The sequence below is a fragment of the Coturnix japonica genome, chromosome 25, assembly GCF_054131305.1.
Source record: "Coturnix japonica strain WE chromosome 25, WE-NBRP24, whole genome shotgun sequence".
Classification (NCBI taxonomy): domain Eukaryota; kingdom Metazoa; phylum Chordata; class Aves; order Galliformes; family Phasianidae; genus Coturnix; species Coturnix japonica.
The window spans coordinates 7,484,931-7,552,707 of NC_140687.1; the positions used below are offsets into that span (position 1 = coordinate 7,484,931).

At 44.6% G+C, this 67,777-nt stretch overlaps 1 protein-coding gene, 1 long non-coding RNA gene and 1 pseudogene across 4 annotated transcripts; 2 read left to right on the plus strand and 1 right to left on the minus strand.

Moving 5' to 3' along the window:
- The first annotated feature begins 3,291 nt into the window (after nucleotides 1–3,291).
- LOC146756882 (uncharacterized) lies at nucleotides 3,292–6,787 on the plus strand. 3 transcript variants are annotated; one of them, XR_014937169.1, is made up of 4 exons: nucleotides 3,292–3,638; nucleotides 4,095–4,499; nucleotides 4,939–4,998; nucleotides 6,056–6,787. It is a non-coding gene; the product is annotated as an uncharacterized LOC146756882 (long non-coding RNA). The 3 variants fall into 3 exon arrangements; XR_014937168.1 differs by having other exon boundaries at nucleotides 3,301–3,638; nucleotides 4,095–4,998; XR_014937167.1 differs by lacking the exon at nucleotides 4,095–4,499 and having other exon boundaries at nucleotides 3,315–3,638.
- Nucleotides 6,788–8,813: 2,026 nt separating this feature from the next.
- Nucleotides 8,814–17,690, plus strand: LOC146756883 (uncharacterized). The gene is made up of 8 exons (XM_085523829.1): nucleotides 8,814–9,016; nucleotides 9,965–10,079; nucleotides 10,340–10,513; nucleotides 10,625–10,731; nucleotides 12,072–12,220; nucleotides 15,038–15,088; nucleotides 17,437–17,470; nucleotides 17,551–17,690. The coding sequence occupies exons 1-8, from the start codon at nucleotides 8,814–8,816 to the stop codon at nucleotides 17,651–17,653; spliced, it is 936 nt and encodes a 311-aa protein (XP_085379955.1). The 3' UTR covers nucleotides 17,654–17,690.
- A 32,572-nt stretch (nucleotides 17,691–50,262) lies between these two features.
- On the minus strand, nucleotides 50,263–55,851 carry LOC107321530 (class I histocompatibility antigen, F10 alpha chain-like; annotated as a pseudogene).
- Between the last annotated feature and the right edge of the window lie 11,926 nt (nucleotides 55,852–67,777).

Sequence of the window (67,777 nt, forward strand, 5' to 3'; positions counted from 1 at the left end):
GACTGGAGCTCCAGAATATTTCTACCTTGCCCCAGAGAGACCATATTACTAACAGCAGCAGCCCCCCAGCAGTACTCAGTCAAACCAAGCAGAGAAGCTGTGTGGCTGAATGAGGTCTTCAGGGTTTTAGAAACATCACTCTCCAAAGAGCATCAGTTGCTCTCTGTTACAGTACTGCTATTTATAACCTGGAAAAGCCTTTCCATCCCAGAGAGCCATATCATCTCCTTCCAACAAATGGACTGCAGCCAAACTACTGCAGAAACCTTCCAAGAGAATAGATCAAGCCTTGCATTCCTCAGCAGTGATACTCAATAAAAATCCATTCATCTCCTTGGGATGCAGACAATTCATGTCTCAGATGAACATCCTTTGTGTAGGGTGGCAGGGCTGTATTTGTTTCCCCGAAGACCTTCAACTGCTCAAACGCAGCCATAACAGAGATGAACTCTGAAAGCCCAGAAGTACAGGAAAAACAAATGGCCAGGAACAATTATAACCAAATTATGCTACAAGACTTTCTCTTTCCCTTTCTTTCTAACACCTGACAATCCTTGTATAGGGGTAACAGTAGCAAAAAGAAGTGATCCATCATATAGAAAGAATTAACAGGCTGCACCATTGCTGCTCAAGCTCTCAGCACTGATCTCTGCAAAATATTTTGGGGAAACATAATGCAATTTGGAAAATGCTGCATCTTTCACTACCCCTTTTCATCTTGCTTTTCATCAACGTAACTTCTGAATGCCTAAAACTCTAACAGAACCACCATAGCAGGTACAGCCCTTTCCTGCAGCAGAACACGTTTCCTGTCCCATAAGGTACACTTAGTTCAACAAGACTGGGGACGTTTGCCTAGGGGACTTTGGGACAGTCCCCTACCACTGACAACTTGGGGTCATGAATATGCTCGTATTTCCACAGGGACTGGCCCTACGTGGGTTCCAGCATGATATGTTCAGTCTCATCTGAAGGCAGAAAATAGCATCCAGCCTTCATAGTAATTGTAATTGTGTGTTTCTTACTTAGTGGTATTGCTTTGAAACTTGCTGTGTTGTAGAATCACAGAATCACAGAATTATCAAGGTTGGAAAAGACCTAGAAGATCATCTAGTCCAACCATTACCAATACTTCCTGGCTAAATCATATTCCTCAGCACCACATCCAAGCGTTTCTTGAACACTCCCATGGTTGGTGACTCCACCACGTCCCTGGGCAGTGCATTCCAATGCCTGACTACTCTTTCCGAAAAGTAATACTTCCTAATGTCCAGCCTGAATCTCCCCTGACGCAGCTTAAAACCATTCCCTCTAGTTCTATCACTGATTACACAAGAGAAGAGGCCAACCCCCAGCTCACTACAACCCCCCTTCAGGAAGTTATAGAGAGCTATAAGGTCTCCCCTGAGCCTCCTCTTCTCCAGGATGAACAATCCCAGCTCCCTCAGCTGCTCCTCATACGGCCTGTGCTCCAGACCCCTCACCAGCTTTGTAGCCCTCCTCTGAACGCGTTCCAGGGCCACAATGTCTTTCTTGCAGTGTGGGGCCCAAAACTGAACACAGTACTCAAGGTGCGGCCGCACCAATGCTGAGTACAGGGGGACAATTACCTCTCTGTTCCTGCTAGTAACACTGTTTTTGATGCAAGCCAGGGTGCCGTTGGCCTTCTTGGCCACCCGGGCACACTGTCGGCTCATGTTCAGCCGAGCATCAATCAGTACCCCCAGGTCCGTTTCCTCAACACAATCCTCTAGCCATTCTGCCCCAAGCCTATAGTGCTGCCCAGGGTTGTTGTGGCCAAAGTGCAGAACTCGGCATTCGGTCTTGTTGAACCTCATCCTGTTGGCTTTCGCCCAGCTCTCCAGACTATCCAGATCCCTCTGCAGGGCCTCGCTACCCTCAGGCAGATTGACACTCCCTGCCAATTTGGTGTCATTCACGATCTTACTGAGGGTGCATTCAATGCCCTCATCCAAGTCATCAATAAAGATGTTGAAGAGGACAGGTCCCAGCACTGACCCCTGGGGAACACCACTCATGACTGGTCTCCAACTGGATTTAACTCCATTTACCACCACTCTCTGGGCCCAGCCCTCCAGCCAGCTCCTTACCCAGCCAAGAGTGTACTCATCCAAGCCACGGGCTGCCAGCTTTTGTAGGAGAACAGCATGGGAGACAGTGTCAAAGGCTTTGCTGAGGTCTAAGTAGACCACATTAACAGCCTTTCCTTCATCTATTAGACGGGTCACAGGATCATAGAAGGAGATCAGATTGGTCAAGCAGGACCTGCCCGTCATGAACCCATGCTGGCTAGGTTTGATCTCCTGGTCATCCCACACCTGCCTTGTGATCTCCCTCAAGACAATTCGTTCCATTCCCTTCCCTGGCACCGAGGTCAGGCTAACAGGCCTGTAGTTCCCCGGATCCTCCTTACAACCTTTCTTGTAAATGGGAGTCACGTTGGCAAGCCTCCAGTCTTCCGGCACCTCACCCGTTAATAGGGAGCGCTGAAAGATAACAGAAAGCGGCTCAGTGATCACCTCCGCCAGTTCCTTCAGCACTCTCGGGTGAATCTCATCCAGACCCATGGACTTGTGGCAGTCCAGTTGGAGTAGTAATTCCCTGACCGCTTCTTCAAGAATCACAGGGGGTTCAGTCTGCTCCCCAGACGAGACTACCAGGTCAGAGCGTGGGGAGCCCTGGGAAGGACCGAGACGACTTTTAAAGACAGACGTAAAGAAGGCATTCAGAACCTCTGCCTTTTCCTTACCCTCTGTAATCACATTCCCAGCCTCGTCCAGTAAAGAATGGAGATTCCCCTTTGTCCTCCTCTTACAGCTGATGTACTTGTAAAAGGGTTTCTTGTTTGTTTTTACCCCAGTGGCCAGCTTAGATTCAAACTGGGCTTTTGCCTCTCTGATTTTCCCTCTACACATCTTAACAGCCTCTTTGTATAGAGTTATAGTATATATATAACAAAGAGTTATATATATATATAACAAAGAGTTATATGTAACTCTTTGTTATAGATAATATTAGTAATAGTTTGACATAGTGTGTGATTTTCTGTTTTACCAATGCAGTCTCAAGATTTAGAGTTTTAGGCATTAGCTAGGATGTTGTGTGCTTCTTCTATTTTAGTAATAGATCAGATGTGTATTAAACAGGATTTGATGTAATCCATGCTAGAATGTACAGGAACAGCTCTTTCAGTATTTTAGTACTGTTTGGTTACGATGTTATTATCCTATTAATTAGCTTTTCTTAATTTGCAAAGACAAAACCTGGATAGGAATCCCAGACAAAGAGATGACCCTGTATCATAGAATAGATACCTCTCTTACATCCAACTAATTGGGATCTGAAAATATAACCATGCATCATTTTAGAGGAAAGTGCACGCTAATAGAACTAAATTTGATAGTTTATTCTGTTTTCCAAGCAGGTGTTCCACTTGGGCTCTATATCACGCACTGGCCATGCGGATGTGGTGTACAACTGGAAGAAATCCTTCAGACCCTGAATGCAGGAGAGAATCTGTGATGGGTGAGAGAGGAAATGTGCACCTTGAAGCAGGGGACGCCCTGCTGGCACTACCTGTTACATCCAACACCAACATGGCTTGCTGTTTCTCAAGGGTCAGTAAGTAATAATGCCCCTAGTGATACTCTAGTACATTTTTCCTCTAACATTGGTTCTATTTGACATGCTATTCCATTAAATTGCGCGATCATTAATCAATTATTAGCCCGGATAACTCAGTCAGTAGAGCATGGTTATGAGCATCTTAAAAGCATTTATTGCACAAATTTTAGTGGTCATTAAAAAATCAATGTATCAGAGTATATGAAAATTGAAGCCTTTTCCAAATCAGTTACAGATTAACACAATGGGACCCTCACAGATTTTTTTTCAGGTTGCAGAAACTTAGGTTGCAGTACAAACATATTTGTTCTTTTTAGTGGGTTTAACAGTAATGTTGTTATGTTGTATTTGACTTGTCTCTTTTTTCACTTTTAGAGTATTGTCAATCAAGGCCTTGATTGGGTTATCATAGTTATGTTATTAATATAAGTAGTGTTGTTATTCTATAGGCAGTATCTTGAAATTGTTGTAATACAAGAAGAATTTTATGGAGCAGCAGCCATGGATCAAGATAAGGAGTTCACAGAGCAGCAGCTACGGAGCAGGATAAAACTACATGAGAACTAATTGAACAAATGAACTGAATTGCTTGTTAAATATGGTTAGTCGGTCGGTAAACTGAGCCTTTTCAGCCTAAAAGAAAACGGGGGAAATGTAGAAAGTGTTTTTTACAGCTAGTTAGCTGAGAAGGGTCGTAAACACGGTGCAGTTAATCAAGCAGCCATAACACCTGCAAGGACAGTGAGAACAACAGGATGCCCTGGGATGGTGAGAAACTAGCCATGGTTCTGGGAACTCAGCAAGGGAGTAGCTTTCAGGATGATAACAAGAAGCTGCAAAGATACTTGGGGATGGTATGTAATTGGGAACCAATGATGAGCTCCACTTTTGCAATATGTATGAGCTAATTATCCGTATTATAAATGTACACGCAGCCAAGGAATAAACGAGATTAGCTGATCATATGTCAATGACAGGTGTGATCGTTTGCTTTTCTCCCGCCGTTCTGCAACAGGTGCTGTTCTTTAGAAAGCTCTGCCTGATTATGCACATCTCTCTGCATAGAGTTGGGCTTCTTTTGACAGAGGGCCCTATTACAATCTTGAAAAAAAACACAGAACATGATAACTGGAAAACTCACGTTGTAAAGCTAGATAACACCAATTTTTAACAAAGCTTGCAGCTGCACTTCCCCACAGAGAGCATGGCAAAGCTTTGATGACAGGGCTTAACAGACTTAGGAAAACTCACTGCAAGAGACTGAATGTGTCTCACTTTGTCCATTCTTCATAGGTGCCCTGCCCGCAGCAGGAGCAGAGCAAGAGGAAGACTGAATCTCCCCAGTACTCTGAGGTACTTTCTCTGAAGGATGTGCAGGGACCCCTGTTGGCTTGCTTACTTCTTGGCTTGCTTACTTCTAGGCTTGTCACCTCTGGACCCACCTCCCTCTGCTGCTGCCTCTGCCTTATGCTTCTGAACAATGAGACCTTGAAATACTTAAGCTCTAGGCCAGCTGTTCAAGGTACATAATGCTGCTAGCAGGCCTGGGTGCTTTTCACAAGCTGGAGGGGCAAAGCAGTGTGTTAGAAACAGCCTTCTAGTGGATACACAGAAACACTTTGCTCCCCCTGCAGGTTTCTGCACTGAAGCTGACATGAACCTAACAGTGGATGAGCAATGGGTATTTCTGAATTCTCCCCATCCCTGATTCTAGGAGGAGCCCAAGCTCCTGCCTTCAATGCCCAACTGTGAATTGGCCCTTTTGCTAAGCTTGTGCCACATGAAAGACTGCAGCCGTATTGGGGATGTTTAATGTAAACAGGCACCAAATTACACGACAACACAAGCCATATACTCACATCAAAGCTCTGGACTCTGAGGTTTCTCCATGTCCGTCCTAAGTTTCCACGTAGTTCCCAGAGAGTGGTGCTCAGGTCTTTGCTGTAACAACCCAGAGTGGAGAGCTGATTCCTTCTCTGGGACATTTCTGTAGCTCAGGATGCTTCAGCGTGCACTCAGCTATGACAGTGACTGGGAAGGAATGGGGCTGCTGCATTCCGTGTCTGCTCCTATGAGCAGCTTAAGGTTACAGTGGGGGCATGAGCTCAGGTTGCTGTAGCACACTGAGCATCGTTTCAGCAGGGTAGATTCAGTGATATGAAAGTTGGTTGCCTTGTTTTACTAACCTGTAATTAGGAGGGCTGCCAATCAAGAAGTTGCTTTTTCCATGCTGGGAGAATTGTGTGCATGTTCCTTTCAAAAAGCTATTTTTTGAATTCTAATAGAAGGGAATGCAATGAAGTAACGTGAGTTTTTGAAAGTAGAAGTTGTCAGTTTCCCTCCATAAAGACTGCTCTTTCAGAAGTTGTGCTCTTGTGAATGTCCACAGCAAGGCCTGTCTCTCTTTCAGGCTCAAGGCTGGAAGTGACAGACTGGAAACCACAGCTCAGCAACAAAGCAAAACGAATGAAGCCCCTCAGGACAACCTTCAAGCCTTTGCTTCAGTAAGCTAGTTAAAAACCTCTGTGGGTTTTGCAAGCTCCTGAGACTAGTTAAGTAATTCTGTGAGGAAAATGCATGATGACATTTTCCTGGAGGGCCTAGGAGAGCTGAATTCCCAAGCTGTGCTGACCATAGGCTACTCTGAAAATCCTGCCATTCGTTATTTCCCCACGTTTGTGGTTTTGAGACTTGCCACGATGCTATGGCAAGCCGTAGTTAACACTAGAGAAGGTAAGGGTTTACACTAACATGCTGGTGTAAGTATTTTCAGGTTTAGATCTGCTTTAGTTGTGGTATCGAAGACCTCAGGCTGCACGTTAGACATTCCTCCTGCATTAGAGGTATTTGCCAAGTTTGTAGAACTGCACAGCACTGACTTGAAGTGTCTCACTGTCCTTAACGTGGTTAGAGTTGTTATAAAATAGTATTTTCATCTGAGGCCTATGAGAAGCAAATGATTCATGGATTTGGTCTGGGGAGGTAGGGAGGTGACTGCAGGCCCTGTGCTGTACTGATACTGGCAAGAGTGGCAATAAGGTGTGAACTTCAGGAAGAAACACTGCATATACAAAATAACAAAACTTAATTTTTAGTCTTTATTATTAAAGCATGTAAAAAAGAGACCAAAAAACCCACAAAACTAGTGGGATATGTGATCTTGTTTCTGTGAAACAACCACATGAGGCTGCTTTAATGGCAGTGATTGCCATTCTCAGTGAGAACTCCAGGTTTTGATCACAGTTTTGATGAAATTTTACTCTTCCTGTGCTTCAGCCTTGAAAAACAGTCACTCACAAATGTATTTACTGCCAGAAGCGGTGACACAAGTAAGAAGGAGGATATTTCTCTCTGGTAAAATGAGACTTGTAGAGGTCTGGTAGAGAGACATGATCAAACTTTTAGTTGCAACTCCATATATTCCATTTGAAAATCTGCAAGTCATGTATTTATGTCAACTGAAAATGAAGTCATAAAGAAAGCAAATAAATGATATATTTCTTTTTTCAATCTTGAAACCTATTCTTAATTTTCATTGTTAAAATGGGAAGCATAGCTGCATCTTTTTCATTTAGAGTAAGCCAAAAGGAATTCTTTCAGCATTATCAATAGAAACTAGCTGTTAATCCAGCTGAGGATTAACAGACCATGTGCATGAGATACAGTGTGAGAGCTTCAGACTGGACCAGGAACAAGCAAAACTGTATTTAAGCATACACATTGGCTGCATAGGGAAGCAAGAGTGTAACATCAAAAGCACCACCTCAGCTCCAGCTCTCCAACCTAGACAGAGCTGGAGCTGCTATAGTCTCTACCTGCAACTGCCCAGTTCTCTTCAAGGCCCTGGAGCAAGCAATGCAGAAACATGCTATCTGCCCAGCCAGATTTCCCAGCTTGTAAACACATCAGCTGCAAATCAGGCGTAGTAAATCACCTGTGGATACTGATAGGACAAGGGGAATGGTTTGAAACTAAGGCAGGGGAGGTTTAGGTTAGATATTAGGAGGAAGTTTTTCACACAGAGGGTGGTAACTCACTGAAACAGGTTGCCCAAGGGGGTTGAGGATGCCCCATCCCTGGAGACATTCAAGGCCAGGCTGGATGTGGCTATATCCAGGGGGGTTGAAACTAGATGGTCATTGTGGGCCTTTTCAATCCAGGCCATTCCATTCTATGATTAAAAGATTCTACGACCAGACAACACGCAGCACACAAGCTTTTACTGCCATTGTTACTCTTCAATAAGCAAAATACACACAGTGATTTAATAGGGGAAAAATAAAGACTGCAAAAAGAGAGCTTCAGACTGCCATTTTGTACCTCAGAGCTGCAAGGATTGTGAGCTAAATTATCCAGCCGTATTGTTATGTCAAAGGAAAGGTGAGTCTTTAGCAGACTAACCCAAATGCCAATGCTTACGCAACACTTAAGCCACACTTAAGCCCTTACTTGAAAATCTTACTGTGCTACGTAGATCTAGTACTGGGTAAGAGAAGAGGAATCACCACACGCAGACAGCAACAGGAATAGCAATTGCTCAATGGTTCTTAGAGAAAGCTCCAGATTATCAAAGAGAACACACTGAGAATATGAGGAACTGTGACAGGAAATACCAATTTCTGAAGAAAAATAAAAATTAAATGGAACTATTTGTTTTTAACAGGAATGAATTTAAAATATTATTCAAAATCACCCATATTAAAGATTTAATAAACAGTATGAACAAAGGTGGAGGGGGGGAGGGGAAGATGGGAAAACTGAAGACAGAAAGCTGACAACTGGTTTAGTAACAGGTTAAAAACGCGTGCTTTGAGATCCCTATTAAATAATACCCACAAGTAGGGCAAGAAATAACCCTGCAGACGGTTATCCCCGTGACTATTCCAAAGGCAACGGCCCCAGGACACACCGTTGCCAACCGCTTTCTGAGGCAGCCGAGCCTACAGACGCGCACACTCCTGCTCTCCGCGGGTGTGTATCCTCTTGATATCGCTTCATATCGCTTAGCATCGCTTAATATCGCACGTATAACGCATACGTGGGGCTCCCGGCTCCGGCTGGGAGCCTGAGGCTGCCCTGCAGCCTGTGGGTTGGGCCGCGGCTTCCTGAGCGTGCGCCGTGTTTCCGCGTCCTGCTCGGGGCTCGGCCCGGCAGAGTTTTAAGACGACATGAAGAAGATGCTCAGCTTCGTAAAGAAGAAAAAACGGGATCCGCCGCCCGGCAGCGCCGCCTCGGCGTGCTCCGCCGGTGCGTACGAGATCTGCCAGAAGGAGCTGACCAAGCTGCACCGAGGGGCCGCCGCCGGAGACCTGGCCCTGGTGCAGCAAGGACTGAAGAAGCACGACATCGACGAGCGCGACAAGGCGCAGCGGTAAGGGCGGCGGGCCGGGCCGGGATCCCCGCTGCATGACCTGGGCACAGAGGGCTGCTGTTAACGGGGGCCGCGCGTGGCTGGGACGGCCGGTAGAGGCCGCTCCGATGTGCCCTCCCGGCCTGGATCCCTCGTAGGGCTGCTCGGCATTCCTCTGAGCTGGGAGCTCTGTTGGGGGCTGGTGAGAAAAGGCAGCGATAAGGCTGCTGGCTTCATGAAGGCTTTCTTGCTTGCGAAGCTGATGGTGGTTCCTTTAGGTTGTCATATTCCCCAGTGCTTGGTAACGGCTGCTTTTGGGTGAGGAGGGGCTCCTGCACAAAGTTGTGTTTGTTACAGTTAAATTACTCATTCGAGCTCTTTGCGGTACACTGTGCTAAATAAATAATAAATACAGTGCTCAGATCAATATTGTCAGGCTTCTATTCGGAGGTGAAGGATCTTGTATACTTATTTGGGAATTTCTCAGTGGGGACAGTCACCCTCGAGTTGTTCCATGTCTGTGACAAGGCATGATGAGTTATTTGACGTTCTGCCTGTTATTTCGTCCTCATCTTCTCTGCCTTGGAGGAAGCTGGTCTTATGGAGGGTACTCATCAGCCTGCCCGTGATGGGAGCTGTTAGGACAAGAGGGAACAGCCTCAGCTTGCACCAGGGGAGGTTCACGTTGGATGCTAGGATAAGCCTCTCCAGAGAGTGGTTGTGCACTGGAATGGGCTGCCCAGGTTGGTGGTAAAGTCACCGTCCCTGGAGGTGTTCAAGAAACATGTAGATGTTGTACTAAGGGACATGGTTTGGTGCACGCTGGTAATGGAATAAGCTTGTTTTTATTTGATTTTGTTTATTTTGGGAGGTAATTGGGATAAAGAAATGCAGTTTGCCCTGTTCATGTACCACAGAGTGAAAATATTTATTTAGCTGTCTGTTTCAATTTACACGTTTCACTTTTAGATCACCACTGCATCTTGCTTGTGCAAATGGACGTGAGGATGTCGTTACGTTTCTAGTAGAAAACAAGTGTAAGCTAAATCTTTTTGACAGTGATAACAGATCTCCACTGATGAAGGTAAGTAGAACATACTATGTTGCTGCAAGTAGGAATTATTGATTATGTATTAAATTATGTCTTTCCAGATTCTTTAAGTAAGTCTGTGTAGAAGCATGCATGCTGTAATCAGTGTGGCTTTGGCGTGCGCTAGCTAATCTTGGCAGATAGTTTTATATTCCAGGAATGGGAAGTTGTAGTAGTAGTGACACAGTGAAATATGACTGCTGGAAATTTTACCTTTTTTTTTGTGTGTGTGTGTGTGTGTGTGTTGTTTCCAGGCAGTACAATGCCAGAAAGAAAGATGTGCAGTGATCCTGCTAGAGCATGGTGCTGATCCGAACCTGGCAGATGCTGGTGGCAACACTGCCCTTCACTTGGCTGCTGTAACTCCTAACACATTTCTAGCAGGGATGTTAATTGAGCACAGTGCCCGTATCAATGCTCAGAATAAGGTACATTTCGAGATTCAATAGAGAAGTTCAAAAAGTTGCATTGATATTTTTATTGTAGATTTTTTGTTTGTTTCTTTTGATTTTTAACTTGAATTATTTCTGTTCTTTCAGGACGGATGTACTCCTCTTACTCTTGCTATCTCTGAAAATCACAAAGAAATGGTAGAGCTCCTTCTTAAAAAAGGAGCTGATGTTCACACTCGAGATCCGTGTGAAAGGTGAGGAGATGGTCTAAACTCTGCAGGTCACCTTAGTTGTCTTCAGGTTGGACTGATGGGAGGGATGGGAATGAGCATTGAAGTAGAAAGACACAGAGAAAGAGCTCGTTGAGTGACTGGCGAAAGCAGGTCTCAGCTTGGCAGGTGACATGCATTATTGCATGTTTTCTGCATTGAGAACTGCAAGAAAACATTGTTTCTGGTAGCCGCTGTGGCAGGAAAATTGCTATTGTGCCAGCAACATTGCTGTTATGCCAGAGAGAGTTTTTCAAATTGATGCCAAGTTTGTATGCAAGTGTTGTTAATATAGAAGCTTTTTTTTCTGTTCATAAAGTGATTTTATTTTTCTTTGAGATTGAGCAAATGGGAATTAAAATAATTACAATGTCTGACTAAGTTGTATGGTTTGTCTTGTATTTTGGATGCTGTAGAACCCCACTTATGACTGCAGTGGCCGGTGGGGAGCTTAAGTTGGTAGAAATGCTTCTTCGCTATGGTGCTGAAATTTTCCATAAAGACGTTAATGGATGGACAGCTGAGGACTATGCTATCATTCATGGAAATGCTAGGTAAACTTTTAAATTTATTGCTAGGTTTTTAGTTATCAGTGTTGAGTTTGAACCTTTTTGGTAACAGCACCAAGTTTAACGGTGCTAGTTTGAAGATGTGTTCATTGACATCTTCTCACGTATACTGTTCATGTGTCTGGTGTTAATTTGAAAGTTGAGAAAAGGGCTTCTGCTCAAAATTCTCTGTAAGATTTCAAGTGTTTATTTCTAAGCTGATGTCTGCCTGCTATACACTATTAAAATGTGTCTGTAGCCCACAGACGCAGAAGTTCAACTTGAAAAACTGAAATGTTTGTAAATTCTTCTCAAAACAGAACCCTTGTTATTACTGTCTTCAGTTCCACTGACCAGGAACCACCTGTTTTGTTTCAGAGGAGATCTAGCTGTTATTTCTTTTGTTAAATTACTAAGCAGTTTAACTCCTCCTACACATAAGTATTTTACCCATGGGTGTTCATTCATAAGAGTGGTTGTATTTGTAAAAACTGGACTGCAAAGGGTACCGAGCAGAAGTAAATAACTTCATAGATCTGGATGTGCATCTATAAAATAGATGTGTCCATTATATTTGAGTATGTTACGGTTTGCAAAAAGTAGAGTATGTTACACTTACTGAATATGAAAATTGTTTTGGCTATGGTTATGTTTAGGATGGATAGTATAATGGTTATGTTTAGGATGGATAGTATAAGGCTCTTATTATCCCATTAAGTGTTTATGTAGCTATGGGATTATTTTTCCCAAATGCATTTCCTTTTTTGCTCTCCATAGTCTTAGTAAAACACTGGCAGAATATGCAGACCATGAGAACGCAGGGGAAGCTTCTGCAGGTGCTAAAGGAGGCATCCCTGTGCCAGTGACTCCTCACCAGGCAAGAGCTGCTGGCTTTACGTTGGGTGCAGCTGCTTCGAGCAGAGGAGGTAGGATACTTAACTGTGGTAGAGCTAATGGGCAGAATCGTGGTGGCCCCTTCCTTAGGTTGGTTTGCATCTTTTAAATTCACTGTGCTCAGTGTGGACTTCAGTGGAAGCATCAGGTGGACTGTAATAAGAAGTGTTATGAATGTGTTTGCTTGCTGCTAGTTTACACTGCATCTCCACAGGCTGTGGGGACAGTTGTGATTTGTGTGCACTACATCCATCTGCTCATACAGTTGTCACTTTCAGCACATCAAGTTGCCCATTTATTTAAATTGTCCCTTTAGCAAGGGGGAGGAGGGAAGAGAAGAAACAAAATAGGTTAAAGTAGCCTTGTTTTATGGGTGTGCAATTTTTCTTAGAGATGCTCATTTAGATTGTTGTTCAGAAAATCCAATTGCAAAAGCTGTAGTTTCATCCCAAATAGTAGTTTTATCTTCTGTAGCAGCGAAGCAGCAGATGAATTGCAAGAAGATGCATCTTTTGTTGATTACCACTGGATTTCTGTCACTTTGTTTTAATTTTAATAGTTTCACCTGCATAAAGCTCCTTTTTTGGGAGACATAATTTCTCACCTTCAATTACAATTGCTTTTGTTTGTGTTGTGGAGACGTAACAAAAATTGTCTTGGAAAAATAACTTCATAAGCAACAACAGTACATTGTTTGTATACACCGTATCTTTTTGGACATGGTTTGATTTATAATCAAATAATGTTTTTTTCAATTACTTTTATTTAAAAAAGAAAAAAAAAACAACTGAGAAAGACTTTGTGATCCAGAAAAACTGTTACATTTTCTCATTGCCTTGTAAATAAAAGAAATACATTCCTTCAATGAATTTGTAAAATCCAGGCAGCGTTTATAAGCTCAAATTGCCCTAAATGAATCTTAGAAAGTTGCTATTTTAGTATGAATGAGATTGCCTTGCAGTTTACGTTTCAAGCCCCAACGTACAAGGTTTTATTTGTTCCTTATTTTTAAGGGTTTTGTGAGAATCATGTGTCAGATGGGCAGCAGACTGTTCAAACACAAGTCATTACTTTTTTATTATAAAGACTGAGAAATATGATCAAAGAATACATGGCATATTTTTTCTTCCTGGACTTATCCCAGATGGAAGTATAGATTTTAGACCCAAGTGATGTTGCCTTTGACTTAGGAGCAGTTACTTTGAACTAGAGAGTGGTTGAAAAGTGGTTGAAAAAGTTTCTTCGTAGCTTGGTTTTGAAGTTTTGTTTGCTTGTTTTTCAGTGGGGCTCGATACAGTTGGTTTAATCATTGAAATACTTTTTTTTATCCAAATCCACTCAGTTGCTACCTTCCATGCACGTAGATAGTTGCTCTGGTACCCCATTGTAAGGACTAACAGGCCTGGGTTAATTTAAAATATGTGATTTGAGGGTTTCTTCTTCCAAGTAGAGGGTACATTTAGACTAGATATCAGGAAGAAATTCTTTACTGTGAGGGGGATGAGACACTGGAACAGGTTGCCCAGAGAGGTTGTAAATGCTCTCTCCCTGCAAGCATTCAAAGCCAAAGGTGGATGGGGCTTTGAGCAACCTGGTCTAGAGGGAGGTGTCCCTGCCTATAGCAGGGAGTTGGATTTAGACGATATTAAAGGTCTGTTCCAACTCAAACCATTCTGTGAATCTCCCTGTGCTCAGTCTCTTAAAGATGACACCAGCATGAGGAGTAGGAGGGAGCAGAGAGAAAGTTCAGTAGCGTAGTAGAAACAATATTGGAATTAATTCTGCAGTCTCTGATTGCATCCACACCCTGAATCATGAGAGTCCTTTTAATATGCCACAGAAACAGTCTTAAAAGTGTCCTTTAGAGAAGCCGGGATGTTGAGAGAGAGACCAGAGAAATACCCACTTTGGAATTCTTTTATTGTCTTTTGCTCTTCTGTTTTATTTTTCTGCTATCTAAAATTTTGACCTTATCCTTTCTGCTACTTTTGTACCTTCTAATTAGAAGAGGAGATTCTGAAGAATGTTGAACAGGTCAGCATTTTTCAACAAGTTTGCTTATGATTATTTGGATGTCAGAACATGAACCCTTTTATTAATCACGTACAGATTGGCTTCCAGAACGTATTGAATGACCGATCTCTTAGATTTTAAGTAACAATTTCTTTTTGAGGAAAACAGTAGTTGTGCTATTTCTGTTTCTAGTATGTTTGCAGTGACAGTATGTTTGGCCACTGCAGCACATACTAGTGTATTGTTCAGTGTTTCCCTGAGTCATTTGCAATTGGACTTGATAATCTTTTCCAACCTTAGTGTTTCTATGATTAGAGGAATTGTCTCAGCATTGTAAAACTCTTTACAAAAGTAAATTATCACTTCTGTGTGATTTTTATCTCCTGAGGTCAGATAAAACTTTTCCTGTATTCCCTCTTAAGGAAACAGAGAAAAGCCAGAAGGGATGAGAAATCATCTTGAGGTTCTTTTCAACCCAAGCCATCCTATGATTCTTTTAAACTTTCTCTTAAGTGTATGTTTCTGATAGTAGCTGTTTTTCCACAGCACTGCATGTGTATGTGATAAAATCCATGTAAGTAGGACAACCTTCTGCTCCAGAGAAAAGTAACAGATTTATTGTGAAAGAATTTGATGTCAAGGTAGTGTTCCACAGTTTCTCTTTTGACACACAGATGTACACATGCACACAAATGCATGTCATAGTCACAGCGCATTCTCCCAGTGCTGTAGCTTTGTGTGTGTGCTTTTTGTATTTTCCAAACTTGTGAGATTCCGCATTTATTCTGATGTCATTGTTGTCTGTCCTTTCCATGCCTTTCCCTTAATGGATATAGAAATGCAACGGTCCCCTGAGCAGACTCTGAGAACAGGAGAATCGAGTGAAGGTATTCATTCTGCACAGCAGTATTTTAAATACCACACATGTCTTGTGATACACAAATACTTATTCATCATAGGTGCTTATTATCTTGCAGATCTGTATCTTGATGATCTGGATTTGGGGCAGCTTTTGTTTCTTTGCATGTTTTGCATGAGTCCCTTATTACTGAATTCAGCATTTGCTTTTATCAGTTGTGATAGTGTTGGTTTTGGGGTTGTTTGTTTTGTAATCTGTTCTCCTCTTGCTCAGAAATGGTGATATAGGCTTCAGTTAAAGTGGAAACGGGTCCCTGGAGACTAGATCTCATTTCTGTGTCAGTGCATCATGGCTGTGGTTTTGGTCTAGCTGAAAGCTATCTCATCAAATTCCTGTCTCGCCTTCTAAAGGATAGTAGGATCATTGGCAGTATTTATATGTTGAAAGCAAAAGTATAGGTAATTTAATGAGCTGTTTTCCTTACTTCTAGTGGTACTCATTGAAGATGTAACTGAAGTCGTTCGTCCAGAGTTTAACTGTTCCACACAGCAGCAATTTTCTGTTCTGCGTGGAAAGTTAGCAGATAGAGTCATAGTACTGAGTTAGTTATTTAGCTTTACATACAGCAGGATTCCATTAGCATTTAAGAATATTCTGTGTTTTCTGTAGTGGAAAATATCAAAAATCAGATTGTTAGCATTTGAACCATTTAAGATGCCCTCAGATGGGAAGTTTCAGCCTCTAGCTTTTTTCTACATGAGATTTCTTTGAACATTTATACTGTACTGCATCTCAGAAAGCTGTGTTCAGATCAGGGAATATTCTCGCATACAGTGTTTAGGAAAGGCAAAATTTGTACACTCATTTGTAGGTTGTTAGTAGTAACCCTTCTTTTTGTTATAATATTTAACAGTTCAGAAACTTCAGGAATTATGATTTCTATGTGGAGATCAGATATGTCTGTTTTCCCTTCTGTGCTGGGAATCAGAAAGTCCTTCTATTATGTTTTAGTTGTTAAGAGGTGTTAGCGCTTCAAAAATTGTGTTCCTAGACTGCAGTTTTCATTAGAACGGTGACCTGAAGGATTTACTGCAGGGCGCTCTCATCAGGGTTGCTAATGATCTGAAGTAAGAGCGATTGTTGGATATGCTTCAGCACAGAGCTGGCATTCAGAGGGACTTCAATGAGCCAGGGCAATAGACTGGCAGGCATCTTAAGAAATCCATCGGGGGCAAATACCAAGACCCATTTGGGGTGAAAAAGCCCCTTCCTACAAAACATGATGGGACTGCACGGCAGGGGAGCAGCTCTGCTGAGAAAGGACACAGACCTGTCAGAAGGCAAGCTGAGCATGAGGCAGCAGGGTGCTCTGGCAGCTAAGGGCTGCAGCTTGCACTGTGCTAAGAGTAGCAAAGCCAGGAGATTGAGAGAAGTGATTGTCAGCCCCTGTTTAGCACTCACTTGACTGTGCCTTGGCTGTAATTTTGAGTTCCTTCTACGTGAGAGGTCGATGGATCAATAGCAAGCTAATTCTCTAGGGAGCCATCATATTTGTGAAGGAGTATTTGCCCTGTGAGAGAGGGCTGAGAAAGTGGACTTAGCCTGAAGAAGAGGCAGCTTTGAAGGGCCCTAACTGCAGCGTCCAATGCAGATGAGAAGACAAAGCCAGATGCTTCCCTGTGATACTTGACAGGAAGCGAAGATGGCAAGAGGTATAAATGGAAGCAAGATGGTTTCTAGCTGGAGATGAAGTGTTGCCATGATAAGGATGGCAAAATAGAGAAGTTGTGAACCTTCTCTTGGAGGTGTTCAAGACTAGACTGAATAAAACCCTGACCAACTTTTCCTGACCTCAAAGCTGAGCTGGCTTTAAGTAGTTGGTTGAGAGACTTCCAGAGATCCCTTTTGACCTGACCTATCCTATAGTCTTAGGTGTGAGTTACTACCTTCACTGAACTGATAAAAACTTGGGGGTGTAGTATAGCATGCCCTGCTAATGCTCCTTTTGTCTCAAGTATATAATTTTTTGATTCACTGTAGAGAAATGCTGGTGATTCTTCTAGCTAGGGATAACCTATAGCTCCTGAGTATGCTTTTTGATTTTCTTTGTATTTATAAATATACTTTATATTTATTTATAATCCATAGCAAGGTACGGCAGCAAAAAATGGTAGATATTGTAGATATGTCTGATTTGTTTTTCAGTATAATTTGAAAAAGCATTTGTTTTGTAAATACTTTCCTTCATGCTGTTCTTAATGAATTGGCCACTTCAGCTTCTGTACTCTTATGAGCTGTTTTCATGTTAAATGTCTGTATTGGTTAATTTTTAGTATGCAAAATCTAATCTCAACATGTCGATTTATATTTGAACAGCAATGGATGACTTTTTCGAAGGATACTCAACAAGGTGAGTCTTATAAAAATACCAAATGCTTATTTGAGGAATTATTTGAGAGGACCAGTACTTACTTTTCGTTGTTTTTGAAGTTCTGAAAAAGAGGGCAGTAATGGCACCTGGAATAATTCTGAGGAAGAAGAACTGGATTTTACAGCCAAGGTATGGTGCCTTTATGGGAAAATAGTTGTGTAAAATAAGTGATTTGAAGGCAATTTCCTATGAGATAGAAGGAAACTCTTTTTCCAGCCAATTCTTTTTTTTTTTTTTTTTTTTTTTTTTCCTCCTTAAGAAGAGTCTCTCATCTGCCAACCTTTCTTCTGCTGTAAGTTTTTCCTAAAAATTGTTGCTTTGGCAGAACATGCAGTAGATTTGTGGTTTGAGGCAAAAGAGTAGATATTAAGATAAACTACCACATTGTATTAGTTGTTCATTGAGTGAGATTTGCCAACCCTAGGAATTGATAAGTTAATAAATAACCTGTTCTGTTCTCTTTCAAACTTCACAATTGTTTCCCCTAATTTACATGATAGGATGATTAATGAAAAAGAACACGATAATGAAAAAGAACATTTATTTATCAAAATCTAGTGAAATTGTTCATCACCTGGTTCTCTTTCCTTCCTCACTAGGTTCCTCAAGTGTTCGATACTTGAGTTGCTCAAATAATTATTCTTTCTTTCTTTTTTCCTTCTGTGGGATGACATTCCGTGCTTGTATATAATCTCACACTGCATGACTATCTTCATTTTTTGAATATTTGGATTTTTCTCTTTATAAGCTCTATGTGCTTATCCTGCTGTTTTTATGAATGTTCCAAAGGATTACCAGTTTTTTCAATGGCGTCTGGAGTATTTAGTCTGTTGCACTGGGATTCTGCAGTGATTAGGAACTTTAGTTTGTTAGTTCAGCACACTCTGTAATGCTGGAGATGTAAGCATGTGTACTTTAAAATTTTTTCTATTTCCTTACATTGATTTTAGGGGAAGTGATTCAAATTTCTAGCATTATTTTGAAATTTACAGATATTTCACTAAGTGGAGTTATATTAACTAATTTATTCTTCAAGCTTCAGGAACTTTAATTGATACTTGAGTTGTGCATACTTACAAGTAAGTAATCGCGAGTGTAGTTGTATTTTACCAATGGATTAAAATACCTTTTTAGAATTGTTACGCATTTACAGATAGTTTTGAATAGTCACTGACTTGTACACAAGAGGAGAGGAATGTTTGTGTAATTAAAGTTGAAGGATCTAGCAAGTATCTGAGTCCTTTCAAAAGGGGACAGCCTGGTTGTATTTACTGTTCAAGATTTGATGTAAGTAATGGATTTGCTTTAAAACAAAAAAGCAAACAAAAACAGATCAAATAATTCTTTTAAAATGTATTTTTATTTGCAGAAGCCACAGAAGCCAAACTTGACATCGTTAATGAATGTTCCCCAAAAGTTCAGAAATACTGGTAAGTTATTTGGAAAGTACTTCATAATACAATGACATACAAAAGTAAACTTACTAAGTAATTTCATTTCGGTTTTTGTTGTTGTTGTTTTCACTTGGCTGTAGTAATTGAGGAAAGTAGTGTTATAAGAACAGAACAGATGGTCATGTCAGAATAAAATAAGTAAGATAATGGAAATGACCATACTGAGTCCCCTCCTAAGCCTTTGTGTCTGATGTGTCCTTCTCCCATCCTGCCCTTACCTGGCTTCTTTTCCATACAGTCCCAGATGACTACTTTCCTGTGTTTTTAATGGGTAAAATGCCTGCTGCTATTTATATAACCCATTTGATTCATATTCCTCTTTCCCTTTCTCATGCTTTAAGGTGGTGGTGATAGTTCTAGAATTGAAATTCCTAAGTCACAGAAGAAAAGCCTCAAACAAAAAAAACCAACAGGTGCAAATCTGAGCAGAGGAGAATGTGGAGAGTTGTTGAAACAAGATGTCTCAGATTCAGGCAACCTTGAGGAAGATGAATTGGTGGAAGAGGAAGAAGGGCAGTGCAAAGAGGTACATAATAAATTCCATGAAACACTAAAACAAGAAAGTGAAAACCTGGGCCTAAATAGATATGAGGAAAATCTATGGGCAGCATTTCCCTCAAGCACAAAAGTAAGTGTACAGGGATGATTCAATTGGAAGAGTTTGTTAAGGGTAATACAGGTAAGCGACAGTAAACTATTTTCCTGTTAATACTCAATCACGTATCTGTATTCAATCATTGTATTTTGATACTGAAAACATCTTGTTCATAGCCAAACTCAGACATTATTTTCAATATTTTTATTATGAGATTGGAGAGTTTTGGAAGGAGAAAGACAGGAAACTTCATTCTTTCTGGAATCTGTGCACTTTCTGTTATGTAAAACTGAGGGAATGGATAATATCCATTAGAAGTTGTAGCCATTTAGTAGAATTCATGAGGTAATGACTGGAAATGAAGAAACAAAAGGAAGTTTTGAATGAAATTGAGGGCAGGAAACTAGTGAAATTGTGAGATATGTAGGCAGAAAGAAGACTTTCTGAATAATATCAATGAAACTGCATTTACATTGACACAAGGAAGTGCTTCTCAGAGGTTTTGCATAGCCAGAGATGAAGTTTACAACATGAGGCACTGCAGTTTAATTGTGCAGATTCCCACTAAAAATTGTAGGCCTTTAGAAACCATGTTGCACTTTGCTTCATTTAAGTCTTACCCAAGAAAACCGTTTTCCAAGTTGTTAATGGGTGGTGAAGTAGATATTGATTTCTGTGCTTTTCAGCTGTTTTGGTCAATCTGTTTTAGAAGGAGTCACCTAAATGGAAAGAAGAACAGGAGAAGGAAGATACTAGAAGGAAGCTGCAAACGACAGTTTTGGGGGATGTGAAACATTCTGTTTCTAGTAATAAACATCAAGTCCGTAAAGTTTCAGAAGACACAGCTTATGCGAGAAGTGAGTTTAAATATGATCCTGATTGCTCCTCTATAAGTATTAATGTTCAGTAAATAAAGTAAAATGATGATTATCCTCAAAGATGATAAACTTTCCTGTTACCTGTGAACCCTAGCCTGCTGTGGTAGAGAAGGTCTGCAGCTTTTGTTTTTTTTCGTTCTTACCTAACGGTCACAAATGGTGGTGCTGGATTCCTAATGATTACGTATGATGCAAGTTTCTTTATTAATTTTGTTGCTGTGTTCTCCTTGATCTGCACAAAACAAGTAGGTAGTCTAGTGTGTCTTGTATGTGGCACTGCTGATTCCCTTTCGAATGGGTACTGTCAGATTGAAAAGCTGTGGTTTTTCAGGGCTTCAGCCAAGAGCTGACCTGATTCAAACACAGAGAAGACTCTTCCAGTACCTCGACTTGTTCAGTTGTAGAATGTAGGAGATCTCTCTTGTGCTACACCTTTGTGGGCTTGAGAGCATGACCAGCTCGGAGAGAGTTGGGTAATTTGGCATAGACCCCAGGGTGTGAAAGCAGAAGATACTATTTCCATTGTCTGACTCCAGAGCACTGCTTGTTGCAGTAGACTTCTTCGGAGCATGTGTAGCTATTGGTCAGATGCTGCACAGAACATTGTCCAAACATGGTGAACGTAGCCATGTCAACTGTCCTGCTTGGGCATCTTCCGCTGGAAAACAGATGAAGAGGAGTGAAGAGAATACTGTGATGTGACTGGGTGTAAAGTTACCCTTGAGTGGGACTCACTGTTTGGTTTGTTCTTTGCTGTAGAATTACTACTCGTCATTCAGATCCTTTATTTGACTGATGGGGTATAAAAGTGTCTGGGCCAGCAAACCTGCTGCGCTGAGCGGGAGCTGGAGCCGGGACCAGGGTCCCGCCTGGGGTACGGCAGTGCGGGTTCCGCCCCGTCCGGGGCCGCTCCCCGCTCCTCTCCCCGTGCTGCTGGCAGGGGGCAGGAAGCGTGCGCTCCTCTGCACGAGCCACGAAGGGCACCTACCTTGGGTGCGGAGCAGGCTGCTCCCAGCTCTGGTGCAGGTAGCCGGGCTCCTCGGAGTCGCGTAGAGCAGAGGACGCCGAGTGCCCTCAGCCCGGAGCTGGCCGCAGGACGGCCTTGGTGCACCTCCTGCCACCGCGGTGCTGCCCGGATGGCTTCCAGCCAGGCTCTCGCCTCTTCCGCACAGGCTCAGGAAGGCAGGAATTCCCACAACGAGCACGCCCAGAGCTCGTTTTCATGGCACATCTGCCCCCGGGGGATGGCGATGGGAAGGGGTGCGGGGGAGGAGGGAGGGAGGAATGGGGGCTGTGTTTTGTTACGCTAATGAAGCATCGCTTTCTGCCGGCTCTCTTTGCTTCCTTCGGTGGGGACATTCGCACACCCTTGTCATCAGGCATCCCTCCCTTGCTGTCCTGGCGTTCCTTTCACTCCTCTCCCCCACGAGTATGTCCCAGCAAGAGGCAGTCTCCGGTACAGCAGCAGAGGACATTCTGTGTTGAACAGAACTCTTGCAATGGAACCGAGCTGTGGGTAGGAGCTTTACCCAGAAGCTGCTGTAAGAATACGACTTTCCTCCCATCCTTGTCTAAGGGTCCTAATAAGTCTTCTGTGCAGCGATACCTTGCGGTTCTGTGTGGGTTTGTGGTCCGTATGGCTGGCCATACCTACCCTTGAGTTGCACCGGGCAGTGTACTTGGGAGTGACCTCACTGGAAGGAAAGCAGTGTGCAAACTGCAGTGGGAAATTGCATTTAGGAAAGCAAGATATTGAGGTTCGTTTTCTGGTGGATATGGGTGCTTCTTACTACCCATAGATGGTTTTGTAACAGTAGTAGATGCTACTGCCCAACAGGAGAAGGTTTCCTTTTTTGGATTAATTAAACATAAGCTAAGAAAACAAGCAGAAATACAGAAATTCTTGTACCTGCCAGGTTACTCTGGCAAGAAATTGAATAAAACTGGAGCTAAGAGTGCAACAATATTGACTGATTAAAAACTGTAACTCTGGCTTTAACACAAACTGGGCAAAATAATGTTGTACCCCCAGGAGTTACAGCAATCTCAAATATGATACACTTAGTGGTGTGGGCATCAGGGCCAAAAATGAAGCCCTAAATAGAAGTTAAAAGCAAGAGCTTGCCTAGTCAGGGTAAAGCGGTGCCCTTTGAGGCTATGGGACTGTAGGAGGATAAAAGAAATAATAGGTAACTTTTTGGAGTTTGGATTCCAATTTTGATAGCAAGTGCTGTAGTTTGGTACAAGACTTGAGGGCAAGTACTAGAATAGTTGAATGGATACACTCAGTGGTGGCAAATCCATGCACTTTATTAACCAAGTTAAGGAACGAAAAGATGGAGTTTACCTTCTGGATTTGAGGGATGTCTCTTCTGCCTGGTTTGGCCAAAGGAAGCCCAAGGTTATTTGCCTTTGAATAGGAAAGCCCTGATATGGGGAGAAGAGTCTCAGTTAACCTGGACAGTGTTACCCAGGGTTGTGAGAACAGCTTAATGATGGTCAACTCATGAGCCTGAGATCTGGGATCCTCCATCCTAGGGTGGAACTTTACTGCAGCACGTGGCTGCCACAGCAACAAAAGGACTGTGTACAATAGACTGAGAGTTTGCTGAGTTTCTTGGTTTACAGAAAGCACAAATAACTCAACAGGAAGTGACATATTTGGGAAATGAGATTACAGCTGGACTTTGAACCTTAAGGACTGCCAGGAAAGAAGTCATCTGCCAAACCCCTGAGCTGCAAATTGCCAAGGAAGTGAGTAAGGGATGGCCAGGGTGCCTGAGGGCGGTGGCTGCACTGGTACTTGTGGAATACAAGAAAAGCTGTTCAGAGCAGCAGCTGTGGAGCAAGATAAACAGCATGAGAACCAAGGACACCTCTGCAAGGAGAAGAAGGGTCTCAGAGCTCTGATTGGATACGTGCCTGCATGGACAGTTGAAAAGGGTTCTGTAGAATGCTTTGTTGACATGTAAAGGTGGTTGGGAAAGTTGTAAGGGCGGACGGGAAAGTTAGAAAATAACAACTTGTGAAGGTATATAAGGGATGTGAGAACTTGTAATAAATGATTTGGATCGTTCACATCTGAGTCCGTGCCTCAAACGCTGCAAATGTGGTGCTGATAGGTTGATGGTTGGACTTGTTCTTAGAGGTATTTCCAACCGTAATGATTTTTTTATTCTATGAGGGTTAAGGACTCCAGGACAGTATCAGTGAATACTTCATTCATGGCTTGAAAGCTGAAGCTTGAAGCTGCTGAGGTTGAATGAGGAAGAGTATGTCCTTTGATCTGAAAAACTGATTGAAAACTGATCTTGAACAGACTTTCTCAACAGGATACTCTTTGGTTGGGACAAATACAGAGGAGTGTATTTGTGATTTTTCTTGCGCAGGGTCAGTGATCAGTGTCTGCACAACAGTTTTAGGAAACAAGAAAAGAGAAACAAAAAAAACTGCACGGGACCTAAGTAAAATGAATTCTTAATGACTGACTGTGCTAGTGAAACATATTGAGTAGCTTGAAGCTTAAGACAAAGGAGTTAATTGCTTTGTTGTATGTGACTATATGAAGGGTTGCTGTAAAGAAGAATAGTAAACTTGTTATATGGCAAACAGGCTATGAACTAGTGGTTGTATCAGTTAGGAAGATTCGTGTTAGTTACTGCCTTTGAGTAGTAAAGCTTGTAGAGCTTGGGAAGAATAGGTTGGAAAAGCTACAGAATTTTCATCAGTAACAGCTTAGACATATATTGGGGTTAGTCTAGTTATGGATTTTATTGCTGTAAGACATGAGGGACGGGCAAAATGACTTGTTCCTAGTCCCTCCCAGTGCTGTTATTCTGTGCTGCTTGTGTGTTTTCAGAAATCTATGTATTACTTACTATTGTGCCTTTGTTCTTTAGTTGTCATTAGTTGTGGCAGGGGTGACAGCCCTTTCTTCACTCTGTTTCCTTACTGTAGAATTAGGAAATTTACAAAGTGGAAAAACGTGAATAGTCAGGAATATTTTGGAAAGTGTTTCCACTGTTAAACACTTCAGAATTTCTCAGAAATTCTGCTTCCCAGCTGTAAAGAAAAGGCTTGTGCATAATTTCAAAGGGTTGAGAATACTTAATCTTGAAATTGTTTATTGGTTTTTTACTCTGTTTTGGCCTTGTACTTTGTCTCCAGTAGTATGTAGTTGGCATTCAGAAGTAATTTGATTCAGCTTGTCCTTCTGCACTGTTTGCTTTCTGTTCCGTTGTGCTGCTTTGCCTGTGGAGTCCTCTAGTCTGAGATCTGTTGTCTCACCTTGCCTGAATTCTGCCTCAACTGAATAGACATAGATTCAAAACCTGTGTTGCATTATTTTCTGGTTTCAGAAGTGTCCAGTCTTTTACTAGACAGACTTTCCTGGTTTTGAGTAACTTGCAAAACTTGAGAGTATTCCTGCCTGCTTCCCAAGAGTCTCTGTTTTTCAGACAAGGTTATGTTAACAAATCCATGAAACCCCAATAGAAATTCTGGGCTCTTTGCTGTGTGTCTACTTGCATCTTCTGCTTTCTGCCCTTGTCTTTGTGATGTCTTCGTTTTGCACATCCTCTTTATTTGTCTTACTTGAGTAAATGAATCCATCTGTCACAATCTTCTCACCTGGATGTCTGAAAGTTCTCTTCCCGGCAGGGGATTTATTTCACTGTTTACCTCTTAACTTTTGTCCTTCCATTTCCTTCTCTGTTACTTTGGTTTTATTTGCTGCAACGCTTCCTCCTCTTTATTTTCAGGAGTACTTCTAATCTCTTAACATGAACTGCGTGTTCCTGTACTTCAGGTTCTCTTCAAAGATTTTTTCCATATCTCTTCTTTGATTTTGATTAATGTTAACTGTTGAGATTTTTCTGGATGTATTCCCAAGACTCAGTCTGAGGTTTAAAATCCATCCAGTAGTACTACTGAATTCAAGTCTGCAATTCAGAATTGCATCGTTTGTAGAGCAGGGCCTTTTTAGAATTGAATTCAGTGGGATGTGAACAGAAGACTCAGGGCAGCAGGGTCTGTTTTAGTTGGATAAGGCTTTTGGTTAACTCTTCTCATTCCTGTAGATATGGATTTATCTTGTTTCATCTACATACAAAACTTTGTAGTGTAATCAGTTACATAAAAATACATTCTCTTCTCTTCCTGTGTTTCTAGTTCTGTCTTAGTAATTTCCTTGAAATGTGTTAGCACAGTCCTGCTTCATGTAGTTCCTGTCCTTGTTTTTCTGTTCCTCCTGCTTTCCCTAGTCCTGTTCTGATAACCTCAGAAGTACTCTCTGTTCTTCTTAATTTCTTCATGCCTAAATAGAATTGTCTCCTCAACACCAAATCTGAAATGTTTTTGTGTTATCTTAGCAGCCCAAAAGTAAATACCAGGTTAGTTTTTATGAGAATTTCCTTTTCAGTGTCAGAATCTGAGCTTGGTTTACCAGAAGAGCTCAGGAAAACTAATGTTTATTAAAAATCAGTGTATTCTGTAACTCCACCACGTTCGGCATGGTGCAGTTTAGGTTCAATGGAATACAGTATTCTCCTGAAGCTTTGAGATGTTTGTCTTTTTGATTAATGGAAATGGTGGAAAGCATTGTACTTGAATTGCAGGTGTTGTGCTTCTTCCAAGGATTATGAAAATCAGCTGTATTGTCTGGTGCCTTGGGAAAAATACAGCAGGAATTGAAAAGTCCTGCCAGGTTTCATGCTTTTGTTTTGCATGTGGTAGTATTGAGCTATTAAGAAAGACTTCAAATGTTGTGCGGTACAGCTCGTATTTCCTATCTGCTTAAAGGGAGAAGCAAAGTCTTTGATACTGCTACAGCTGTTGGATGTGAAGCTTTAATTAAAAAGTTCTTTGCTTTGTTTGGTAGCAATAGCTAAATATCCTGTTGAAGGAAATGTAACTTTTTTTAATCAGGGGTGATTAAATTCTTATGATCACGTTAGCAGATGTTTTGGGACAGATCTTAAATGAAAGTTTTAACAGTCATATCTGTTTCCATTGCTTACATGTCCATTACCAGTAGTTGTGGGTCTGTTTAACATGTTTTTCTTTGCTCCGTGTAATTATTATTTTTTCAACAAAATAACAGTACTTTGTGCTTTTACTGTGCATTCTGCTATTATCTTATTGTAAAACATGGGACCCCATTGTAATCTATGAGGGCTTGCATCTATGAGGGCTGCTCTGAAAGTAATGCCTCCTATTTTATTATGTCAGCCCATGACATCAGAGGCAGATGTTAGTGGGATGGCAGTAGAGGTTGAACCTCCCCGCCAGTATTCCATTACATTTTATTACTGTGCAATGAAAGCTTTGCTTCTATCATAAGCATGTATCCTTCTCAGTGTCTAGCTTCAGCAGTAGAGGTTTTCACAGAGCTCTGAGAGCAGAGCTACACTTTAAAACTGGTGAGTCTGCCCCATGGGTTGGAAGTGATAAGCTTGGCTTTTGTTTGTAACTTTGAGACAGCTGCTCAAGAGTGGGGTTATTCTCATGTGTGCATTAACAGATAGCTTATTACCTGCTGGTGAAGATTAGTTAAGCATCCATAAATGTTGACGGTTTTTGTCATCACCAGGCATAATGTTAGGATTTAAATGCATTCCCAAAGTGGAAAACGCTCATGAAGATTTCTGTTTGATTGTTTTCAGAGTTGTGGGTTATACTGCTTTCTTTTAATGGGCTTGCTATGACAAATATAAAGCCTGTTCTTTTCAGCCTTTAGTTTACTAGCTATTAACAACAGAATATTTACAGTGAAAAAGATCTAAGGGGATAAACACATTATATTTTAGCACCTCAACATTTGCAAAAAATAAATGGACAAAACCACCTCCCTTCCCACTACAGCACTTATCTGGCAGAACTGGTTGGATTGCTTCTGTTCTCTTAGCTCTTGGGGCTGTTGTTTTGCCACTCATAGAACTGCTTCCCATGAGTTTATGTTGTGTTTGCACTGGAGGGGTTGAGAAGCAGCTGAAACTGTCAGCTTCATTCTTGTCCTGCATCCCACTGAATGTGAGCGATTTTTGGTATTGCATTAAGTATATTCCTGTGCTGTGCTCTGGTGGTATGTAACTGTTCAGGCTTTGACATTATTAATGGAAGCATGCCTGACTTCAGCATGTGCAAGGCTTAATCATGGCTTAATCTAACCCATCTTTTAACAATGAGGCAGAGTTCAAGTAGATTTGCAGGTGATCAGTTGTGCAAGACAAAACTGAATTCCTTCTTTGATAGAACGACCAATTCCTTTTTTCCTCCAGACAAAGAGAAGAGATGTAGTCCCATATGTCATACTTCACTTGTGCTCTTGAGGCTGTGCCAGACAGTAAACAGCTAATTCATGTAAAAGAGATGATCGTTGCGAGAGTTGGTGTTTGCTGAAGGAAACAACTGCTTGTGGTTCTTTTTTTTATTTAGGGCAACCACCTCAAAAGCCATAAGCAACAACAAAAATTCCTGCAGGAGTGATTGGAACGAGAAATGTTGGCAATAAGGGGATTTTCCAAGGGCTCAAATTGAGGGCTAGTCTTGCACTGTTTGCAGTAATGACCTTGGCACCAAAAACTCGTTGGGATTTTCTTATGAGAATTTGTGGTGTGTTGTCAGTAGGTGACAACTGAGGAAACGCATGTGCAGCAGAACACATGCGTTTGGGACATGGTACAGATACAGAAAAACCAGTGAGACTGGGCATGTCAAGGCCAATAACAACCCTCCTGGGAGACAGTAGAAATCCTTACTGTTGCAGCATGGATAACTGGAGAGAAGTGAACATGAGAGTGGAAGATGTATAGGGAAAGATATTCTGTGGAGAATAAGCTGCAATTAAGGCATTGTACAATGTTCTTCCAGCTGGAATATTACTTGCAGTTCTGGCTACTATATTCAAGAAACATTGATTGAAGCTGTTGGAATTCAATGAAGGGAATATTATGGGAATAAAGAGCCTGTTATGAAAGGACAGTAGAGAAGTTTTTCAGTCTGTGGATAAGAACTAATGGCTGGATAAAATAAATGTAAATGAATGGAAAAGCTCTTGCCTCTTAAGGTGGGCTCCTGGAAGAGACTCTGTGGTCATTTGTCCAGTGTGTTTTCCCCCAACTCTTTCCGTACAGGGAGTGATATTGTTTAAACCTACCTTTATAAATGAATCAGTTGGGTATCTTACATGAGTTATTGCCTTTGTTTATAAACAGTATTGGACAGTATTGATTTATGTAATTGGAAATGAAAAATCATCGTTATGAAGATTTTGTTTGGGACCTGAGCAAGGTCAGTTGAGCTCCCAACACGCTGTGGAAGAAAACTTAATATACAGTAAGGAATAATAATAGTTTCATTATAAGTGTTAAAATTTTCACTGATAGTTTAAAAAAAGGAAATGCTATTTGTCAGATGTCAAAAACAGGATAATTTACCAAATGCAGAAATTTAGGATTTAGTGAAATTAATTCAGGTGTAAGAATATTGGTGGCCTGTATTTGACTCCTGCATAGTTTGCAAGGTTCTTGCACATAAAACCTAGTTTTGTGGTATTTTTGCTTCTAATTCTACCCTCTTGTTAGCAATTTGTGGGTCAGGCTGGGTCACATCACACTTCATTTCAGTTTTCAGTTTCTTCTTACTTCATCTACTTTTATTCCTCCATCATACAGGTAGTTAGGGCAGTCGATATATGAATCATTGTGGAGATGACTGTTCCTGTAACATTTGAAAGAAAAAATTGTTTTTTGATCAAGCGTTCCCAGTAAAAGATAAATAATTCTATGTGAACCAAAAAACTCTGAGTAACTAGTGAAATAAGTTGACCTTTTTCTTTCCAGTTTTGCAGGTAGGAAGACAAACCTGATGAGCTGAATGAGTTTTCTGTTTAGCTGCTGTGTCTGAAATAAAACTAGTTCATAGACTGCATGCAATTTCAGTTATTCATTGGTGGGGTATTTCTTGTTTTGCTTGTAGTTGCCTTGTGGTCACCGGTGTGAAGAGATTTGCCATTCAGGTGATTGTCCTCTGAACTGCAGCCAGAAGGTTAAACTCAAGTGTCCTTGTAAGCGACTGAAAAAGGTAAGTTTTGGAGTTGCAGTTCTGAGAGTGACACATTTTCTTTGTATGTTCCTAGGCTTGTGTACATGGATTGTCTCTGGTCAAGACTGGAATAAAATCAGTTACTTGAGCAGAGCAGCAACAGCAGCTGAAAGTCTGGGTGGAACAATCAAAATATTCACTAAGGAACATAAAATTCATTGTAGAAAATGTTAGCTCCCAGATTTGCAATACCTTTATCTTCAAGCACACTTCAATTTTTGTAGTTCCATTAGGAAAATAATCAGATGATCTGGAGTGATTTAAGAAGTCAAAGCACATTTTCCTCATTAGGAACTGAGAAGTTTATAATTACATAAGTTGGAACAGTCACAGATGTTTTGAATTCCTAATTGATGGTTGTCTGAGGCCCTTAAAGCAAGCAGAGGCATCAGCATCCTTAGCTTTCAGCAGAGATAAAGGACAAAGCTTATAGCTATCAAGTATGATGAGGGGAAAACCAGAGGCTGCTGTGACCTCTTGACAAGTGTTAACTTAATGAAAAATTCACTATCTGGCTTGAACAAAGCATGCTTAAATTATTTTCAAGACCAGGTTAACTTCTGAGCTTTCCACACAGATGCAGTTTCCCCAGAGTTCTTAGCTTCTCCAAGAAATGTCTTCAGAAATCTCAGATCTTGCAGGGCGCATGTTCAAGAGAAAGGATGGTAATGCCCAGAGTACGTGCTTCAAATTGAGCAGTCTCTGCTTATAAATAACTAGCTTTTCTTTATTTGTAAGTTGAAATGTTGACTTCTGCTGAGGATAAATTATTTTGTTGTGACTAAGTGCTCTTACTAATTTCAGTTTATCTTACTCTACTGTGTTCAGTAAAATCAATAATATCATTGGTTGCGTGTATACTTCTGCTTCTTGTTCCTTAAGATATAGGTTTACAGTTGGACTTGATGATCTTTGAGGTCTTGTTTCTTATGCCAGACTTAATTGAATAAGGAAGATGGGTATTTCCATGATAGCTCTGTTACATCTAGTTGTTGCTGTCCCTAATTTTCATACTGTTTTTGGAAAACTGAAATGTGTCATCATCTTCTGCTGAGTTCTGACGCTGTATAGCTATTTCAGACCAGTTCAGATTTTATTGTCCCAGAGTGCCGGGATGTCTTCAGTGATTATGTGGATGTCCAACTGAAATGTGGTAGCAAGAAGCAATGAAATTAATGTTTAGGATGCTCACTTTTCACTTTTACAGTGGCCTGAAATGGAACATTCCAGATCTGCTATTCTGAAAGTTTTATGGTCCTTAAATATGATGACGGTTACTTTTTTACTCCCCCTCAATCTTGTAAATTTGATTTTAATAAGGTGGAAAGGTTGTTATGAGTTAATTATATAATTAATAAAAATTAATTCTTATATGATGACAGCCCACTTATTTAAATAGCCACGAAGTGATACTTCTGATTCCTAGTGAAATGGTGTCTCCCTTCAGAAAGAGAAGAAAACACTATCCCCACCTTAAATATCATCTCACTGTTTCCAGGTCAAGCCCCAAATCCATGCTCTCTTTTGTACAGAGAGCTACAGTGTAGAGGGTAAATGATGGTAGAACCAATAAGCCACTGATAATTGGACTGTGTATTAGTTGCAGCTAATCTGACTGCAGAAATATGACTCGTTTCTGTAGTGTGAAAGATGATGTCTTTTAACGTTTGCTTTATGCATCTGCCCTTGTCTGAGATCGTAATTAGGATATCTTTGATTCCAGAAGGTCCTTATGCATATTTGCCTGGAGCTGCATTCTTACAGCAGATAGTGTACTTCTTTCTTAGCTTGGATTGGATAGTGTACCTGTATATTTAGTCTTTTGTGCCTGCAGCCTGTGATCTTGAAGATAAGGAGAAACAGAATTGAGTACCTAATATTTGCAGCTGAATTCTCCTCTACCAGTCTTCTGTCTGTGTATACTACTGGTGAAGTTGGGGGTTGACAGGACACGTATTCCAAGCTGCTCTGTAAATGCCTCATCTGAACCATCACAATTAATATCAAATGTAGGAGCTCATAATTTGAGTGCAAAACAGGAGGATTTTTTCTTCCTTTTCTGGTGTTGAAGTTAACTGTTGCATCATGAGGCTATGCATGTAAACATGCAAGGTCGTATAAACCACTTGAATTTGTAACCCACAACTTGTAGTGGACCATATTCTTAACCATCTAGGCAGGTGGTTTATCTTAGCGTGCTGGAATTGCTCTGAAGAAGTTAGTTTTTGGATTTTGCTGTATGCTATGAAAATTGTTCTGCATATTGTCAGAAAGCATGAAAACCAGAATAGATTCTGGCTATGTTACTGTGCTTTCCTGACAAAATTCTTCATAGGCTAGTAGTATAGATTATAAGATTATAACTTTCTCTCTGTGCTGGTATTCTGTTTTGGTTTTGTTGGTGGTTTTTTTTGTTTTTTTTTGTTTTTTCTGTTGTTGTTGTTTGTTTGTTTGTTTGTTTGTTTTGGCCTTCAATGTAAGGGGGAGGAAGGAGAAGGAAGTAGGGGAGATCTTCCCATGACCAGACCTTGCCCTGTAGTTTCAGCCAGTTTAGAGAATTGATACGAAGTTTCAGAAGAGTTACTTATTAGTTACTTTGCATGGTATCTTTTGTAACAGTTCACAAGGTTATATTGCTTTGTCTTAAATAAATAAGTGAAAAAAAAAAAGACAAGAAAAATTAAACTGAACCACTTGATTTATTCTTGATTCAGTTTAGCTTATCAGAAAGAAGGAAAATAGAAAAGGATGCTTGAATACAGTTACAGTTTCAAATAATATTTATTTATTAGCTTCATTCTGTAAATATACCGAATAAAATTGTTTTACAATTTTCCCAACAAAATGAACGTTATAATTAAATTTTTATATAGGGAAATGAATTACAAACAATTCAATTTATACTTAACAGGAAGTACAGTGCAGCAAGATACAAGAAGGCCAAGTTTCACTGGAGTGTGATGTGTTATGCAAGGAAATGAAACGGAAGGCGTCTGAGGTGGTGTATCCATTTTAGTTATGTTGTCTTCATTGCCTTGAGAAAAGTTGGAAAAAACAGGCAGATCGTTATTTTTTCAAGACAGTAATAGCAAGAAATGCAGTGTAACTCAGCGTACAGTTTAATTGCACATTTAATTTTTGGACTATTGAATCTGGCTTATTGCTGAGAATTGCACTACTTGTAGATAGTGTCAACTCACTTGATGAAACACTGTGTTAAGGTAATGCTCTATTACCTCTTTATTTTTAATGTACATTGGAACTGGAGATTTCCTCTTCAGCCAAGAAGTGCTAATCAATGATAATAAAATCATTACTGCTAGTGAGAGCTATAGAAGCACTTCATTTAGGCCTTACTTTTACTTTGAAGGTTAGCAAAGTGTTATCTTGTGTGTTCCTGTCACACAGTATTAGGTGACTGCCACAATTACAGAGAGCTTTCAGCAACTGCATGTGCTTTTCAGCCCATTGTAAACATGGATGCTCTCCAATAATTTTGTTTGAAGTAAAGAAACTGCTGCATAATCTCACCTAAAGAGACAGAATATCCACATTGTTTTTCTAGGCCTTTTATGGAAACATGAGGAAGTGGTGCATGAGCTGGTTAACTTTTATCAACTTAGTAGTATATGTAATATACTGATATATATAATTTAAATATTCAACCCAAAACCTCATTCTGTAAAAGCTACATCTGTCTGTTTCTGCTCAGAATTTCAGGATTGTCAGGCAAGTTCTAAGACGTACTCTGTAAATCAAATTCTACACCTTTGCAATCAGCTTGAACACCAAGACTCTTGGAATATACTTCTAGAAAAACCAGCAGTAACAAATCATTCTAGTGAAGTGTGGAAGTGAGTTTATTGGGCATGGAGTGCATTGAAGGGGGGTGAATTCATAGAAGTCTCCATCAACAAAGGAGCACATTTCAGTGGGGTGCAGCATCAGCTGCAGTTTCACTTCAGCAGATAATATTTCCTATTTTTTATCTGTACCATTGAATTCAACTGGGAAAATATTCTAATGCATCAAGCAAATGACTACAGGTTCCTGTGAGCATAGGAAGTTCCGCACAAACGTGTGCAGGAATCTTACACAAATACGACAACAGCAGCGTACAAAAGAAGCTACATTCTGTGTTCACGGGCTGATTTCTCTTTTGGAACTGATGTTCTGCCATTAGATGGCAGTGAAATACCAGGAGGGATAGGGCTGCAGTTTTTGCAAACCAAACTTTCCTATTTCAGGTATTCATGACTAAAAAGACCTTTGTGTGTTTTTCTGATGAGACACTCTGACATTGTCTAGGTGAAATGAAATTGTTAGTGATATTTCATATATGGTTTAACAATTTAAAAAAAAAAAATCTGAAAATCCACAAATGTAACTGCTTGCACAGAGCACGCTCTTTGAGCTGCGGTGTTCTTAAGTGTGAGCTGGTGTGCCTTCTGCTTAGTCTTCGACAGCTCTTAAGTTGTAGACTGATTGGAACAAATTCCATCTGTGCATACCTTGCTTAGTTAGTTACCATTTTTACTGTGCAAAATGTGATACATAAATATATATATGTACATATATAGACTGATTATTGAGATCAAGATGGTTTTTAACTTCAAGTTGTCAATCATATCATTACATCTTAGGGCATTCTATTACTCTGAGATCTAATTTTACTAAGGTAGTGTTAAGTGGCTGCAGAGTTAGAGGTCCAAGAAACATGTACAAGCAGCAGATACGCATACACTGACCCAGCACACTGGTACTGCCGTCACTGTAGTGATGCCTGACTGAGGGAATTTCAGAGATAGAGCTGGTGTCTTAATGTTTGATGGCTTTGCTGCATCTATATGCCTTTTAGTGTAATGAAAAATACTATTTGGCACTTTCACTGTCTTCAGGATTTTGTGTCCTGTCAATCACCTGCTTTTTACCTGATGAATCCAAGTTAAACATCTCTTAGCAGCTTCCCCTGGGAAACCGACTTTAAGGGCAGGGGTATAGAACAGAGCTGGCAGCTCTTTAAGGACACCCTTCTGAAAGCACAGTGGCTCTCCATCCCCCTGCAGAAGAAGTCAAGCAGGGAAGGCAGGCAGCTATCATGGATGTGCAAGGACCTGCAGCTTAAACTTGAGGGAAAAGAGGGAAATGTTCAGAAAGTGGAAGCAGTGTTGGATAGCCTGGGAGGAATACAGAGCTGTTGTCTGTGGGAATACAAGAAAAGCTGTTCAGAGCAGCAGCTGTGGAGCAAGATAAACAGCATGGGAACCAAGGACACCTCTGCAAGGAGAAGAAGAGTCTCACAGCTCTGATTGGATACGTGCCTGCATGGACAGTTGAAAAGTGTTTTGTAGAATGCTTTGTTGACATGTAAGATGTTTGGGAAAGTTGTAAGGGCGGATGGGAAAGTTAGAAAATAACAACTTATGAAGGTATATAAGGGATGTGAGAACTTGTAATAAACGATTTGGATCGTTCACATCTGAGTCCGTGCCGAGTCGCTGCAAATGGCGCCCACAACGTGGAGCAAATCAACCCGCGGCTGAGCGAGCCCGGTCCGGCAGCGTCGCCCGACTGAACTTCGGAGAGACTGTTTCGCGCGCACCCGCACCGTTCTGCAGGACAGAAGGTGAGCAGTCGGGAACTATGGGGAGCTCACTAACGAAGGAGCAGAAAGTAAATCTCGAAGTATTGCGGTCAGTGTTACCGTATCAGGATAAGACTGTGTCTACTTCAGCATTAGCTACTCTTCTTAAATGGATAAACAAAAATGTCCCTGAATTTCCAAAAACTGAGTTCTCTCTCGATGGAGAACTTTGGGACAAAATCGGCTCAAAACTCTACGAGGCTTCTCTCGCTGAAGACAGAAAGGCTGCTAAGCTGTTGCCCGTTTGGAGCCGGATAATGGAAGGGATTAAGCAATCACGACGGGAAAGAATTTATTCCGACCATTCCCTGCCGCCCTCCGTCCCAACCCCGCCGCTGCCTCTCGCTGCGGGAAGCGGCCCGTGCCCGGATCCGACTGGCGGCTCCGACCCCTCCCCGATTCGGGGAGACGAGGGGCCGCGGCCGCCCCCCTTCGCGCTCCCGCCGTTCGCTCCTCCCCCGACGTTCGCCGCGTTGCCGCCCTCTACGGCGCCCTCGCCCTTCGCTCCGCCTACGACGCTCGTCGCGCCGCTTCTGACCTCCTACCCCCCCCACGTCATGCGCTGCTGCGTCTGTGCAGCCGGCGTGTAACGTGGTTAAAGACACGGACGGATCGAAACCAGGGGATCGTTGTGACCCCGGTCCAGAAGATCCAGAAAGAGAATCGGACGCATTTCCTCCTGATGATACTTTGAAGGAAGCAGGAATGACAAATTTCCCTACAGCGTACTGTGATGTCTTAGAGCAATGCAAAAAAGAAACAATATTAAGGGGTGATGCTGACACGTTGCAGACCTTTCCTAATCAGGTCCCCCGTTTGGAATCTCTGCCTTATGAGGCAGTGAAGGAGCTAAGGGAGTCAGTGAGAACATTCGGAGTTCAGTCAGCCTTTACATACAATCTTTTGGTTACAAACAGTGACAGTTACGCTATGACCCCTCACGATTGGAAAACTGTGTTAAGAATGATCCTCTCTCCTATGCAATACACCGTGTTTATGACTGAATATCAGCTACATAATTTGACTGATACCTCTTTGCCTCAAACTGGGACAAATCCATGTGGCACAGCACCTCTTCAACTGTGTCAGAAAGATGTCACTCACGTTCCTGAATTTGGCCGTCTAAAATAGGCACATGTAACAATAGATACTCATTCTTCTTACGTATTTTCCACAGCACATACAGGTGAATGCAGTCTCAAGATTTAGAGTTTAAGGCATTAGCTAGGATGTTGTGTGCTTCTTCTATTTTAGTAACAGATCAGATGTGTATTAAACAGGATTTGATCTAATCAATGCTAGAGTCTACAGGAATAGCTCTTTTAATGTTTTAGTACTGTTTGGTTATGATGTTATTAACCTATTAATTAGCTTTTCTTAATTTGCAAAGACAAAACCTGGAAAGGAATCCCAGGCAAAGAGATGACCCTGTATCATAGAACGGATACCTCTTTTACATCCAATTAATTGGGATCTGAAAATATAACCATGCATCATTTTAGACAAAAGTGCACGCTAATAGAACTAAATTTGATGGTTTATTCTGTTGTCCAAGCAGGTGTTCCACTTGGGCTCTATATCACGCACTGGCCATGCGGATGTGGTGTACAACTGGAAGAAATCCTTCAGACCCTGAATGCAGGAGAGAATCTGTGATGGGTGAGAGAGGAAAAGGTGCACCTTGAAGCAGGGGACGCCCTGCTGGCACTACCTGTCACATCCACCACCAACATGGCTTGCTGTTTCTCAAGGGTCAATAAGTATTAATGCCCCTAGTGATACTCTAGTACATTTGTCCTCTAAAATAGGTTCTATTTGACATGATATTCCATTAAATTGTGCGATCATTAATCAATTATTAGCCCGGATAACTCAGTTGGTAGAGCATGGTTATGAACATCTTAAAAGCATTTACTGCACAAATTTTAGTGGTCATTAAAAATCAATATATCAGAGTATATAAAAATTGAAGACTTTTCCTGATCGGTTACAGATTAACACAATGGGACCCTCATGGATTTTTTTTCAGGTTGCAGAAACTTAGGTTGCAGTACAAACATGTTTGTTCTTTTTAGTGGGTTTAACAGTAATGTTGTTATGTTGTATTTGACTTGTCTCTTTTTTCACTTTTAGAGTATTGTCAATCGAGGCCTTGATTGAGTTATAATGATTATGTTATTAATATAATTAGTGTTATTATTTTATAGTATGGTAGTAGCTTGTCAATAAACAAAAAAGGGGGAATTGTGGGAATACAAGAAAAGCTGTTCAGAGCAGCAGCTGTGGAGCAAGATAAACAGCATGGGAACCAAGGACACCTCTGCAAGGAGAAGAAGAGTCTCACAGCTCTGATTGGTTATGTGCCTGCATGGACAGTTGAAAAGTGTTTTGTAGAATGCTTTGTTGACATGTAAGATGTTTGGGAAAGTTGTAAGGGCGGATGGGAAAGTTAGAAAATAACAACTTGTGAAGGTATATAAGGGATGTGAGAACTTGTAATAAACGATTTGGATCGTTCACATCTGAGTCCGTGCCGAGTCGCTGCAGGGTTTGCTTTGCTTTTTCCTTCTCTGGACAGAGAAGGGAAAAGAGTTGAAGGCTACCCAGTCCATGTCCTTGACCATGACCATGCCACAGTGCGTGACCCCCTCTTTTCCCTTTAACCCCACGTCCCACTAGAAGTGTCTAGTGTCATATGAGTATCCTCAGTGAAAATCCATTGAATGATTTGCTAAGAAGCTTCAGATCGTTTCCCATAGTCAGTCACAGTCTTACCAGCCTGCTGTAACAATTTCCAATGATGCACTTCCCACCGAGCAGCTCCCTGCTGATCGTCTATCAGCGGGCAAGCGAGCTGAAACACAGCTTGACACGGTCCCTCCAATATCATGTCTCTAATGACTCCAGACCAACGCAAAGGTGGAGGATCGCTACGTGTGGGGGGGAATCGCATAGACAGGGGCTGTAAAGACATCGGTGAAACGCTCGAAGAGACTGATGCCTCCTTCGTACGCAGTTCTAAGTCCTGCAGCTCCTCAGTTAATGTTTTATTATGTTCCTCCAACGCTTTCTCATTCCCACCATTATCCGAGTCGCTTTCACTCTCAGGAGCTTCTTGCTGCTCTGCACACCCCTCAGCCCCCCCCAACCGCACCTTCCTCACCAGCCAAAACCGGATCTGCCAGAGACGTTGAAGAGGTCGAGGACGGGGGATTATTCGGGGCTTCTGCGGCAGCCCTGACTTGTGAGGCTGTTGAGCAAACGGAGTACGAAACTCCTGGTAACAGGGAGTCAAGTTCTGACCTTGACTGAGCACTAGGTCCGGATAGAGCTTGTACCACAGCAGCAGCAATCTGCCGCTCGGATTGCATATTCTTCAGTGTATTTATTTTGTATTCCTTATTTTTGGAGATAACAAAGTCCCACATATGGTCGACTATTTCTCAACATTCGGCTACAGTGAACATCAGTGCCACCTCCTGAAGGTGTCCATTCATATGAGCCCATTTTACCAGCTCGGATATGCATTTAGGAGATACCTGCTCCCCTGTCTTAGAGAGAATACATTTGAGCAGTTCCTCCACAGCTTCCCACAACATCGTGGATGGCAGAGAACGGGATGGTACCCCGATGAGAGGTGAGTGCCATCCCCCCCCCCCCCCAGTTCTTTATTGCCCCCACCTCATTATTTGTGGTTCCTATCCCTTTATTTTGTTCTCTCCCCCATATTTGTGCCCTCACTCTGTGTTTATTTTGCTCACCCCCCCTCCGCCCCCGCAATTTTTTCAAACCAGCTTCGTCTGCACCAGCAAGCACCTGCGGGACCCTGAAGCTGGCGGGGGACGTGGGGACCCCCCTGAGAGGGGAGAGCGCGACAGCCGCTTGGACTGGGAGCAGGAGCCGGAGCCTGAGGAGCGGGGGAGGCGAGAGCAGGATGGGCAGAGGGGCAGGGGGCGTGGGCAAAGCTGTGGGTGAGTCAGTGATGTATGGGTGCATCTGTTGTGGGGTGGTGCTGAATGGGGTGGAAGCTGTGCTGACCTCATCCCCCCACAGCTGTGCCTTTGTCACCTACAAGAAGATGGAATCAGCTGACCAGGCTCTGGGGATCCCTGGGTGAGCTGGGGGGCACTGGGGGGGCACAGGGACGGTGTGGGGGTGCCAGCAGTGCTGAGTCCCTGCCCCCATCCTGTGCCCCAACAGCCGTAAAGAACAGTGCCAAGGGCTCACACCACGACAAGCGGGCGCAGGTGGTGTACAATGAGGACCTCTTCGGGGGGCAATAAAGGTTTAGTGCACACAGCAGTGGTGTGGCAGGGTGACAATGGGACAGCGGGAGAATGGGGATGGGGGAACTGTGGGACACGGGGAGCTGCAATGGGGGAGGCTGAGTGGTGACCAGCTGCACACACACCTGTAACTGAACTGCCAGCCTCACCTGGCTGTGGTGCTGAGCATGCTGGGCTGCCTGGCCCTGCTCTCAGCAGCACTGTGTCCTCCCTCCCAGCCCCCACAATTCCACTGATACAGTTATGTCTGTTAGAGAGATTCACACTGCATGGAATGTGCCACGGCCAATAGCAACTGAAGGGTTCAGAGCCAAATAAGTGAGAGGAGGCCGTGCTGGAGCTCATCTCTTCCATGGAGCTCATAACAGCAGCACAGCAGTAACCCTGGTGGCAGCAGCACCAGGATGTTGCTGGAGCAGCACTCCTGGCTCCCCTCCTGCTCCCTCCAAGAGCTGCAGGCAGACGTACAGCACTGCTGTCCTGTGCCAGGTTTATTTAAAAACACAGCTGAGAGCCGCCGGCATAAACAGAGGAGCCTGACTACGTTCATACAATATCTTAAATAGAAGGCAAATACAAAAGGAAAAGATAAAATATTTACAGTAACAGTGGCAGACACGACATGGGCACAGTCCCACCCAGAGGCAGCAGAAAACCACTCAATACCCTGCTGAAGCACAGAGTCACCACGGCATCCTCCAGCAGGGCCAGGGCTGCACTGTGCCCACAGCAGGGCTGGGATGGCTGCACTCTGAACTGAGACAAGCGAAGCGCACACGTGTTGGCTTCCAGAAATCATCAGCACAGCATCGCGCTCTGCCAGAAAACAGCACTGGAAATCCAGCAAAAGGGAAAGGAGGGAATAACGCAGCAGTGGCGTGCTGCTCCCGCTTCTCACACTGCTGCTGCATCACTGCTGATAACTGGAAGGCAGGGAGCACCCCCCGCCTTGGTGGCACATTTGGTCCAAAACAAAAGAATAATTCTGCTCCCTCCCACCCCCACATTGTCATTAAGTTGCCTTAAAGGATTCAAGTCATAAACAAAAGCATACACCAAAAAAAATCAAGAGCTGGCAGAACTCCAGGCTAGACATGGGGACTGCCCGAGAAATGGGAGCACCGAAGAAGCTTCCAGCTGCACCCAACGCTGAGCATGGCCAAGGGAGGAGGAAGGAAGGAGCTTGAGGTTGAAGCCTTCAGAGCGTCACTGAATCAGGAGATCAATTGCCAGGCACTGCAGCACACAGATGGACGTCCTTCTGGGCTGTCACAGAACTGCTTTGTCCTCTTGCTGCTGAAAGGAGCCAACCAGGATCAGGGAATGGATGCACAGGGCCTCAACTCTGACCAGCAGGAAAACTCAGGACAATGGAATGCAGTCTGCCAATCTTTTACCAGTTCAGCTGTGCTTTAAGACTCATTATTGTGAAGCCTCCTTTAGTAAAGTATCACCCTGGGGTATCCAACCAAAAAGAAAAGGTTTTTATTAAATTAAAGGTTTTTTTGTTGTTGTTGTTGTTTTGTTGTTTTTTTTGGTTTTTTGTTTGTTTGTTTGTGTTTTTTGTTTTTTGTTTTTTTAACATACTATAATAACTACTACGCAGTTCAACAGTCAGTCATCTCAGAAAGTTCACGAAGGAAATCATCCTCATCCTTCTCCAGGTCCAAGTCAATTTCTGCTTCCATTTCCCCTCCTGAGATTTCCGAGATGAACTTTTCAGTGTCATCTTCTACAGCCTTGGTGAGCAGGCTGACCTCCGGCAGGGCTGGAGCAGCAGTCTGGGAAGAAGGAAGACAAAGTCAAAGAAATGAAGACAAAGTCAAAGAAAGACAAAGATTGCTCAGGAGATCCTTCCTCTGCAGTGCTTCTCCTTCAGCACTGCTGATCCTGAACCCAACACGGGGGCTAAGGGGCTCCTGAAGGATGTTAACAACCACGTGAAGGCTGCAGAGCACCTCAGGTCTTTTTAACAATGCAGCATTAATGGACAAATTCCTTCACACCACAAAGGAATCACAGGGCTGCAGAGCATTGTGCGCACACTGCCATTCATCCAGCATCCTGCACAAAGCGACTGCTTTGAAAGGAAACCTGCAGAACATTTCAGTTCTCCACACTTTCTGCAGCAGTTGTATCTCAGTATCAGCCTGACCAGGACAGCACTGACACTTCTTCCCCTCCTTACCAAAGCTGCTTTTTTAGCTGGAGGCTCCTCTTCTTCAGTGCTCGTTTAAATCAGTACAGTGCTAGAGCTGTTACACACCACATTCTATTTGAGCAACAGAAAGTCATTCCTGTTCCCCTACACAACATCCACCCACAGTCTGATTTCATTGAACACGAAGCCATCGTGACCTTTTTGTATCCAGTGCTCCCACCTTAACCTCACAAGTTGTACCTGGTGCCAGCAGGGTTACTGCCTCACTGCCAGATACAATCAGATCAATTCTGAGTTTGAGGAGTGCAAAGCTGTCTGGGAAAGCCATTGAAAGTACCAGGATTGTGAAACATGGCTGCAGCTCTTCACCAAAGGCAGGAAGGTAGGAATGCACTCATGATGGTGGCACATGGTGAGCAGTGAGACATGAGAACATGTGAAGAAATTGTGTCACTGTGTCCATCTACAGAAGGGACTCACCTCTGCGGGTGCAGAGACAGCTTTGGGAGCAGCCCTGCTCCATTCCACAGTCTTTTCCTCTTCTCTTCCAGGTGCTTTAAAACAAGGAAAAAGAAAATCACTTGGTCAACAGCAAGCATAGAAAGAAACCTGAGTGCCAGTGTTTCCTCCATGTGCTTATTTCCTCACATTCAATAACAAAGAACACGAGAGAGGCGACATCTCGCAGTCCATACAGTATCCAAGCTCTTCCCTCCTTCACATGCTGTCTCTTCACAAAGCCTCTCTCACCTCCCCAATGAATAACTCACCCCCCTGACCTTTCTGACAGAGGTTGGCCCCCATGTTAAAAACTCAATCCATGCTTTACAAACACATTTACATATTAAAACAAGCAACACGCCAAAGATGAAGATAACCTTGGTGTCAACACACAGAACATGCCACACCAAAAACATGGCAGAAAGAAAGTACAGGAGAAACTGAATTACAAAACCTCACAGCGAATGAATTCTCCAGAATGAAGCAGGCAGACACCACGGATTCAATGGAAAAACACATGGATGGACATCCTGGCACTTCCTGCCTTTGCATTTGGTAAGAAACAGCCCAGGCAATTCTAAGCAAACTCCATTTGCTTGACAGGGGAAGCACTTCAGCAGAGCAGACAGTGAAACACCTCGTTACCTGCTGGCTTTGCGATCTGCTGCATCCGCAGGGCTTTCTCCTGCTTGATTTCTTCTAAGCTTTTAATATGCATTTCTTCCAATCGCTTGATTTTACGCGGTGGCTCTTCCAGTTTCACGTTACCAGGCTCAGGTGGAGGGAAAATTCTCTTCTTCTTGCGCTTATCCTTAGATCTCTTCTCAGTAAGAACCTCTTCTACTTTTTGCTTCTCTTCTTCCAGTCGTCTCTTCTTCCAGATCTCCCCTGCTGGCTTGGCACCCTTCTCTGTCATCATCAAGAAAGGAGAAGCATAAGGATTACAAGAAATTCCAACGAGAGCTCAAGTTTCCAGATTTGTCATAATATTACAGAATATACGTGTTCCCAACAACAACGCTCCTGAGAAAGAATAAGCAGAAAGCCTAGAGAATCTGTGCAGCAAACACCGATGACCATTTACCTCTCCTTGGTGCTCTGTCAACCTCGATCTTCTTCCCCAGCCTTTCTGCTAGGCTGCGCTTCAGCGGAAGGCCACTGACATCAGCTACAGAGAGAAAACAGCAACATTCCTAAGATAATTCCTTTGGAGAAAGATTTTTACAAGTCAACCACAAACTTTGGTTTCTCCAAGTGTATGTTCTCAAATTCACCTTTCAGCTGCTACACTTGTGTGCCACTTGGAGTCATCACAGACCCACGACACACTTTCCTCCCTCCTGCTTCAGCAGTGCCCTCCCATTTACGTGGAGGCAGCCAAACAGCAGCTCACAAGCAGCCCTTACCTACAGAGGATTTCCGTTTTCCAGGTTTATCAGCAGTATTCAGTTGACTCACAGGCACCTCCCCTAAAACAAAGAAAAACAAAGTGCTTATTTGACAGAAACTAACAGAATTACTGTCTTGTGAGCCCATTTCCCACCCAAAACAAAAACAATCAAAAGACAACACTTTGACAGCCCTGACACAAAATAATATTGCAACTGTAATGCACTCAGGGTAAGTCCCAATTGTAATTTCTCCATTCCACTTAGGAGCCACCAAATGGAAGCAAAGGTACTCATCATTACCCTACTTTGCAGGCAGCGTCACAGTGCTGACCAGTGTCCGCACATTCTCCTTCTTAGGCACACGAACAATCTGAGATTTGAGCCGATGAGCAGGAGCTCCTGAAGGTCCTTCTGATCCAAGTGTTTTTATTCCAGCATTCAAACTGTCATCTGGGAACACAGAGCAGTAAATGAGACCGAGGGACAGAGGCACACGCTGAGGACCACAGCTCTGCAAACTGCCTCCTGCTCAGAAGCATGCAGAAGAAACCCTGTCAGCTCTCCCCACAGCTAAGAGCACCATGGACCTGATGTCTGTCTGCTGCCCTCCTTTCATCCTTCTGGATATTAAAAGTAGGCTTTATCCCTTAGTTTATCCCATCCATATGACATTAGATTCCTCTATCAGCAAATGTGGCTTTCACCACTGGTTGAAAAGATGCACATACAGGCACTTAAACTCCATGCTGTGGCCTCGTCTTGCTCTAATGATGTAAACAAAGGAGTTTACCTTCCTAATCTGAAAGGCACATGAAGTTACAAGGTAGGTAACAAGATCATGGAAATAGCTGATTCCATTCAGCAACCCTATGTTCTGTTGTGTTTGTACAATGAATTACTTTGGAGTTAATTGGCAAGTGCTTCTGATTAATCCTGGAATACCTTGTTTTGTATCAGCATCAGATTTTGTAGTGGAAATTATCTGCAATCCAAGATGGTTTTCTTCAGCTGGTTGCTGGACAGGTGTTTTTGTTTCTTCTCCCTCCTTAGAAAGCTGGTCTGTACAAGCAAAGAAAAAATCAGTCTCTTCAGTTATGCGGTAGGAATTCAATCAGATTATCCACTGCACAAAGATGGCAGGCAAGGCTGAAAACCCACACAGATAAATGCTGAGTCTCCACTTGCCCATCCAAATGGCTTCTCTGTGAACAAAGAAATCCCCCCCTACACAACATTCATCTCCCTGACACCCAGAAAAAGCTTAAATGCAGGAGAACAACCTGCAAGGCAAAGGCCACAGGAGCAGAGAGAAGCTGAGCATGGAAGATAAAACTGAGGTATCAGAAGCGCACAAAGTTCAGCTCTGAACCTATCAGCTCACAAGTGAACGTTACCTGGCATTCTTTATGACACTATACCCACCTGTGAGTAATAGAGTTAATCTTTTGTACCTAAAAAAGACAAACTCACTTTGGCTTGGTGGAAAGAAAACCCCATTGAGGTAACGTCCCTTGGTGTGATGGAAGGCACAGTTGGATTTCTGGCAGCCTCCTGGCTGGTTCTCCCAGTAGCAGGAAATCATGCTGCGTTTTTTCTGAAGACAGAAAGGAAGAAGAGCTGATGGTAACATGGACCTAAGATCTGCAAAGGGAGACTGAGCTCCAGATGGTGCCAGTGAGCAGACTGCCACAAAGCAGCACTCAAACACCACTCTGAAGAGTGCGCAGGCTGGGAGCACCAGGCTCACTGAGCTTTCCTAGCATTCTGTGGGTGAGGACACCAGTTTAGGGTTAAAGGGGTTAAACTAACACACCTTGCAGAATGCTTGTCTGATTGATGTGGTTCTTTAGTATCTGTTGATAGAACACTGTTGGTATCAACTACAAGAATATTCTGCTATGATATACCAATGCCATTGAGCTCTCTTCCCTCTGCTTCCTCCCCTATTCTTAACCGTAGGAACCATCATCATTTCAAAGCAAATGAACCTAATCTGCAAAAGCACATTCAGCCCACCTAAAGAAATGAGAAGTGGGTTTGGTGATAAACTCTGAGGAGCCAACACTCACAGTGATCTCCATGTGCCTGAACCTGCAGACATTCCTGAAGCAGCGGCCCTCCTTCCACAGCGTGCAGATGGTTTCATTGCCCAAAGCGGCTTCACAGTGCCTGAAGGGACAGTTGTCTCCCTGTAACCCAATGGAAACCAAGAGAGGAAAATGAAATAGTACAGCCTGAGAACTGGCCATGCTTTGAGCTTATTTTTAGCGAGTTGCTCTATTGTACAATGCAATTAGTTATGAAGTTTGCTGAAGACCAGTAATACTTCTACTTATTCTACCCATTCCTCTTAACTTCAGAACTGAAAGAAAGAAAAAATGAAGGAAAAAACCCAAGCAGACCTTTTTACAAGTGGAATAGAAGTAGAAATAGCAATCATTTCCTTTAATCGACATGCTGGACGAGCGCACAGAAGCAGTTCTGGTCTCGAGGATCTCTGTGCAGCTCTTCCTGTGCTTCTCAAAGAGCTGGTTCGTGCTTCCTTGGACTGAAAGTCTTCTACAGTCTTGATCAGTGAAATCTTCTTTTGAAAAGGAACCCTAAGCAAAACACCAAAAAGCAGAAAAGAATGAGGAATGCCCACCCGTCTTCCCAGCTTTGTTCTCTTCATTCAATCAGTCTCTCAGGAGCAGTTGTTTCAAAACATTGCCCTCCTCAACACTGGTCAAACTCTAGTAACATCACCCTGACTCAGCACGGAGTCCCTGGGCTGCACGGCTGCAAGCCCTCCAATGGAGCCTCTCCTTCAACACCACAAGTGACAGCAGTGAGTAACCCCAACACATTTGTCTGACCGCTGCAGGTCTTCAAGCTCAACCACCTGGACAACCTCAGCAAATACAGTGATCTTCAAAGCTTTGCAGTTCACTTCTCCTGTAGGCCGAACCAACACTGAATCCGTGAATTAATTAATTATAACAGGTTAGGAAGAATTTTCCTCCTCACTTTGCCTATGTCAAATTCTGTAAGTTGGAATTTCTGGTCTTCAAGGATTTTTCACCTTTGAAGAATCCACAAAAACCATCCTCCGTCTTTATTACCTGTACAGCAAAAGCATGACAGTGCGTATCAATACACAGATCCACACACATGTGCCTGTATACTGTAACTCAGCACTGCATGGAGCTGCAGCACGATCTGCTCAGCCACAACAAGGGTTTGGGTTGGTTCATTTTTTTTTTTCTTTTCTGATGTAAAAATCAAATATTTTGATATTTTAGATTTGTTTTGTTGTTGTATTTTTTAAGGTACCAAATGCAGTAAAACCTGCAACCAGGCCAGACAGAAGATCAAATTCAAGTGATTCAGAACTCTTTCATTAAAGTGCTGCACATTTCTGAGCTAAGCATTTCCGATAGTCAATAAAGGTTGGAACCTTTTACTCACACAGACACTAGTGAATTTTCGAGGAAATTTTTTTTTTTTTTTTTTTTTTTTTTCAGGGAATTTCCCCAAATCTAAACTAAAGAGAGGAGAAGTCGGGTTCTCAAGTTAGTTGCTGGATTGACTGCATGACAAAGGGAACAAAAACAGCACTTAAGGACAAAGTTCCTTTCCCTCCTCCAATACTGATAGAAATGCTGCCTTTTTACCTTTAGTACCTTCACAATGGATTGGCAGATTCCTACGTTCCTAAAGACCTCAATGCTGCTCAGCACAGACACCGGGCACCAACTGTCACTGGACTCTGCACCGTGGAACACGCACACAGCTCAGCACTTCTGTTTCCTCACAATTGGAAGGGTTCTGGAATCGGGAGCATGAAGCGGACTAGAAATACCTCACATCCCTCTGCTCCTTACGAGCCCTTCCATTTTAAAACAAGATAAGCCCAGACACATCTGTTAGCACAGCAGCCCAAATGCTAACCAGAACACACAGTGTGTAACACTGAAAGTACCAGTTTAATGCCGTGCCACAAACCCTATTTAATGGTGCAGGTGACCGCCCCTATCAGATACCCGTGACTTCCATGACTCCACTGCTGGTGCACGCAGGCACCACCTGCCCAATACCCAACATCTCCCCCCTCTTTATTATCTGCAGCCCCTGTAAAGGTTCCCCTGCATACTCCCTGTTACCCCAAAGGTGATTTGCACATTTAAGGCTATTCCGCAAATGAATCAATCATTAAACATATGCGAAAAACAATGAAACTGTCATAATAACATACCAAAGAGATGCAGCTGCAGTGACTACAAACCTGAAAGCACACAACAGCAATCTGCCTAAAAATTGTGAAATGCTGTATGGCAACACTTAGTCAACTTGTAGAGAACAGTGCATTCAAGTTCAAGATAACAGCACAGTACACAATGGAGTTACAACTTCTCCAAGTTCAATGTAACACTATTGTACAGAATCTTCGTGGCAATCCAGTTCTGTCCAGTGTGCATTATAATGTCACACTCCATAACCAAATAAGAAGACAAAAACATATTGGCTGTGCAGAATCGTTCTGAATATCCACCACTGGGGGATTATCCAGGAACAAGGTCTCCCCCGCTCACGAACTATCAGTCCGGCATGAAGGCTGGATTCCCGGTTCGGACCTTCAGGCACATTGGGAGCAACGCTGTCTCATGTGCCGTTACCAGCACCCGCTGCCCAGTGCTGACGTCAAATCACTGGCTGCACTGGAGACATTAACCAAGGAGACGTTGACCAAAACCGGTGCTGAGATGTTCAGATCCTCACGGTGCTCAGGATGGCTCGTCATTTGGTGCCGGCTTAACCCAACGTGCCGGCAGCCAGCAGGGCCCACTTGGGGTCCCGACACAGACGTGTTTCCTGCCCTTGACAAGGAGTGGCATAGGGTCTGGGAGCCATGGCCCTCCATCAGGTCTGATCAGGACCTGACCTATTGGTGACCATTCGGTCAGCTGATGGTCTCCCATCCGATTCTCTTACGCAGGAGGAGAGCGTGTGGGCACAGCTCAGGCCCCTCCAGCCCTCGCCCCTCTTTAAGCACACAAAGACGCCCCTTCAAGGTCTGATGTGCACACTCCATAATAGCCTGACAGGTGCTGCTGCCAGGAATACCGAAGGTATGCTTAATGCCCCAAGCTGTGCACCAGCATCCAAAACATGCATTTCTATATGCTGGGTCATTGTCAGTCTTTAACTCATGAGGTGCACCCATGACAGCGATGGCCATGCACAACGCTTTTATGTAATGCATGGCGGTCTGTCCAGATTGTGCCACAGCCCAGAGAAAACCACTGCATGTGTCAGTTGTGACATGCAAGTGACGGAAACACCCAAACTCTGGGAAGTCTGTGACATTCATCTGGCAAACCTCATTTGGTCTCAAACCTCTGGGGTTCACCCCTGCAGGAAACAGGTTAGCCATAACTCCCGCTCCTCCTTGGCCAATTCAGTTAACTAAGAGCACCAAGGGTGGGTAGCAGCTTCTGCGCCTCTTTGTCCCCTGCAAAAGCTCACAGAACTCCATGCTGTCTTTCTCTAATGCTGACCGACTCACACAGTGAGAAGCTCCGTCAGCCAGACCTCTCCGCATCATCCGCTTAATTAGCAGATTGAGGTCCTCATCACACACTCTGTGCCATCTCTTGTCAGCATGTCCTGTCGCATCCCTGGCTCTCCAGCAGGACTGTAATGCTGGGGTGAGCAACACTGGGCACTGTCAGTGTGTTTTTCTTGCAAGCATCTTCCAGGGAAATACGTGCAGGCGTTCCCCACTCTTGGCTGTATCTCTGCAGTGCTGGGTCCTGTGTGAGCAGAGTTCTCTGCCCCAGAAGCCAAGTCACTGCTGTGCAGAGCTCAGCCTCGGGGTGAATGTGCTCCTGAGTTTGTCCAAGTGCAAGGACAACCTTCTCTTTGCCCTTTAGGAGCACCTCTGGTGCTGATGGGTGGTCTGCTCTCAGCAACCACCCAAATAATGTTGTTTCCATCAAATACTGCAGCCACACGGGGTTGGTGTTCACCATGTCGTACATCAAAGTTTGGGACATCCGGGACTCAGCGCGCTGCATCCGCACCCTGATGTATGCAGTGGAAAGAGTGGCTGTGGGGGACTGTGGGCAGCTCTGGCTTTGCAGAAGATGGTGTGAGGAACGCCTGGGGTCCCACAGGCTGGAAACAGAGCCCAGCTGTTTTAGGATCAGTTCCTACAGCTGTAGGAAACAGGGAGGCTTTGGGAGATCTTGGAATGGAATCTGTGGGGACCCTCTGCAGCAAAGGCTGAAAGGAAAGGACCTGGAAGAGCATTTCAGCCCATCCTGGGGGTGGCCAAGAGCACCAGCCAGAAGGGATGGGGATTCTCTTTTTTGCTTCAACTAATATGCCACAGGAAGACGACCACATTAACCCAGCTGTATTTGTTGTTGTTGTTTATCTACAGCATGAAGCATTTCCCTTGGAAAGTCTCTGCTGCCACTCATCGTACAACAGACTTAAAGCACAGCACTTGGCACCTAGCAGTGCTGTGAAGGGTTGGAAAGGCAGCGCATCATTGTGCTGAGGGCCAAGAGACGGTTCAGACAACAGAAGCATTTGTCCACATTTCTGACATGAAGGCTGTCGCCTCCCGATCCGGCGACAAATCAAGGCTGCTGTGTGAAAGTACCGTGCCTCCGCACATGGGATCAGACGGGACTCACACACAGTGTGTAACACCGAATGTTCCAGTTTAATGCCACGCCACAAACCTACCCAATGCCCAGCAGGGGGGACCAGTCAATGCTGCTCATCCGCCATCAACCCCAGATGCTGGAGAAGGCAGACCATGTTGTGGTGCTGGAGCATGACACCATGGCTGAGATGGGGACACCCACCGAACTGAGGACCCACAGTGGATCCTACAGCCGGCTGCTGCAGCACTGAGGACCACAGGGCAGCTGGAGTTGGATGCGATGGAACATGGGGAGCTGTGGCTGTCTCCGCTCCCCGCTGCAGGATGGGAAGAGTGGGATGCTCTGGGATTGGTATGGAATAAAGTGGAGATGTTTTGTAGAGGAGCAGGTTGGGATGGGGGGTGTGGGCAGCTCAGCCTCAGTGCATGGTTGGTTATGGAAGCTGGGTGTCTGCCCTCAGAATGTGGCTGTGGCAGCACTGTGGGTTATGGGGGGGGAAGCACAGCTCAGCCCAATACTGGATGAACTTTCCAGTCATGTCTTCATGCCAAAGCGGTGCAGATAGCACAGGGAGTGCAAAGGGGAGGAGGAGAGCAGCAGTGTGAAATGGAGCAATGGGCAAAGAGTGTGGGGTGGGGGGAGGAGGGATGAGGAGAAGTCCCCTCATCCACCCCAAAGCCAAGCATGGCACAGAGCAGAATGCAGGCAGGCTGAGCACAGAACAGCCCAACACTTTATTTCACAAGAAGCAGCACAGGAAAGGCATAACAGCATAGGAAGCAGAGGGAGATGTGAGAGGTAGAGGGGATGGGGCTGTGTTCATCACCGACCCCAAATGCTCGTGTGGCCAGTTGGCCCCTTGCAGGCTGAAGCACAGCACTCAGACGGTTTGGTTACTTCCTGTGTGAAGAAGAAGAGATGGTGTCCCATAGGGCCACGTTCACATCCCAACCCTCAGCTCCCTGCAGAGTCCCAGCCCAGCCCTGGTGCAGCACCACAAGGAGCACAAGGAGCACAGGGACCCCTTCCAACCCCCAGCCCCACACCGCAGCTGTGCTCGAGTTGCTGGTTCCACCTTCCTGGCCTGTAAGGTAAGAAGAGCCATTGTCTCAGCCCAGTTTGTAGGAGGGAGGCAAGGTTCTTTGATATACGTATACCTGGTGCGGGATTAAGAAACAACGGTTCAAACATTGGTCCGACCAGTTTATTACAAGACTTTATCAGGGAGATGGGGAAGGGGAGGACGGACGCTATTATGGTGTAGGGTGATGGGGAAGGGAATGCAGTAAAAATATGAAATAGAAGCAAGGAGTCTCTGTAGGAAGCAAGAGGGAGATATTCACCACCATGGATCCATCGAGGTTTGTAGTTCAGTCATTGGTCTTCAGTCGTGGAGGGTCGTCAGGCGTTGTTCTGTTAATGGTGACCACGATGACAATTTCCAATGGTAGCACCAACTTATTTATATGTCCAAAGTGGTCAAGTCTTTGGAGTGACAGCTCGAATCCAAAGTAGTTGAGTCAGCACTCCTTGGAATGGAAGCTTCTGGCTCTGGGATCTTAGCAGAAATTCCTTTGTTCCCATCTTCTGAGCCTTGCCAGCAGATAAGAGGGAGCAGGGATACCCATCCGCATCCTGTTTTTCACAGGGCATGATGGCTTCATTACCCAGTTTTCCCACACCAAGCTGGAGCTATTTAGTCCCGGGCCAGATCTTCCACTCATAAACAGTCCTGAGCACTCTTCTGGAGGCAAACAGCTCTGAAGGAAGGTGCTTTCAAATATTCAAATACCCAAAAATTGATATTGATTGTCACACAGTAGCACCCATTACTTGCCACTTCAATAAATCATTGAGAGTCTTCTCACAAGAAACACCTCAGGAAGCAAGCTTGGAGCCAGAAAACAAGGAAGGACTCTCACAGCCATGAGCCCCAGCCCTGTTCATGCTGTGGGGCATGGAGCAGCTTTGAGCACCAGGAAGGGGAACCCTGGGAGAAATCGGGGACCTCAATGCTGCCCTGGCACTGGGCAGAGGTGGGGGACAGCGCTGCCCTCATCACTCACTGGGCGCCGTGTTGTAGCCTTTCTCCTTCTTCCCTGCAGACAGAGAGATGCATCAGCACAGGTTCACATCACAGCCAGGCTGAGGGCTCCTGAGGGAGCCTCAAATCCCCCCACAGCCCCCACTGTCCTCCTACACCCCTCCACTTTTACCTGCATGGCGTCTGTAGATGATGAATCCAACGCCAGCCATGATGGCAATGGCCACAACGGCGACAACCACCCCCACCACGTTGGGCACCACGCTGGACTGTGACCGCTCTGGGGGAATACAGAGCTGTCAGCAGGGGAAGGGGCAGCCCAGAGCCCCCCAGCCCCACATCCCCTCACTCACCCTATGAGTAGAGGCTGGGTTGGGGCAGGCTGGCGTGCTCCACACAGCACTGGTACTTGTCCCCGTCCCCAGGCACCGCGTCGATGGTGACCAAGGTGTGGTAGGTGCCGTAGCTGTTGGGCACGATGCCCCCCGAGTGGGTGTCCTGGCCCAGCACCATGCTGTCCTTCATCCAACTGACGGCGATAGGCTGTGGGTAGAAGCCGTGAGCGTGGCAGGACAAGGTCAGGATCCCGTCGGCCTTCTTCCCCCACACTCACACCTCGGGTTGCTCTGAAGGTGGGCGGCAGTGAGGGCCGGGCTGAGCTCCCCACACTGAGCCCCCGCCCCACCTGCAGTCTCACACCACAGGCCCCCCCTCACCTGTCCTCCCCAGCTCTGCCTTCCCGTTCTCTACATGTCTCTGCAGCCACTGCACACAGGTTTGCTCCAGGTAATGTTTCCGTCTCTCAGCATAACCAGGTTCCTCCCACACTCTCTTGGTAGGAACTGCCTCTGGAACCGCTGCAGTAAACATCATCGTGTCTTTGTCGAAGGCAATGATATTGATACATTGCTCAGTGCTCTCTGGGTGTTCCTGTCCCAGTACTCGGGATCCACAGCTCCAGGTGCCTTCATCCACTCGGTGCAGGGCACGTAGCTCCGACCAGAGCTGTTGTAGTGCACGAAGATTTCGCCATCCACGTACCCCACTTCAAAGAACCAGGGCTGCTCGGGGCCGGATTCCGTCATCCCTATTTCCAAGTACCGCATGGAGTGGAGCTCTGCAGGGTCGGAGCGCGGCGACCCCCTCTTTTTTATTAATTAGCAATCTACTGCCTATAGAATAACAACACTACTTATATTAATAACATAACCATTATAACTCAATCAAGGCCTCGATTGACAATTCTCTAGATGTGAAAAAAGAGACAAGTCAAACACAGAATAACAACATTACTGTTAAACCTACTAAAAAGAACAAACTCGTTTGCTCTGCAACCTAAGTTTCTGCAACCTGGAAATAAATCCATGAGGGTCCCATTGTGTTCACATGTCACTAGTTAGGAAAAGTCTTCAACTTTCATATACTCTGATATATTGATTTTTAATGGCCACTAACTATTGTGCAACAAATGCTTTTAGGATGCTCATAACCATGCCTTTGAGCTAATAATTGATAATTGAACTTTATGAAGTTGCATGTCAGATAGAACCAGTTTTAGAGGACAAATGTGCTGGAGTATCACTAGGGGCATTATTACTTATTGACCCTTGAGAAACAGCAAACCGTGTTGGTGGTGGTTGCGACAGGCGGTGCCAGCAGGGCCTTCCCTGCTTCAAAGTGCACCTTTCCTCTCTCACCCATCACAGACTCTCTCCTGCATTCAGGGTCTGAAGGATTTCTTCCAGTTGTACACCATATCCGCATGGCCAGTGCGTGATACAGAGCCCAAGTGGAACAGCTGCCTGGAAAACAGAATAAACTATCAAATTTAGTTCTATTAGTATGCACTTTTGTCTCAAGTGATGCATGGTCATATTTTTAAAATCCCAATTAGTTGGGTGTAAGAGACGTATCCATTCTACAATACAGGGTCATCCCTTTGCCTGGGATTCCTTTCCAGGTTTTGTCTTTGCAAATTAAGAAAAGCTAATTAATAGGCTAATAACATCATGAGTGAGCAGTACTAACATACTAAAAGAGCTATTCCCATAGATTACAGCACTGATTACATCAAATCCTTTCTTTAACACACATTTGATCTATGGATAATGCCTAAAATTCTAATTCTTGAGACTGCATTGGTAACACTGAAAATCACACACTATGTCAAACCATTACTAATATTATTTATAACACTGCAAGTTACAAAGCAATTCCACTAGGAAAGAAACACACAAACACGGTTATTATAAAGGCTGGATGCTATTTTCTGCCTTGAGATGAGACCAACAACGTATTCTGGTGGTGTTAGTAACAACCGCACAAGATTAGAAGTGTCTAGTGTCATATGAGTATCCTCAGTGAAAATCCATTGAATGATTTGCTTAGAAGCTTCAGATCGTTTCCCATAGTCAGTCACAGTCTTACCAGCCTGCTGTAACAATTTCCAATGATGCACTTCCCACCGAGCAGCTCCCTGCTGATCGTCTATCAGCGGGCAAGCGAGCTGAAACACAGCTTGACACGGTCCCTCCAATATCATGTCTCTAATGACTCCAGACCAACGCAAAGGTGGAGGATCGCTACATGTGGGGGGAATCGCATAGACAGGGGCTGTAAAGACATCGGTGAAACGCTCAAAGAGACTGATGCCTCCTTCGTACGCAGTTCTAAGTCCTGCAGCTCCTCAGTTAATGTTTTATTATGTTCCTCCAACGCTTTCTCATTCCCACCATTATCCGAGTCGCTTTCACTCTCAGGAGCTTCTTGCTGCTCTGCACACCCCTCAGCCCCCCCCCACCGCACCTTCCTCACCAGCCAAAACCGGATCTGCCAGAGACGTTGAAGAGGTCGAGGACGGGGGATTATTCGGGGCTTCTGTGGCAGCCCTGACTTGTGAGGCTGATGAGCAAACAGAGTACGAACCTCCTGGTAACAGGGAGTCAAGCTCTGACCTTGACTGAGCACTAGGTCCGGATAGAGCTTGTACCACAGCAGCAGCGAACTGCCGCTCGGATTGCATATTCTTCAGTGTATTTATTTTGTATTCCTTATTTTTGGAGATAACAAAGTCCTACATATGGTCGACTATTTCTCGACATTCGGCTACAGTGAACATCAGTGCCACCTCCTGAAGGTATCCATTCATATGAGCCCATTTTACCAGCTCGGATATGCATTTAGGAGATACCTGCTCCCCTGTCTTAGAGAGAATACATTTGAGCAGTTCCTCCACAGCTTCCCACAACATCGTGGATGGCAGAGAACGGGATGGTACCCCGATGAGAAGTGAGTGCCATCCCCCCCCACCCCCCAGTTCTTTATTGCCCCCACCTCATTATTTGTGGTTCCTATCCCTTTATTTTGTTCTCTCCCCCATATTTGTGCCCTCACTCTGTGTTTATTTTGCTCACCCCCCCTCCGCCCCCGCAATTTTTTCAAACCAGCTTCGTCTGCACCAGCAAGCACCTGCGGGACCCTGAAGCTGGCGGGGGACGTGGGGACCCCCCTGAGAGGGGAGAGCGCGACAGCCGCTTGGACTGGGAGCAGGAGCCGGAGCCTGAGGAGCGGGGGAGGCGAGAGCAGGATGGGCAGAGGGGCAGGGGGCGTGGGCAAAGCTGTAGGTGAGTCAGTGATGTATGGGTGCATCTGTTGTGGGGTGGTGCTGAATGGGGTGGAAGCTGTGCTGACCTCACCCCCCCACAGCTGTGCCTTTGTCACCTACAAGAAGATGGAATCAGCTGACCAGGCTCTGGGGATCCCTGGGTGAGCTGGGGGGCACTGGGGGGGCACAGGGACGGTGTGGGGGTGCCAGCAGTGCTGAGTCCCTGCCCCCATCCTGTGCCCCAACAGCCGTAAAGAACAGTGCCAAGGGCTCACACCGCGACAAGCGGGCGCAGGTGGTGTACAATGAGGACCTCTTCGGGGGGCAATAAAGGTTTAGTGCACACAGCAGTGGTGTGGCAGGGTGACAATGGGACAGCGGGTGAACGGGGATGGGGGAACTGTGGGACACGGGGAGCTGCAATGGGGGAGGCTGAGTGGTGACCAGCTGCACACACACCTGTAACTGAACTGCCAGCCTCACCTGGCTGTGGTGCTGAGCATGCTGGGCTGCCTGGCCCTGCTCTCAGCAGCACTGTGTCCTCCCTCCCAGCCCCCACAATTCCACTGATACAGTTATGTCTGTTAGAGAGATTCACACTGCATGGAATGTGCCACGGCCAATAGCAACTGAAGGCTTCAGAACCAAATAAGTGTGAGGAGGCAGTGCTGGAGCTCATCTCTTCCATGGAGCTCATAACAGCAGCACAGCAGTAACCCTGGTGGCAGCAGCACCAGGATGTTGCTGGAGCAGCACTCCTGGCTCCCCTCCTGCTCCCTCCAAGAGCTGCAGGCAGACGTACAGCACTGCTGTCCTGTGCCAGGTTTATTTAAAAACACAGCTGAGAGCCGCCAGCATAAACAGAGGAGCCTGTCTGCATTCATACAATATATTAAATAGAAGGCAAATACAAAAGGAAAACATAAAATATTTACAGTAACAGTGGCAGACACGACATGGGCACAGTCCCACCCAGAGGCAGCAGAAAACCACTCAATACCCTGCTGAAGCACAGAGTCACCACGACGTCCTCCAGCAGGGCCAGGGCTGCACTGTGCCCACAGCAGGGCTGGGATGGCTGCACTCTGAACTGTGACAAGCAAAGCGCACACGTGTTGGCTTCCAGAAATCATCAGCACAGCATCGCGCTCTGCCAGCAAACAGCACTGGAAATCCAGAAAAAGGGAAAGGAGGGAATAACGCAGCAGTGGCGTGCAGCTCCCGCTTCTCACACTGCTACTGCATCACTGCTGATAACTGGAAGGCAGGGAGCACCCCCCGCCTTGGTGGCACATTTGGTCCAAAACAAAAGAATAATTCTGCTCCCTCCCACCCCCACATTGTCATTAAGTTGCCTTAAAGGATTCAAGTCATAAACAAAAGCATACACCAAAAATACTCAGGAGCTGGCAGAACTCCAGGCTAGACATGGGGACTGCCCGAGAAATGGGAGCACCGAAGAAGCTTCCAGCTGCACCCAACGCTGAGCATGGCCAAGGGAGGAGGAAGGAAGGAGCTTGAGGTTGAAGCCTTCAGAGCGTCACTGAATCAGGAGATCAATTGCCAGGCACTGCAGCACACAGATGGACGTCCTTCTGGGCTGTCACAGAACTGCTTTATCCTCTTGCTGCTGAAAGGAGCCAACCAGGATCAGGGAATGGATGCACAGGGCCTCAACTCTGACCAGCAGGAAAACTCAGGACAATGGAATGCAGTCTGCCAATCTTTTACCAGTTCAGCTGTGCTTTAAGACTCATTATTGTGAAGCCTCCTTTAGTAAAGTATCACCCTGGGGTATCCAACCAAAAAGAAAAGGTTTTTATTAAATTAAAGGGTTTTTTTTTGTTGTTGTTGTTTTGTTGTTTTTTTGGTTTTTTGTTTGTTTGTTTGTGTTTTTTGTTTTTTTTTTTTAACATACTATAATAACTACTACGCAGTTCAACAGTCAGTCATCTCAGAAAGTTCACGAAGGAAATCATCCTCATCCTTCTCCAGGTCCAAGTCAATTTCTGCTTCCATTTCCCCTCCTGAGATTTCCGAGATGAACTTTTCAGTGTCATCTTCTACAGCCTTGGTGAGCAGGCTGACCTCCGGCAGGGCTGGAGCAGCAGTCTGGGAAGAAGGAAGACAAAGTCAAAGAAAGGAAGACAAAGTCAAAGAAAGACAAAGATTGCTCAGGAGATCCTTCCTCTGCAGTGCTTCTCCTTCAGCACTGCTGATCCTGAACCCAACACGGGGGCTAAGGGGCTCCTGAAGGATGTTAACAACCACGTGAAGGCTGCAGAGCACCTCAGGTCTTTTTAACAATGCAGCATTAATGGACAAATTCGTTCACACCACAAAGGAATCACAGGGCTGCAGAGCATTGTGCGCACACTGCCATTCATCCAGCATCCTGCACACAGTGACTGCTTTGAAAGGAAACCTGCAGAACATTTCAGTTCTCCACACTTTCTGCAGCAGTTGTATCTCAGTATCAGCCTGACCAGGACAGCACTGACACTTCTTCCCCTCCTTACCAAAGCTGCTTTTTTAGCTGGAGGCTCCTCTTCTTCAGTGCTCGTTTAAATCAGTACAGTGCTAGAGCTCTTACACACCACATTCTATTTGAGCAACAGAAAGTCATTCCTGTTCCCCTACACAACATCCACCCACAGTCTGATTTTATTGAACACGAAGCCATCGTGACCTTTTTGTATCCAGTGCTCCCACCTTAACCTCACAAGTTGTACCTGGTGCCAGCAGGGTTACTGCCTCACTGCCAGATACAATCAGATCAATTCTGAGTTTGAGGAGTGCAAAGCTGTCTGGGAAAGCCATTGAAAGTATCAGGATTGTGAAACATGGCTGCAGCTCTTCACCAAAGGCAGGAAGGTAGGAATGCACTCATGATGGTGGCACATGGTGAGCAGTGAGACACAAGAACATGTGAAGAAATTGTGTCACTGTGTCCATCTACAGAAGGGACTCACCTCTGCGGGTGCAGAGACAGCTTTGGGAGCAGCCCTGCTCCATTCCACAGTCTTTTCCTCTTCTCTTCCAGGTGCTTTAAAACAAGGAAAAAGAAAATCACTTGGTCAACTGCAAGCATAGAAAGAAACCTGAGTGCCAGCGTTTCCTCCATGTGCTTATTTCCTCACATTCAATAACAAAGAACACGAGAGAGGCGACATCTCGCAGTCCATACAGTATCCAAGCTCTTCCCTCCTTCACATGCTGTCTCTTCACGAAGCCTCTCTCACCTGCCCAATGAATAACTCACCCCCCTGACCTTTCTGACAGAGGTTGGCCCCCATGTTAAAAACTCAATCCATGCTTTACAAACACATTTACATATTAAAACAAGCAACACGCCAAAGATGAAGATAACCTTGGTGTCAACACACAGAACATGCCACACCAAAAACATGGCAGAAAGAAAGTACAGGAGAAACTGAATTACAAAACCTCACAGCGAATGAATTCTCCAGAATGAAGCAGGCAGACACCACGGATTCAATGGAAAAACACATGGATGGACATCCTGGCACTTCCTGCCTTTGCATTTGGTAAGAAACAGCCCAGGCAATTCTAAGCAAACTCCATTTGCTTGACAGGGGAAGCACTTCAGCAGAGCAGACAGTGAAACACCTCGTTACCTGCTGGCTTTGCGATCTGCTGCATCCGCAGAGCTTTCTCCTGCTTGATTTCTTCTAAGCTTTTAATATGCATTTCTTCCAATCGCTTGATTTTACGCGGTGGCTCTTCCAGTTTCACGTTACCAGGCTCAGGTGGAGGGAAAATTCTCTTCTTCTTGCGCTTATCCTTAGATCTCTTCGCAGTAAGAACCTCTTCTCCTTTTTGCTTCTCTTCTTCCAGTCGTCTCTTCTTCCAGATCTCCCCTGCTGGCTTGGCACCCTTCTCTGTCATCATCAAGAAAGGAGAAGCATAAGGATTACAAGAAATTCCAACGAGAGCTCAAGTTTCCAGATTTGTCATAATATTACAGAATATACGTGTTCCCAACAACAACGCTCCTGAGAAAGAATAAGCAGAAAGCCTAGAGAATCTGTGCAGCAAACACCGATGACCATTTACCTCTCCTTGGTGCTCTGTCAACCTCGATCTTCTTCTCCAGCCTTTCTACCAGGCTGCGCTTCAGCGGAAGGCCACTGACATCAGCTACAGAGAGAAAACAACAACATTCCTAAGATAATTCCTTTGGAGAAAGATTTTTACAAGTCAACCACAAACTTTGGTTTCTCCAAGTGTATGTTCTCAAATTCACCTTTCAGCTGCTACACTTGTGTGCCACTTGGAGTCATCACAGACCCACGACACACTTTCCTCCCTCCTGCTTCAGCAGTGCCCTCCCTGCCATTGGAGGCAGCCAAACAGCAGCTCACAAGCAGCCCTTACCTACAGAGGATTTCCGTTTTCCAGGTTTATCAGCAGTATTCGGTTGACTCACAGGCACCTCCCCTAAAACAAAGAAAAACAAAGTGCTTATTTGACAGAAACCAACAGAATTACTGTCTTGTGAGCCCATTTCCCACCCAAAACAAATACAACCAAAAGACACCACTTTGACAGCCCTGACACAAAATAATATTGCAACTGTAATGCACTCAGGGTAAGTCCCAATTGTAATTTATCCATTCCACTTAGGAGCCACCAAATGGAAGCAAAGGTACTCATCATTACCCTGCTTTGCAGGCAGCATCACAGTGCTGACCAGTGTCCGCACATTCTCCTTCTTAGGCACACGAACAATCTGAGATTTGAGCCGATGAGCAGGAGCTCCTGAAGGTCCTTCTGATCCAAGTGTTTTTATTCCAGCATTCAAACTGTCATCTGGGAACACAGAGCAGTAAATGAGACTGAGGGACAGAGGCACACGCTGAAGACCACAGCTCTGCAAACTGCCTCCTGCTCAGAAGCATGCAGAACAAACCCTGTCAGCTCTCCCCACAGCTAAGAGCACCATGGACCTGATGTCTGTCTGCTGCCCTCCTTTCATCCTTCTGGATATTAAAAGTAGGCTTTATCCCTTAGTTTATCCCATCCATATGACATTAGATTCCTCTATCAGCAAATGTGGCTTTCACCAGTGGTTGAAAAGATGCACATACAGGCACTTAAACTCCATGCTGTGGCCTCGTCTTGCTCTAATGATGTAAACAAAGGAGTTTACCTTCCTAATCTGAAAGGCACATGAAGTTACAAGGTAGGAACAAGATCATGGAAATAGCTGATTCCATTCAGCAACCCTATGTTCTGTTGTGTTTGTACAATGAATTGCTTTGGAGTTAATTGGCAAGTGCTTCTGATTAATCCTGGAATACCTTGTTTTGTATCAGCATCAGATTTTGTAGTGGAAATTATCTGCAATCCAAGATGGTTTTCTTCAGCTGTTTGCTGGACAGGTGTTTTTGTTTCTTCTCCCTCCTTAGAAAGCTGGTCTGTACAAGCAAAGAAAAAATCAGTCTCTTCAGTTATGCGGTAGGAATTCAATCAGATTATCCACTGCACAAAGATGGCAGGCAAGGCTGAAAACCCACACAGATAAATGCTGTCTCCACTTGCCCATCCAAATGGCTTCTCTGTGAACAAAGAAATCCCCCCCTACACAACATTCATCTCCCTGACACCCAGAAAAAGCTTAAATGCAGGAGAACAACCTGCAAGGCAAAGGCCACAGGAGCAGAGAGAAGCTGAGCATGCAAGATAAAACTGAGGTATCAGAAGCACACAAAGTTCAGCTCTGAACCTATCTATCAGCTCACAAGTGAACGTTACCTGGCATTCTTTATGACACTATACCCACCTGTGAGTAATAGAGTTAATCTTTCGTACCTAAAAAAGACAAACTCACTTTGGCTTGGTGGAAAGAAAACCCCATTGAGGTAACGTCCCTTGGTGTGATGGAAGGCACAGTTGGATTTCTGGCAGCCTCCTGGCTGGTTCTCCCAGTAGCAGGAAATCATGCTGCGTTTTTCTGAAGACAGAAAGGAAGAAGAGCTGATGATAACGTGGACCTAAGATCTGCAAAGGGAGACTGAGCTCCAGATGGTGCCAGTGAGCAGACTGCCACAAAGCAGCACTCAAACACCACTCTGAAGCGTGCGCAGGCTGGGAGCACCAGGCTCACTGAGCTTTCCTAGCATTCTGTGGGTGAGGACACCAGTTTAGAAGGGGTTAAACTAACACACCTTGCAGAATGCTTGTCTGAATGATGTGGTTCTTTAGTATCTGTTGATAGAACACTGTTGGTATCAACTACAAGAATATTCTGCTATGATATACCAATGCCATTGAGCTCTCTTCCCTCTGCTTCCTCCCCTATTCTTAACCGTAGGAACCATCATCATTTCAAAGCAAATGAACCTAATCTGCAAAAGCACATTCAGCCCACCTAAAGAAATGAGAAGTGGGTTTGGTGATAAACTCTGAGGAGCCAACACTCACACTGATCTCCATGTGCCTGAACCTGCAGACATTCCTGAAGCAGCGGCCCTCCTTCCACAGCGTGCAGATGGTTTCATTGCCCAAAGCGGCTTCACAGTGCCTGAAGGGACAGTTGTCTCCCTGTAACCCAATGGAAACCAAGAGAGGAAAATGAAATAGTACAGCCTGAGAACTGGCCATGCTTTGAGCTCATTTTTAGCGAGTTGCTCTATTGTACAATGCAATTAGTTATGAAGTTTGCTGAAGACCAGTGATACTTCTACTTATTCTACCCATTCCTCTTAACTTCAGAACTGAAAGAAAGAAAAAATGAAGGAAAAAACCCAAGCAGACCTTTTTACAAGTGGAATAGAAGTAGAAATAGCAATCATTTCCTTTAATCGACATGCTGGACGAGCGCACAGAAGCAGTTCTGGTCTCGAGGATCTCTGTGCAGCTCTTCCTGTGCTTCTCAAAGAGCTGGCTCGTGCTTCCTTGGACTGAAAGTCTTCTACAGTCTTGATCAGTGAAATCTTCTTTTGAAAAGGAACCCTAAGCAAAACACCAAAAAGCAGAAAAGAATGAGGAATGCCCACCCGTCTTCCCAGCTTTGTTCTCTTCATTCAATCAGTCTCTCAGGAGCAGTTGTTTCAAAACATTGCCCTCCTCAACACTGGTCAAACTCTAGTAACATCACCCTGACTCAGCACGGAGTCCCTGGGCTGCACGGCTGCAAGCCCTCCAATGGAGCCCCTCCTTCAACACCACGAGTGACAGCAGTGAGTAACCCCAACACATTTGTCTGACCGCTGCAGGTCTTCAAGCTCAACCACCTGGACAACCTCAGTAAATACAGTGATCTTCAAAGCTTTGCAGTTCACTTCTCCTGTAGGCCGAACCAACACTGAATCCGTGAATTAATTAATTATAACAGGTTAGGAAGAATTTTCCTCCTCACTTTGCCTATGTCAAATTCTGTAAGTTGGAATTTCTGGTCTTCAAGGATTCTTCACCTTTGCAGAATCCACAAAAACCATCCTCCGTCTTTATTACCTGTACAGCAAAAGCATGCCAGTGCGTATCAATACACAAATCCACACACATGTGCCTGTATACTGTAACTCAGCACTGCATGGAGCTGCAGCACGTTCTGCTCAGCCACAACAAGGGTTTGGGTTGGTTCATTTTTTTTTTTTCTTTTCTGATGTAAAAATCAAATATTTTGGTATTTTAGATTTGATTTGTTGCTTTTTTTTTTAAGGTACCTAATGCAGTAAAACCTGCAACCAGGCCAGACAGAAGATCAAATTCAAGTGATTCAGAACTCTTTCATTAAAGTGCTGCACATTTCTGAGCTAAGCATTTCCGATAGTCAATAAAAGTTGGAACCTTTTACTCACACAGACACTAGTGAATTTTCGAGGAATTTTTTTTTTTTTTTTTTTTTTTTTTTTTTTTTTTTTTTCCCAGGGAATTTCCCCAAATCTAAACTAAAGAGAGGAGAAGTCGGGTTCTCAAGTTAGTTGCTGGATTGACTGCATGACAAAGGGAACAAAAACAGCACTTAAGGACAAAGTTTCCTACCCTCCTCCAGTACTGATAGAAATGCTGCCTTTTACCTTTAGTACCTTCACATCAGATTCCTCTCTGGCAGATTCCTATGCTTCTAACAACCTCGGTGCTGCCCTGCACAGACGCCGGGCACCAACTGTCACTGGACTCTGCACCATGGAACACGCACACAGCTCAGCACTTCTGTTTCCTCACAATTGGAAGGGTTCTGGAATCGGGAGCATGAAGCGGACTAGAAATACCTCACATCCCTCTGCTCCTTACAAGCCCTTCCATTTTAAAACAAGATAACCCCAGACACATCTGTTAGCACAGCAGCCCAAATGCTAACCAGAACACACAGTGTGTAACGCCGAAAGTACCAGTTTAATGCCGCGCCACAAACCCTATATAGTGGTACAGGTGACCACCCCTATCAGATACCCATGACCTCCATGACTCCACTGCTGGTGCATGCAGGCACCACCTGCCCAATACCCAACATCTCCCCCCTCTTTATTATCTGCAGCCCCTGTAAAGGTTCCCCTGCATACTCCCTGTTACCCCAAAGGTGATTTGCACATTTAAGGCTATTCCGCAAATGAATCAATCATTAAACATATGCGAAAAACAATTAAACTGTCATAATAACATACCAAAGAGATGCAGCTGCAGTGACTACAAACCTGAAAGCACACAACAGCAATCTGCCTAAAAATTGTGAAATGCTGTATGGCAACACTTAGTCAACTTGTAGAGAACGGTGCATTCAAGTTCAAGATAACAGCACAGTACACAATGGAGTTACAACTTCTCCAAGTTCAATGTAACACTATTGTACAGAATCTTCGTGGCAATCCAGTTCTGTCCAGTGTGCATTATAATGTCACACTCCATAACCAAATAAGAAGACAAAAACATATTGGCTGTGCAGAATCGTTCTGAATGTCCACCACTGGGGGACTATCCAGGAACAAGGTCTCCCCCGCTCACGAACTATCAGTCCGGCATGAAGGCTGGATTCCCAGTTCGGACCTTCAGGCACATTGGGAGCAACGCTGTCTCATGTGCCGTTACCAGCAGCCGCTGCCCAGTGCTGACGTCAAATCACTGGCTGCACTGGAGACATTAACCAAGGAGTTGTTGACCAAAACTGGTGCTGAGATGTTCAGATCCTCACGGTGCACAGGATGGCTCGTCATTTGGTGCCGGCTTAACCCAACGTGCTGGCAGCCAGCAGGGCCCACCTGGGGTCCCGACACAGACGTGTTTCCGGCCCTTGACAAGGAGTGGCATAGGGTCTGGGAGCCATGGCCCTCCGTCGGGTCTGATCAGGACCTGACCTATTGGTGTCCATTTGGTCAGCTGATGGTCTCCCTTCCAATTCTCTCAGTTAACTTTCTAAGAGCACCAAGGTGGGTAGCAGCTTCTGCGCCTCTTCGTCCCCTGCAAAAGCTCACAGAACTCCATGCTGGCTTTCTCTAATGCTGACCGACTCACACAGTGAGAAGCTCTGTCAGCCAGACCTCTCCGCATTATCCACATAATAAGCAGATTGAGGTCCTCATCACACACTCTGTGTCATTTCTTGTCAGCATGTCCTGTCCCATCCCTGGCTCTCCAGCAGGACTGTAATGCTGGGGTGAGCAACACTGGGCACTGTCAGTGTGTTTTTCTTGCAAGCATCTTCCAGGGAAATACGTGCAGGCGTTCCCCACTCTTGGCTGTATCTCTGCAGTGCTGGGTCCTGTGTGAGCAGAGCTCTCTGCCCCAGAAGCCAAGTCACTGCTGTGCAGAGCTCAGCCTCGGGCTGAATGTGCTCCTGAGTTTGTCCCAGTGCAAGGACAGCCTTCTCATTGCCCTTTAGGAGCACCTCTGGTGCTGATGGGTGCTCTGCTCTCAGCAACCACTGGATACACGGCTCCAGGCGCGTGTGTGCTTTGTCGCCTTGAGCTGTTTGCTCTGATCGCATCTCACCCTGGGGAGCCGGGATTTCCCTTTGGTCTCGGTGTCACTTCGAGACCAGTAGCAACACTAGGGGTCAGAGGAGAGCTGCTGAATGTGTGAGCAAAGCTGCTAATTGAGAAGGAGATCGCACGCGTGTGACTTCGAAACCCGAATTAATGAGCTTACCTTCACCCTCCTGACTAATGCAGACCTCATGCAGCCCTGGGCCTGCCCTTCTCCAGCCTCCTGCCTTGTTTTGCCTACTCATAGAAAAAGATTTAGCATAGCTCAGAGCCCCAGGCGGCGCTTGGAATGCCAGCAGGAAAGAGCTGCTGGTGTCCACATAGCTCAGGACTGCAGCAGTGGGGCTGCTGGACCTCAGTGTTCTGAACACTCTGATGTGGAAGTGATTGGCAGATGCTGTGGCCGGAGGGATGAGGTGCCTGCAGGGCGTCCCTTGGAAGAAGGTTTGGTGAGGATGGATCCTCTGAGCCAGCATCGGGGACAGGCTGCTGGGTGCAAATGCCAGTGCTGCCCCCTGTCATCCTTTTGGTTTTAAAAGGAGTACAGCTCCGTTTCCAAACATTGCCAACCACAGGCTGGCTGGCAGCTTGAAGGAACTGCCATGAAATTGGTCTAATGAAACGTTCCTGGCAGAGCTTCACATGGAGAAATTGCAGTTTGTCCTCAACTGAGCTGGGGTCCAATGAGCTGAGTTTCCTGGCTCAGAGCAGAGGCCGTGAGCATCACGTCTCACAGTCTGTGTCACCTGGGCAGAGCCGTTAGGCAGGGGCTGCTAGTGGGGAGATGCCAAGGTTTTCCATGAAGATGATTGCTCAGATATGCCTGAGTTCAGATGGAGGGGCCCATTGCCCTACCAGGAAGTGGAAGATGCTTGGGGGTGAGGCAGCTCGTGCTTTCCCATGCCTGTAGGACCTTACAGTGCTGTGCCTTTCCACATACCTACCCCACCTTCTTTCTTTCGCATGCAGGGGGCATCATTAATCCAGTGGGTGGCACCAAGAATGCCCGGACAGCCCCACTGCAGTGTGTCTCTGTGGCAGAAGGACACACCAAGCCTGTGCTCTGCCTGGATGCCACCGATGAACTGCTTTTCACTGCCTAAAAAGGCATATATTGGACAGAACAGGTGTGGGGGCTGCTGGCTTTTTATGCGCTATTCTCATAGATCTCCCCAGGCTGGCGTGGGGAATTGGGGTGCATGGCAGGGATGGCTCCTTCTGGGCTGCTCCCCTGTCCCTGCCTTCTGATGTCCAGGTGCTGGAGCAGGCTGGCTCCATTGCCCTGGAGAGGAGCTGTGGGTGGTGGGAGGCAGCGCTTGGGAAGGAGTTGGTGCCTCCACGCCACGGATGAACTCCCCAGCCCAACTCTCTCAGGCACGTTCTTCTTCGTACAGACCGGAGCTGTAAGATGTGGAACTTGGTGACGGGTCAGGAAATTGCTTCCCTCAAGGGTCACCCAAATAATGTCGTTTCCATCAAGTACTGCAGCCACACGGGGTTGGTGTTCACCGTGTGTCATGGTTTTGTAATTTTGTAATTTTGCTATCAGTATTCCACATCATAACATCATGTAAAGTATGGATACTTCTATTGAATGTGCAGTCCACAGAAGAAGACTACGTTACCCCTGTTGTTCTCTGGGATATGATAAGTCACGGGACCAGGACGCTGTATAATCTCGTTCCCAGGCTGGAGTGCCCTCCTCCTTCTCTCGGACTTCTCGGAGAGTGGGAAGCGTTCCAGCCGTGTCGCATAGAGTTCACAGTAGGCCTCTCTGTTTTCGGGGACTCTCTCTCTCTCTGTTTGTTCGATTTGTTAGCCTCAATTATATTATATTGTGTTATCTTGTATTTCGATATCATATCCGCAGGCACCGAACCCCAAGGGGCCGCACACGCTCCGCCTCACTGCTCCGGCAGCCCAACTCTAACTCGGTCCGGTCCCGGGCTCGGCGCAGCTGCTAGTCCGATGGCAATGGAAATTATAATAATTGATCACAGTCCGTTACAGATTTCTTTGTTCT

Excerpts from the sequence above, each read along its gene's own strand:
- LOC146756883 (XM_085523829.1), top strand. The coding sequence starts at position 8,814 with ATGAAGAAGATGCTCAGCTTCGTAAAGAAGAAAAAACGGGATCCGCCG. Across the intron at positions 9,017-9,964 it reads GAGCGCGACAAGGCGCAGCG|ATCACCACTGCATCTTGCTT; the intron begins GTAAGGGCGGCG and ends TTTCACTTTTAG. Across the intron at positions 10,732-12,071 it reads ACTCGAGATCCGTGTGAAAG|TCTTAGTAAAACACTGGCAG; the intron begins GTGAGGAGATGG and ends TGCTCTCCATAG.